The sequence below is a fragment of the Tauraco erythrolophus genome, chromosome 13 (assembly GCF_009769465.1).
Source record: "Tauraco erythrolophus isolate bTauEry1 chromosome 13, bTauEry1.pri, whole genome shotgun sequence".
NCBI lineage: Eukaryota > Metazoa > Chordata > Aves > Musophagiformes > Musophagidae > Tauraco > Tauraco erythrolophus.
In genome coordinates, this window is record NC_141477.1 from 23,232,569 (window position 1) to 23,300,841 (window position 68,273).

The window sequence follows — 68,273 nt, forward strand, 5'->3', positions numbered from 1 at the left end:
TCCTGTTCATGACACATCTCCATCCTCCCTCTCCTCACCCATGATACTTGTCCCCAGGCACACATTCTGCCCCTCCAGCACAGCAGCATGGGGCTGCTGGGGCTCCTGCATCTTCCAGCAGGGACACCCCGAGTCCCTTCCCCGCCTGCATAGCCAGCTACGGAGTGGGACAGGTTCATCCTTCCACGAGGCGCAGAGCCGTGACCGCAGCGGAGCGATTTGTCTCCCACTGACCTGTCTCAGGCCACCTCCCGCGTGCTGCTAAGTGGAAGTGACTTCCAAGTTCTCCTGGGGCCACCTCCCCATTTATCTCCATGAGGCCGCTGACATCCCGGACTGTGATGCATGAGACGTGCCACCGTCCTCCGCGCCGCCACAGCTCGGGGGGTTCTGCCTTGCTGCCTCTCCGCCGCGCGCTCCCACGGGATGCCCGTCACTGCTGGGGGTGACGGCTTCGGCTCTCGGTCCAGCGGGCAGCTGCAGCTCTTCCTGGGAGAAAACACGGTATTTGCACTTTCCTTTAAAAAAAAATAATAAATGATAATCCACAGACCTGTCTGATGTGCCAACGGCTGCTCTTGAACTTTCTGGTTTGCTCCTCTCTGGGCTGTCTGCACTAACTAGATCACCACCAGTGCTCCCCAGTCCCCAAAACAGTCTGGGAGGAGGAGGAAGAGTTATGGCAGCTCCGGCCATCCCGAGGGACGGAGCAGCCCCCCCAAAGGCACCGCAGCTCTGGAGCAGCATGTCGTGGCCCCAACTCCTCCACCCGGCTGCTCCAGAGCCAAGGACTATAAATTACCGGGAAGTGACTTTTCTCGTAAATGGTTTTAATTTTTGTTTTTATGCTCGGAGGGGGAACTGGGTGATCTATAGCACAACAGATTGCTGCTGGTCCTCCCACAGAGCTCTCGGGCTTCTCTCAGCCTTTTTTTTTTTCCTGCTTTCCCATTAACGGGCAGCCCTAAAGCAAAGCTGAGGAGGCTCATTGTCGGTCAAGATCATTCCCAGGTCCGAGCCGGAGATGGGCAGATGCAGTTGGTGCCCAGTAATTGCCTCTTCCACGTCGTCATTTCTCCCTGGCAGGAGGAAGGAGGTAACGAAGCCTTAAAGGGAGATGCTGCTGGGCCTGTCGGGGCATCCCCGGTTTCTGGGGGCTGCTGTTCTCCAACACCTCCCTGGGCTCAGCCCTTCCTCGCCGAGGGGCTTTGTGCTCGGGCGCGCGCAGACGACATCCCTGGAGAGATGGGTTCCCAGCAGAGATGGTTGTATCGCACCCTTCTAAGACAAGGGCAGGCTGGTTGGCCTCTGGGGAGGGGAAGGACAGAAAGCCATGAGGATGCAGGTGGGGAGGGTTTTTTAGGGGTATGGGAGCGAGGGTCCTTCCAGCGTGGTATTTACTGCGTTCCCAGCCATGGCTTCTGCACCCTGGTAGGACAGTGACGGACAGAATCATCCCAAATCGGCTGGTACCAACAAAGCCATCGACTCACGCTGCCTGTGCGGGATGCAGGACCGGGCAGGCGGGGGACACAGGTCAGAGACACATGAGCTGGACGTTCACAAGCCCATGGAGATCTGGGTGAGACCTAACAGCATGAGTCCAGTTGGAGGGAGCCAAGGCCAGGCTGGATTTGACCAGACCAGCAGCCTGAGAGCAGCCCTGGTTTGAGGATCTCTCCTCCACGGTGCCTTTTCAGGGCAAACCCACCCCTTTCCTCGCAAGCCACCAGCTTTTGCACTCTCATAAAGTTCTTGGGCTCCAGTGAGATGACAGCTGAGCAGAGCAGCAACAGTGAGCACACCAGCCCCTTCGGCCACCCCCAGAGTCAACCCTGCTGAACGGGACCAGCCCATCGGGAGGAACACCCCAGGGAGGGATAGTTTTCTGGAGAGGGAGAAGAACCCACCTCATCCCTGGCCAGAAATCAGTCATCTCGTTTCTAACAGCAACATGTGGAGATCAGCCCCTTGGAGTTGGACTCAGGAGGCTGGTGGTGCCTCCTGTTCCTCCGTCCCAGCTCAGTACAATCTGCATCACCATTCTTGTTAGCAGTGGCAATGTGCTTCCTCCAAACCCTGTCAGTACCCAGCCTCCCCCCACTCTGATTTTTCTGCACTTTCTCTCCTCATGTCCCTACTCACCACCTGTCCTCAGGGCACCCGAGTCTCTGCTCGGGTATGCCTTGGCACGCCTTGGCTGTTACCCTCTCTCATAGGCTCTGGCCACATGCCACATCGTCTCAAGACAAGCCCAAACTGCTCCCAAAACCACCAGTTGCCCCAGTTGTTCATCTTTCCCTCCCTCCCTCCTTCTCCTGAGGCTACTGGCATCTGGAGGGCCATGAAGAAAGTCAGGGGGATGAAGCAGGTGGTAAACGGGGAGATGATGATGAAACAGGGTGTCTTATCCCACAGAAGAGTCATCCAGAACAGGAGTCTAACTGCTGCCTTCAAACACCTCAGGGGGCATCACAGAGAGGATGGAGCTGGAGTTCCAAAGGTCCGTGGCCAAAAGCTGCTATGAAGAAAGACCAGTTGAGTGTAAGAAGGTGGCCCCAGACTTGCAGAGGTCCTGTCCTACATGGGTTTTTCAGTGGTTTCTACTATATGGTAAAACGGATCAGGAACTGGACCTAGTTAACACCGACCCAACAAAAACAGAGTTTGCTGCTGGGTCGCGTCCCTTCACCAGCTCATTGGCTGAGCGATGGGATGTGGAGCTCGCGGGTGGACTTGGCGATGGGGAGGTCGAGCTGGGAGCAGCCTCGACGTTAATTCCCATCGTCATTCCCGACAGTTTGGCTGCATTTGCCGGTTAGGTCACAAGATGGAGCAATTGCCCTATTTGTCATTCCTGGCTGGACGCCACCGGGCTGTCCTCGGCCTCTGTTTTTGGGGAGCAGAGGGGATGTTTCGCAGCCTGGATCAGTAGGGGTTTTCTTTGCTTAGATCCCAGGTCCCTGCCCCAGTGGACACCTGAGACTGGACCAACCTGCTCCTCAAATTCACCCAGCAACACCACATCCCCTGCACAAGCAACCAGCACAGCGTGCTCAGCCAAAGGCCCCTTTGGACCATCCACACCTGCCGCCTCCTGGCACCCACGTCCCACCACCGGGCTCTCTGAGTCTGAGATGAGCCTCTGCCAATGTCTCTACCAAACGTCTCTTTTCCCAGATTTCAGGTCTCTTCAAAGCTACCAGGGACGAACGTGCCTTTGGCAGCGCAGCGTGGGTTCAGATCTTCACACCCAAGTGGTCTCAGATCTTCACACCCAAGTGGTCTCCAGCTTCAACAAGCGGTTGAGATCCCATCTGGGATGCAGAACTCCCCTTGGGAACCACACAGGTCACAGCCTGGTACTTTGGGATGCGGCTGCACCTCGTAACTCTCCAGGAGCATCGGGGACAGAGGAAGAGCTGCCCCATAGCTTTGGGGTGGTGGGACTGTTCAACTGAACTGGAGCTGTTCTCCTCTGCCAGATCTCTCCCCATTTAAAACATGATTCAAAGTAGTTGGAACATCCTGTTTTTCCACAGACACGTTTTTCCTGGGGCAGCTTTCCCTCCTGAAACTCACTCTGAAGTTGATTGACACAACAAAACAGCCGCTTTGGAGCGAGCAGCTCCAAAATAGTCATTTGGCCTCTCGCTTCCCAAAAGCTTTCATCAGGATGGGAAAACTGGAGAGAAATCCTTTCTCAGCAAGTTTGGCCATCAGAGACCAGGCCAGCTACGTTCCTCACTCGCCGTCCAAGGCAGCAGCACAAGGCATGGCTGCTCGGACCCTTGGCCCCACGCACCGAGTATTTCGTGGAAGTTCAGGGCCACCCAGCACAAAGCAAACAGCGTGAGGCCACAGCTGGATAAATATCTGGGGCCGTTGGCCAGAACCCTTCCTCCAGGATCCCTGGGACCTCTCAGCATGTGTGCGGCGACGGAGGGAGAAATGCTTGAGCCTCACCCCCACCCCCAGTGGGCTCCAGAGAGGGAATCGCTCCAGCTTCTCTCCCATGGGGTTGCAGCTGGAGCACACCAAAGGTCTTGGTTTTTCATGCAACCCTTATGTTCATCCCTCCACGCATCTCTGAGCCGTCGACCTGCTGCCAACAGCTTCAGCCTCTGCACAAGGAGCGATAGCCGGGGTCTGATCACCATGGGGTAGATGGCTGGAGAACATGCCAGGTGATGCCATGAGCAGCGTAGATACCATGGATGCCTGAGTCTGGAGAGATGGCATGGCAGCCCTGGGCTGGGTCCATGTGAGACAGCAAGGCACTGGCCCCACAGGGCTTCTCGCTGGCTCTGGAGGTGATGGAGTCTGTGCCCACCTCACTTGAGCCCACTGTTTGTGGGGCAAATCCCTCAGCTCCAGCCTGCTGAGACTTGTGCTGATGGCTGATGGGTCTTGGACAGAGACAGGGAGGACAAAAGGTGCCAGTTACTTCTCGGGATCTGTTTGTCCCGTGGCACCTGCATAGGATTGACTAGATCATCCAGAGCAGCAATGGGTTTCTCCAGCAGAGACCAGACAGCAGTTCCAAGCAGCAGCAGGGCAGCACACGATCTCCCATCCTCTTCCTCCCTCAGATCTGCTGCTTGGGATGAGAGAAGACCTGAATTTTCCCAAGCTGCCCTCACCTGTCGGGCAGCAGAGGAGGCCAAATTTCCCCCATGCAAAGAGCAGCACCAACGAGCCCCATTAACAACCCCCCCAAAAAAAAGTCCAAGAGTCCGATCTCCCCGCTGGTCCTTCCCCCTTCCGCAGCAGCTGCCCCGGGCTGGCCCGGCTGCTCATTCCAGGCATGTTTCTCATGGTCGTCGGAGGAATGCAAAGCCCTGGGGTGTTCATGGAGACCAGCACCAGATCTCTTCCAAAAAGGGACCGCAGGCTGATGTCAGCGGAAACATATTTTTAACTCACATGCGGATGAAAAGGAAACGACCCAGAGGAAACACACCAAAAAAAAAAAATAAAGAGTCTCCTGACAATGACGAGTTCAGCTTTGCTTTCAAGTTTTCCTTTTCCCAGGACACTGGTCTCTCCTGCCCTTGGCCAAGAGGGAAAAGAGCAGAGCGAGGGAGCGAGCAGCCTCCCGCACATCCCACGAGCGGGAAGCATTGGCTACGGAAAGCTGGGGGCTGCGTCAGGAGGCAGAGGGGCAGGACGTGGGACATGCCAGGACCCTGTGACAGCCACCTGGGCCACCTGAAGACAAGCACATTGGTGGTGATGCTGCTCGACCTTCTTCCTCGCGATCGTGCAGCCCCTGTAGCCAGCCAGCAGAAAGACACCTGCTTGCGTCCCCATCCACAGTGAGACGGACCCTGGAGAAATGACATTAAGGAGCTGCTTCTGCAAGGAAGAGCCTTCCATCATTTTCTTTTCCACGATACACTGGGCAGAGCCTGCTGGGTCGGGCAGCAGACAGGGCTGCAGGTCCAAGTCCTGCAGTAAAACCTTGGTGGGGGGTGGGCAATAGGGGTTTTCGAGAGCCTCAGCACCCTGAGTGCCACTGAAGTCCCATCACCCCAACAGGATCTGGATCACCATCCCAGCAGGACCCAAATTTCACGCCTAGGGAGAGCCATTATTGTCAGATCCACTGCTGGCACCGGCCAAGGGTGTTGTTTGGATGGGGAGGAAGCAGTGGGAGAACTTCCTCCTGCTCTGTGTCCTGGGACATGGAGTGACCCGTTGGCTTGGGCACCCCAGTCGCAGCAGAGGGCTTCCAGCAGCTGGCAGGAGGGGAGGGACGGGGTCAGGGGAGTGCAGAGGGCCTCTGTCCTGAAGCTTTGCAGTTTTCCATCTTCCAGGGAGCCTCAGGAGACACCTAACACCAATGTGCGTCCTGGGAAATATTGTCCAGGTCAAATTGCTGTCCACCCTGCAGAGATATCCCATAAACCTTCACCCACAGTCTAAAACAACCCCTTGTTTGTCCGTGTCCCTCCCCAGAAATGCCCTGGGCACCCTCGGCTCCCCACCACGCACACACAAAGAGGAGAATAAAGCATAAAGCAGGGAGAACAAAACCCCCTGGCAGCCAGCGCCCACCGCTCCTCTTCCTCATCCCACCCAGCAGCGCCAGTGGCACTCAGCCCACTCAGGGCTGTATCCCTGACTGTCCCCATGGAAGTAATGCTCCGAGCCTCTCTGCTGGCCTGACAGCCGACACACGCACAGAGGGAGGAGGTGCATCACCTCCAGACGTGCCCCTTCACCATCCCCTGTTGCTCACCAGCCTGGGCTGCAGCTCCAAGGACACTGCTGCATCTTCCACAGCCAGGAGGAAATGGCCTGCCTCTTGTAGGCAGGGTCTGTACCTTGAGTTAATTAGTTAATTAGTTCATTATATTCAACTCAGTCCAGCTGGGTAATAATGACTGGATGCCATAATCCCCTGCCCTGAACCCCTCCAATCCCACCCCCCAGGCATCTGTGGAAACCTCAGCCAGAGGCTCATTAACCCCATTTAATACCCGTTTCTTGGAAGGCACGAGGTTCCTGGGACCAAGGGGGAAGCAGGGAGGGAGGGACGGAGGGGAGGGAGAGGTTGTACCCCCACCCGAGGCACCCCTGGACCACTCCATCCCTGGGTGGGAAGGTTTCCCAAACCTTTGCTCCATCAAAGGCTGGAGCAGCACCGCTTGGCACCCCAAAATCTCGGCACGCCGCGGTTCAGCTGGTCCGGGGTGGGCACCAGCTGCCTCTTCTTTATGTCATTCTTCTTCCAGGGCTGAACTGCAGCCCAGAAGCTCTTCCCCAGACCCGCACGGGGCAGTTATTTTTAGGCACCGCAGGTGGGAGGCAGCAGCCAAGAAGAGCTTGGACCTGGCTGCAGGAAAGCGGAGCTCGGCGAGGCAGGAAGGAGCTGGAGGGTGGATACAGGACCTGCAGCCACCGTGGCTCCTTCCTCCGTCACACGCCACCGGCTTCCCAGAAACGGCCGCCCGAGGGGAAGACAGTCGCTCGGCCCCCCCTGCAAGCAGGGACCCCGTGCCGAGAGGGCAGAGGGGCGGTGGGAAGAGAGGAGCTGCCAAAAGCATCCCGTGAGACCCCAGCCCGAGGGGGGATGTCCCCCCCGCAGAGGTCCCAGTGGTCACTGGCTTTTGCCCCATCCACGGCTGGTGGGAGCCACGGGATGGAGGCGGGTGGGCTCGGCGGGGGGCTGCGGGGCTGCAAGGAGAGGAGTAGGGGGGTCGCAGAGCCGTGGGGCTGCGGCTGAGCTGGCAAACAGGAGTGGGATGTCCACGAGTATTCCCAAGTGGGGCACATCAGCAGGATCAGCAGGATCAGGAGGGTTTGGCCAAGCCCCAGCCTCCCTCCTTGCCAAAACACGGGCAGCACCACCCCGCCTGGGCCAGCCTCTTGGCACGTAAAGCAGGTGTGACATTAGGGGCAAACCCACCAGTGGGTGCTTCCCAAAACACTCCGCACCCACCTGCCCAGCAACGCGTGTCCCACAGCTTCTGTGTGTATTTGAGGGGCTTTCTTCCTCCTCGCTCGTGTTTTTGGGAAGCCAATCCCAACAAGCATCCGTGGCCCGTCTGCCTCCAAACCCTGCGCCTGCCCTCGCGGTGCATCTGACGTAGCTTTGCTTCGGGTTGAGGCGAGAAGACCTGCCAGACCAATCTTTATCTGCAGGTCAGGTTTTTCCCTCAAACAGCTTTCCAGCCCCCACGCTGTACCCAGCACAAAGTCTTGCTGCAGGGAAATCGTTCCCAGGCTTGTACCAGTGAGTTCCTTGGGTCTGACGGGACCAGGAAAGTGTGGGAAAAGAGAGGAAAGGGAAAAGCAGCAGGGCCAGAACTTTGCTTTGCTGTCCCTCCGTGAAGCTCCCCGAGACCGTTCCCTATATCCCGCAAAACGCCCGCAGGTATTCCCACAGTCCCCCCTCCCCAGCTTTGATGGACAACTTCCTTCGCGCTGAGTGACACCCGGGGACCCACCAGGGTGTGGGGAGGGTTTGGAGGACGGCTGACCCGCGCTCCACCCTGCAGCAGAGACAAGAATGAGCCCTCGCCCCCTCCTGAACCCACCTTTCGCCCCGGCGCCCAGAGGAGCCCGTCAACCCTGTCCCCTGACCTGCCAAACGTGAAAGGGAGAGGGGAAAAGCCGGGACCCGTCGAGGCTGGTCGGCACCGGGCATCCCCCGGGGGCTCCGGGCCACCCCCAGCACTCGCCGCCCCGCATTGTGTTCGGGGCACGGGGAGGAAGGGGCGTTGGGGACGACCCCGTCCCACCGGCCCTGTGAAAGCCGCCTTTGTTGCGGGGCTGTCAGCCGGGGCAGAGGCATCCCGGCCTCCGGTTTCCAGGACGACGAGGGGAGGAGGAGAAGGAGGGCGGGCTGATGGGGAGGAAGGTGAGGGATGGCAGCAGGAAGGTTTTGGGACAGTGAGGGGAAAAACGAGTCCCTAAAAGCGGCTGGGTGGTTTCTTCAAGGCACCTTCTCGCTGGGAGGGGAGATGCCAAAGCTGAGCTGGATCAAGATGTGGCCCCTGTATCCCCCATCGAGCACGGTGGGGTCCCTTCTGCTCCCATCCCTTGGTCTCAAATCAAACCTTCCCCAGCTCCCACCTGCTCACACAGAGTGTCACCATCTGAGCCTGCCATGGGACAACTCAGCCCCAACGGCTACTAGCCTGCTCCACCTGCTGGCCTCCAACCTCCCCCCCCCCGCCCCAGCAGGCAGAGCTCAGGTCTATTTTCAGCCAAATATTTATGGTTTGGCCCTTTGCAGCTCTCCAGTTCCATCAGATTTCAGGCGAGTTCAAAGGTGTTTTCCTGCCTCCTGCAAGCTCTGGGCTATCTATAGCCGTTGGCAGCCTGGATGTCACGGGCAGCGGTGACGACGCGCGCGTGGAAATGGCTCGTGGCTGGTGAGTAACTCCGGGACCAGCCGCGAGCCGGAGGAGCGATGGGATGTCGTTACAGTCCTGGGTACGAGAGAGGCAGAACAGGTGAGCGGCGAAGAGCAAACGGATGCTCCTTTAGGCCAGATACGAGAAAAAAGAAAAACCTCACATTTGTCAGGGAGATCTCCTAACGCTTGGGATGCTCCTCAGGGGAGACGATGCTAATCCTGCCCCATGGGCTATTTCGAGGGAGGGTGGCCTAGTTGCCGTAGCTGTTCTGGCTGGTTCTAGCTCCAGGGATGCTCTTAGGTGCTCAGCAGAGGACAAACATCGTATTGGCACGACACCGTCGCTGATCTCAAAGCCCTGCCTGTTCTGACCTGGATGCCTCCACACCATGCAATGCCACAAGCCCCTCAGATGCCCGTATCCAGCTCCCAGGCTGGAAAAAAGGCTTCACTCCTGGCTGGGATTTGGGGAAATAGCAGCCAGTGCTGCATCCCTGAGAGCCAAAAGAGTCACTCCTTACAGAGCCACCAGCATGCGGCTGGGCTGACCTTCCCCAAAGATGCCAGCAGCCCCGATGGTGACCAGGCGAGAGGTGGCCACCGCGGGCGAGCTCTGACCCACCATCACAGTGGAGGGAGAGAGCGTGGTCTCCTACACTCGGCCGTCTGGCAGCGAAATGTGGCTGCAGCGAGAAACCACAGGGGACTTGGTTCTAGAGCTTTGTCTTTCCGTGGTGGCCATCGTGGCCAGGGACACTGGGAAAGATTCAGCACTTGGGTCTTTTGGGATTATGGTGCTTCCCGGAGAAGGAGAGATGAATCAGGACTCTGGCTCGTGTTTCTAGTGTGTTGTTTTTCTTTATCCCTGTGGAAGGTGCATACCCCACACCGTCGGCAGGGCACAGCAGGGTAAAGCAGGTGTTCCGAGGCTGGAGAGACCAGGGGTCTTGCATCCCTAGAGAACTCCATACTTACCACCAAAGCTGCCAGGAATGACCAACCACCGGTGATCTCCGGGCTTGACAAGCGAGGGCTTGGTGCAGCTGTGCCACGAGGATGAGCATCGGCCCGTTCCAGACCTGATTTAATGTTCTGGAGTTTTCCACTCCTGCTAAGAACAGTCTCTCCGTCCGCACCGCGCCGCTGCTGCCAAAGGGACTCCTATCACCTCCTGCATCTCTTCAAGTGCTTCCCTGCTCCGACCGAGGGCAGGAAGAGGAGAAGAATACCACATCCATCTGCCAGCATGCAGGAGCTCGTAGACAGCTGGAAAAGAACGACCCAAGCTGGAGGGGGTCCAGGGCAGCAGGGACACACTCCTCCGCTCGGGAAAAGAGCCGGAGAGACTTTCACCCCCACAGCTGCCCTGGATCTCCATTTTACATCCCATCTGAACAAAAAAACACTTCACTTTCCTTTTTTTGCACATATCTCTCCCTACAGCATCGGCTGCCGCCGGCGTACGGGAGCGCGGTGGACTATTTAAGGAAAACGCCCAATAGCATTGCAATTACTTACCATAAAAGCCTCGTGTTTCCAATAACAGCCTCATGTTCCAGGCACTTGTCCAACCAACTCAGAGTTTTCCTACCTGCCCACTGCAGGGTTCACATCCATCACGCTCCCCAACAAGACATCTAGATGTGCCCTTGCAAAACTGGAAGGCCGTGGAAGACCTCAAAATAGCTGCCACATCTGCCTGCAGCTGGGACAGCGGCTAGCAGGACCTCTCGTCCCACCCGATGGGATCTGCAAGCAACAGCTGGTGTCAGATAGGTGATGTCAAAACCAATAATTCACCTGCACTGAAAGCAGCTTGTCTCTGGCCACCAGCATCTGCCCAGCTTTGACTCCTACCGCAGATCTAGTGTGGTCTTCAGATGGCCACAACTTCTGCCAACGGCAGATGACAACGGAGGGGCCCGGTGGGGCCAGATGCCACTCTCACCTCCTGACACGGTCACCCTGATGCTGGAATGAGGCGGAAATAGACAAACGGAGCAAAAACAAAAGGGCTCATAAATGTTTTTCTTGGTCAGATCCCCCGAGCCCCATCAGCAACATCCGCAATGGCTTTCACAGACCAGGCTGGGCAGCGTGATTTTGTTCAAGCGTTCCCAGGGAACAACAACCAACAACAAAAAAGTCACGAACACGTGCCTTGCTGAAATCAGTCCCTCCCCTATGGAAACCGTGCTCGTTCAGCAGCAAAGTTACTTGTGGGCTTGGGAAACGGTTGACGAGCAGAGGAGATGGTGTAACAGGATGTGGACATCTAATCTCTGCACCAGCAGACAGTCAGGAGCGCTGGCGCTCACCCAGCCCTCCGCTGCCATCCGTTTGCACGCGGGGTTTGCTGGAAAATTGCATCCAGCCGCCCAGTTAATAGAAACCATCCTCAGGCAGCTCGCCGGCAGCGCTCGCTGAATGAGAGGCGGATGCTGAATTATTCACCGCGCGCCGCCGGAGCCTCGGCGGTGCAGGAGAGGGGGGGGAGGTTTCCCTGCTGCTGGTCGTGTTCCGCTGTCCCTTACGGAGCGCTTCATCCTCAGGGCTGTGGGGAGACCAGCTGGTACTAAATTCACCCAAGAAAAATGGGGGGGAAAAAAGGCAGCAGCATTTTTGAGCGTTGAGCGTTGACTGCTCATCGTACAGCAGGTCTAGAACACATTTTCTAACATTCGTGAGAAGCACGAGCTCAAGGGGAAGAGCAGAGTGGAAGGGATAATATTCCAGTTAGAGTATTCCACCTACGTGGAAAAGACATATGAGAGCACAAAGTCCCATCCTGCCTATCCTGTCTGGTGGACCTGGGGGGTCACTGGGGAGGGTGGACATAGTACAACCTTCTAGATGTGTTGCTGGGCTTCACAGCCAGGCACTTTCCTGTTCCTCCAAGTATTCAGCAGTTCTCTTTGGCTGCTGAGCCGCCTCTCTCGAGTTTTGAAGGGTTTTAACCCTGGCAACCAGGGAAAAGAAAATATTTGTCAGGTGATCAGCGTTGTGCGAGGTCGTTGTCCACATTTCGTGCCTGGTGCCCCCTAACACAAGAAGGAACCCACTGACAGAAGGGGATAGAAACGGTTTCTCTCTCCTCAGCACCTCCGTACATGCCCCTCGCCATATGCCCTGCCCATTGGCTTGACCCTTGGGACACAGTGTCTGACAATAGGGGGAAAAAACCTCTAAGTTTGAATTTCCAGCCCTCTTAGGACTCTTCCACCTCTCCCATCTCTTCCTGCTCTGGAGCATGGCCAGCTGAAGTTGGTACTTTCTTCTCATCCCTCGCCGTTTGGGAAATGATGCTCCTGTGCAGTCCGAGGTGCGGGATGCTCTGTGTCCTTCCCAGCTCGCTCTCCCATTTTCCTTCTGGAGTTGGTCTTTCTGTCCTTGAGGAGCTGAAGGGCATTCAAAAGGAAGGCAAAAACCCACAAAATATCCAGTGGTTAAGTCCATAGTCCAGGTAAGGCGCCCATGCACTCATCCCTGGGTACAAACGAGGGCGTTTTCCACATTATTTATTCTCTAGCGTGTCAGACTCATCCAGCCCAGCTCTTTCCCTCCGAAAAAAAGGGGGCTTTTAGCCCAAGCGTTGGGGGGTGTTTGATTTCTAATGCTCACTTACTTATTTTTGACATCGCTCAGGCCATTCCAGCACCCGCTTTATCTCCAGCAATCTTTGACCCCTGCGTGTCAGGAGTTCAATCTGGTACGTTCCACTCTTTGCCCCCACTTAATTCTTTTTTAGCTGCTCAGCCTTTGAAACCTGGTGCCATATGCCAGCCCAAAAGAGTCCGGATCAATACCGGGGCACCGCGTCTCCGTGACCTTGCAACCCGCACCGTAAAGGGCAGAGGGCAGCGCCACGCGTTGGCCATGTTTTCATGACGAGATTGCAGCGGTTGGAGGGGGAGGGAGAGCCTTTCTTCCTCCCTTTCTTTCTTGCTTTCTTTTCATGAAGTGTAGCCTGGCTGGGACACCAGAGCTCCTCCGCCTCGTTTGATGGAGAGTGAGCAAGAGAACCACTAAAACTGCCTGAAACGGTGAAACAGAAAGAGGAGCAGCACATCGTGATCTAAGAAAGGAATTTTTTGTGCCCGCCCCTTCTCAGACAGCCAGGATGCTTTGGGGGTGCAAAGTCCTGGTCTCCCTTGTAACCCCTTAAAAACCGCTCAGTCTGCAAGAAGAGCCCCGGCAGCGACGACGCTGCTTTGCAAGGGGGGGCACCCCACTCCTCTCCCCCTAAAACTCAACCCCTGGCACGGCCGAGCTTCTGCCCCAGGGAAAAAGCCCGGAGGAAGGTGCTGCGGATGCAGAGCTGGGTGCACATCGCTGCCTCGTGCTGTGGGCATGGTGGTGGGGGTCCCTCAGCCCACCCCGCCAAGGGGCTGCGTGAGCCGTGCCTCCGCAGGGCCGTTGTGTTCGAAAGCTGTTCTTTTTCCAGGCACAAACCTGCCTTTCAGTCCTTTTTTATTTTTTTTTCTCCCTTTCTCTGTGCAAGAGGCACCTGCTTTCTGCCCTGATCGTTTTCATTTTTAGAACAAGAAGAACAGATGAGAAGGGGAAAGCTTGTGGTGTCTCCTTGGGACAGGAGGGCTTTGATGGTGCTGCTTCCAAAGGGAGATCTAACCCAGGTCTGCTCCATCAGGGAGGAAAAGCTAAGCCAAGAACTGTTCACCCAGGATTGGCCAACCACCAAGTGCCTGCAGGACCTTCCCCGTTTGCTGCTGTGGGTCCCGTCCCCACGGCGTTCGGTGCGGAGCGTGGCAGCCAGGGGCCACGTGGCACGGCCGGGCTGACGGAGCTATCGGCCCGTTCCCAACACACCAACACGCTGTTTCCCTTGGGAAGAGTCATGCCCAACCCCATATCCACAGCCGGGAAGAAGCTACTCCCCAACACAAGCACCAGCCCTCCAAAGGGTGCAGGGCAGAGCACGGCCATGCCATGGGCCACCGCTGCATGAGTCACAAACGTCCTGGGCCACCGGGCTCCAAACTTAGCAGCCAAATCCTGTTAAACCTCCTGGTTCCCCAAGGTCCCGTTTCCCAGGCATCTGCTGGGGGAAGACGCGATCGACTCACCATGAGCGATGGCAAGGGACCGCAGGGTCATTCCATCAGTGTGGTTTCAGCTGTCAATCGAAGAGTTTAATTCCTGCTGTTGACATGTCTGTCCAAACCTGTCCCACCCAGACTTTCCTTTCTCCCCACCTTCGCTTCCACCCCTCTGCAGAGGGACAGACAGTGCGTGCAGGACAAAAGCTACATCCCACCAGGACAATGAACAATCCTCGCTGACTACCAGTCTGGAGTCAGTGGCTTGTGTATGATCCTCTTCCAGGATTTTTGGGGGGCATTTTTGAGCTTAGACGAGCTGGTGACTCGCCCCTCACCCTAATTACCCCAAGCCCCATGGGGTGAGAGCATCACATCCACCCCAGCTCTCCCCAGGGTGTCTGAGTTTTTCTCGGAGGCTGGAGAGCCAGGGAAGCCCCCACTGGCATCGCTTTGCCACCCAAGGGTTTGCCCAAGGACAAGAATGATGAGGCGTCTTACGCTTAGCGCGCAGGACCCGCCGGTGGCAGGGGGAGCCGGTACCCCAGACAGAGGCCACAGCTACGCACCATCTAATTAACCCTTCTGACAGCTTCGATTAAAAATAAAGGGGCCTTCAGGTCCCTGCTGGAGTGGCCTATTTTACGTGTGCATCTCCTTGGTTTTGCCTCAGCGTGCGATGTTCGGGAGGCAGTTATTTCAGGAAAGGTACGCTATAGATAACTGATCCGCCAGCCAGGTGTCATGTTCCTTCATTTATTTTCAATTACTTTGTCTCTTTAGCTCCAGCGAGAATTGCCTGGTGTCAACTCATTTGGTCACCTCCGCGCCTGCCGCACCTCTCCGGCGGCAATTCTCCGGCGTGGTGTGATCTCTCCCCAGGGGCCAGGCTGTTACAAAACAGCTCCGCTTCTCTTTCAGCTTCATCTGGTTCTCGTCTTCCAGGACACCCCCAACGTCGTGCCCCTTGTCGGGGTCACGCAGAGTCTCTGGGAGCAGCAATGGTGCGGAGCAGGTAGAGGAGAAAAGGTGAGAAACCCAACCTTTGGGGCGGGAGCCTCCCCCGTGCTCCTCAGGATGCTCGTGACGGCGATGAGGATGGGCAGCGACAGTGCCCAGCGTGCTCAGCCACAAAGGTTTCCTGCAAACCTCCTTCCCAAGTGTGTCTGGCTGTCATTACCTACCAGGTGGCCAGTGCAAGGTCTCTGGACCTCTTCCATCTCTTGGCTTGTTGTTCTGAAGCTCATTTGAACCCTCAACTGCTGAACATCAGTCCAGCTCAGGTGTCTACATGTGCATACGGCAAACTGGACCGGGTGGGAGCTTGCCTGGCCAGGAGGGGTGATTCTCTCCTTTTATGGGGAGCTCTCCCAGGCAGAGCAGTCAGGATGAGGGTGGGAATCCAGGACCTCCTGGACCCTCCTTTCAGTCTCCCTATGCTGTGTGCACACACACACATGCAGAGATGCCTTGGTCCCCCAGTGCAGAACCCACCTCTCCTGGCCGAGAGGCATGGTCACCCTTTCATCTGGGACAGCATCGTCCCCTTGGAGGTGTGCCTGGAGGTCTGGACCCTGAAGCCATAAGAACACAGGAGCTGGGCTCCTGGCAGCCTCCGGGCTCATCTCATTCCCTCCATGGACTCTGCTTTTATCCTTTCTCCCTCCCACCCATACCAACACCAACACCATGCTGTGCCCCTCCAGTGGCATCTCCCCGCTGCCCAGCCTCTGTCCCCTCTGGAGCCCAGTCAGAGCCATCTGCCCGCTCCCTGCCCATCCCTCTGTGCCCACCCCGGCCCCAGCTCCCTGGAACACAGCAGGGGACAACTGCGGAGACAGGCGGCAGCATGCAGAGGAGTAGGGACATGGCTGTCATGGCTTTAAACTGAAAGAGGAGAGATTTGGATGAGATCTAAGGAAGAAATTCTTCACTGTGAGGGTGGTGAGGCACTGGACCAGGTTGCCCAGAGAAGCTGTAGATGCCTCATCCCTGGAAGTGTTCAAGGTGAGGTCAGATGAGGTTTTGAGCAACCTGGTGTAGTGGAGGGTGTCCCTGCCCATGGCAGGGGGGTTGGAACGAGATGGTCTTAAAGGTCTCTTCCAACCCAAACCATTCTATGGTGCTATGACTCCTGACAGGATGAGACACCAATGTCACCAGATGTGTCTGGGAGAGACAATCCAGCCCTCCTGTCTCTTGCCAGAGAAGACCCCACAGTGCTTTGTGATTAAAGATGGGCTGAACCCTTCAGATCCAGATTCCCCTACGCCTCAGGGAAGTCCAGACCCATAGTTTACATCTAGGCTCTCCTCTAGCTGAGCCCCTCATGGTGGACCATCTTTAGGATGAAGTATCTTCGTGCCTGCTTACATTTCTGGGCAACTTGTCACCTGCTTGAGCTGCTCTCCAAATGGGATCTGAGCCGTTCCTGGCACGTCCCCGCTCCCGCTGGCACCGCTGAGCTGGCACGGCTAGTGACATGGGCTGGCTCATCTGCCAGCATCACGGCCAGCTCAGCGCTGATGGTGACAACAGCAGGGACCAAGGAGGGCATGATGTCATTTTCAGATCCGTCAGGAAGTTTTCAGCAGCGATGGCTGGAAAAAAACAGCGTTTTCCTGTGAAAAAAGGGCACATTTGCTCTGGCTTCAATGAGAAAGAAATAAATAGAAAGGCTGGTAGTGACTGTTCTTAATTGATTAGTCATTTCTGCAGATGATAATTGCACATCAAAAGACTGAGATCCTACTGCTTCATGCAAATGTCCTCAGGAATAACAGCAAGGCACAGGGGAAGTGGATACAGGAGACAAATCCTGTAGAAGCTGCCCAGGAGAATTTGGAGCTTGAGTTTCGTTTCAGGAAAACAATTTTTCTCTGAACGTGCCTGGAAGAAACATCCTCAACCTCAGACACTTCCCGAGCACCGGGAACGTGGAGAGGGAGGATGCCGTGGGAGTGAGGAGCTCTCGAGCCAGGGGAAAGGGTTCCCTCTTCAGACATCAGTGGAGGACTTGAATTTGCAGTTGGGTGCAGAGCCAGGGGCTGAGATGTTGCTGGTCGTGCTGGTGGGGGCATGGTAGTAACCCCAGGAAGACCCGCAGCCCTGCAGCTTGGTGCATCAGCACTCAGCAGCTGCCAAGGACAAAGTCTGGGGAAGGAGTGAGGTGCCCGGAGGGAAGAGCATGTTGATGATGGGACTAAAATTGGAAGGTAGACCTCCCACTCCTCCTGCTTTTTGTCCATCACCCCCAGTTTGAGATCTTTTCTGCACGTTGCAGTTTTCTGCCCTGACACGCCTCCGGGGTGTCCAGCCTGGCTCCTGGTCCCCAGGCTGCCATGTCTGGGGCACTGGTTGAGCCGCCGGCTCCGGAGCTCACACGAGAATCTCCGTGCTCCTTTAATCATCTCAGCGGAGCTGTGAGCCCCGGTGTCTGGCAAAAGAGGCTTGTGAGCATGACTCAGTCAGCCGCTAAAAGCAGCAACGAAAAACAAGAATCGGCTGTGAGCTGCATCTTGATGTTCAAGCCGATCTCGTGATGTTTTGCAGGGCCACAGCATGGGTCTGCAACATCAGGACAGCCCCGCAAGCTGCGGGCGTTTCTGGGTGCTTATAAGCAAACCCTCCGTTTTGCAAAAGGACCCTGGCACATTGTCATCATCGGGGTCATGGAGACCCTCTTGTCTGTAAGGAGGAAGATCTTCCTCCCGCACCCCAGGGCTGCAGCCACTGCTTGGGTCAACCTCTTGCATGGGTCAACCTTTTGCATGGGTCAACCTTTTGCATGGGTCAACCTTTTGCAGGTGTCATTTTTGTTTGGGCTAATTTCAAAGGTTCCTAGATGCCCTCACACCTGCCCCCTCACTGACCAGGGTAAATCCCAAACCCATGATGCCTCCAGGGCCCCATTTCCCAAACATCACTGGGCAGCGCTGAAGAATTGTAGTCAAGGCAGACCTGGGGGGGTCAACATCAGACAGTGCTCTTGTATCTGCCCAGACCAGGGCAGCATTAGCTTCTTCAGGCTGGAGCAGTGGTCAGAGGTCTTCAGAGCAATAGGCTGCCCTCAGCCCTACATGGAGGATGACTATGGTCAAGTGAGGAGGTGTTTATGGTTACGGAGAAGCCATTCTGCAAATCCCTCCAGCCTCAACTCCTGCTCCATGGTCCCTACAACCTACAGTGAGAGCAGGGAACTAGATTCAACCTTCTACCTGATCCTATCCATCCAGCTCCATGTGCTCAGGTTCCTACATGCATACCACCTTCAGCATCAGTTAAAAAAACAGCTGGCATTTAATTATCATTCATCTCCTCATCACCATCACTGACGAAGTCACTGACGAGGCAGTGCTTTGGACCTGCAGGTCGGGCTGAATTCCCCTGCTGACCCGCTGAAACCACCGAGCTCCCGGCCCGGATCCGTTACCTTCAGATGTCTTCAGCATGGAGGGCTGCCCAGAGCTCCTTCCCGCTTTGTAGTCAGCGAGGAGAAACAGGCGCTTTCAGGGCATGAGTCATCTGACCTATTTAGCCATCTCAGGAAGAGATGAATGAGTCCTTACGAGAGTTTGCTTCTCTTTCCACTGTCTAGACAGCCAACCTCTCGACTGCAAACACCTACCCTTGCCCTCCTGGAGCATGCCAGGCACCCTCCCCAGGCTGGTGAGGGACGCTGGCTTCTCCCGGCTTTCCAGCACAGACGGAGGGTTGGATCCCACCTGCACATCCACAAAGGGATTTGAGCTTGACCTAACCTTGCTCGCTCTGAAGGCGAGGGAAGATGTCGACACCAAAAGGGTAGAAATCCACTTCTGGAAAACCTTCTCTGCCTCTAAGGGAGGGTTTCGTGGAGCTGAGCTTGCTCTGGCCATGCTGGTCCTAGGACAGCATGGTACAGGCCATTTCAGATCTGAACAACATCTGGCTGTGTTAGCCAAGAAAAAGTGGCTTATTGTCCTAGGCGAAACCAGCAAGAGTGACTCAACCATCCTAGTGGCACAGCTACGTGACTGTGACCTGGTGCTACCACCAGCTCACCCAGGACCCTGTGCTCTGCAGCACGTGCCGTGATACATGGTGAGCCTACAGAGCCTCTACCTGGTCTCCACACGGATGCAAAACAGAAGAAGTCTGAGAAGTTTAAAGAACTACCCTGACCTTAGGAGAAAGACCAATTACTGTCACTTTTCATGATTCCTGGGGCCATAATGACTTTCTTTACACAGAAGAAGGAAATGTCTAAGTAAGCAATTACCATCTTTTTCAGATCATCACGGTCTGTAGGCCACCTACCTGTGCTTCTCTGCTGATCTCACAGTTCAGCTCCTGAGCTCTCCTTCAGCCTTCTTCTACAGGACCACAGCCGATAAAGACCCATAGATACCAGGGAGATCTGGGGGAATGAGCTGATGAGGACAGGGAAGGCTTGGGAAGGTGGCACTACACAAACCAAAAGGGCTCTAACACCGTTAAAGGAAGGCCGTCCATCTAGGAATGAAACTGGTTGGCTGCGTCCAAGAAAGAGGGACTTTGGCACTGAAAAGAGCCAATGGGTGACAAATGGCCTAAAGTCACCCTTTGTTTTAGAAGCAGGGGAAGAGTGAGTCACAGCAGGGACTGAATTCACATCTGTGCTCCACAACCCTGAGGCAGATCCTGAACTTGTGGCTGAGGCACTGGAATGTATTTTGGAAAGCGTGCCGTGACACCAGCGACGGTACAAACAGGGGTCCAAACCCAGCGAAACGGCACGAGAAAAGGCTCTATGGTGGGAAACGTGGAGAATGCATGTTTTTGGTTAAGCACAGGGGTCAAGAGGGCTCTTGAGCACAGGTCTTGCCTGGCAAAACCGTCCTACGAAAGGGCTCTTGCAGCCAGAGGAAACAGGTCCAGCCAGAGTCGAGGGCCAAAAGCTGAAGCCGACAGATTAAAATGGGAATAAGGGAGGTGCCACTAAGGACGGGCTTCATTAGCCACCCAACGTGATAGAACTTCATGTTCTGGAAGTGCTTGAACAAAGATCCACCACCTTTGTGAGAGGAGAGCTTTAGGTGAGTAGAAGACACTCTTGGGCCAACAAGTTACTGAGCTCTGTACATGCAGAAGGGCACGAAACACTGACCTGTAACGTGCACGGAGAGGTCAGAAGCTCCAGCCTGATCCAGCAACCGCTGGTGCTATGGCCCAGATTCTTCCTTTTGAGGCTAAACACATCACTGAGGTGCCTTCTGCAGCTGGTGGGAAGAGACTGCCACGTCCAAACTGCAGCTCCTCCTGCAGAAGACGTCCGTTGCCCTGTGGCATCACCCCATCTCTTCTGGCAGTAGAAGAGGCTTTGGGGAGGTGCTGGAATCTCTGTGGACTGACTGAAAACCCCCGAATCTCAGGGATTTCTTACCTCAGACCCCCCCTGTTTGCTCCTGCCCTTTGCTACTGGAGCCTGCTCTTCCTCAAGGGTCTGGGACAGTCGCAGCAGGACAGCAGGCACTGAGATTTTTGAGGTTTTCTTTAAGCATCAGGAGAGGGCTTCCAGGGAGATGTCATGGAGTTAAAACTGATCCCCTCAACGCTCCGTCCGTGCCAGCCCAACACCCCGCAGCACCCCGCAGCCAGCAAGAGCCCCACCAGAGCAGGGGTCCGAGTCACACCCCGGCCATCACCAAGACAAGAAGGAGACCACGTTCAAAATTAATATATATTTTTATTGAATAGTTGCTCTAAGTGGGCTCGTGAAGCCCCCCATAGAATTACTTCTTTCATCTCAGCAGTGGTTCAGTAACAGTTATTAGCTTTGCAAGAGAAGAAAACCGAACAGAAGAGGGTGCATTAAAATAAATAGGTTCTTTTTTTTTTTCTTATCTTTAAAATAAACTTTTCAAATAAATACTTTGGGGGTTTTTTTATTTTTTTTTCCCTTAAAAGGTACAAGAGTATTGTCAAAAACCAGCCATCAGGTTATAAACATATATTATACCTTATAGAAAGGAACCCAGATGAAGACAGCGGGAGGAGGGACCTCTTTATACACTGTACAGAACTCCTTTGTACCAATCAAACGGAGAATTAGAGGCATCAGTTCTTGGTACGAGACTCTCCTTTGAAGCCAGGGGTGGTCCATCTTCCAAGGAGAACTTTGTGCTGAGGACACCTGGGGAGGCAGGAGGCTGCGGCGGCCGCTGCCTGTCCACAGAGCATGGCCAAGGCCTGAGGGCACCATGGGCAGGGGGGAAAGGGAGGGGAGGGGGGAAAAGGGGGTCAGATGGGGCAGAGGGGCACACGGGCGAGGAGGGGACCGGCCATGCCAGCTCCAGGATGACCACACACCTCTGGGCTGATGCTGCCATTGGGAGGGAGGGTGTGAGAAACCTCCTCTCCCAATGCTCAGGTCGGCTCATGAGGGTGGGTTCGGTCCTTCTCATGCTGAAGAACCTTGGGGTGCTGCAGGAAGGCACAGCAGGAGAGACCCAGGGCTGCTTCCCCCCGCCTGGCACTCGCACAGAGGCGTGCCATCTCTTCCCACCCATCCAACATCCCTCCTGTCTGCAGTCCCCCTTCGAGGGGAACCTTCAGCCTCCCTGGTTCATGCCCTCTGGGGATTGTTCCACAACATCACCCCGAGCAGGACCACAGGTCCCACCCTGCGCTCCAGGAGAAAAGAGTTTGCAAGAGATCCCAATGTTCACTGAGAAATAGCTCGAAGCAGACGGAGCCCAAGGAGATCACAGCTCTGGTTTGGTCCACATGGACCAGATGCCGACCAGCAGCCTCCAGCTGCTGCAAACATCCTGCAGGGCTGGGATCCGCGGGCTCCTGGAGGGAGACGAGCCTGAACTGGATCCCATTAAAGACCAAGAACGGGCTTTGGAGCAGGGTACATCCCTTATCTGCTTTCCTCACATGCTGACCACAAAAAGTTAGACCTTCCAATACCTGAAGACCTCCCCGCTTTCCCCAACCTCAAAACATCCAAGGGCCAGAGACGGAGAGCAAACTAAGAAAGCGGGTGCTTAAGTTTGGGGCATGGTGTGCACCTTCCCTGCAGCAGCTCCTCCCACCCCTCCCAGTCCCTCTGGATTGCACTAAAGCAGCCGTTCACACACTGCTCCTCTTGTGCGTCGGCATCTTTTGGTCGATGCCACCTGCCCACCAGTCCTTGGGTTCACACATGGGGATGGGGAAGAGCGAAATCAACGGGATTTTATGGGAATCTGAGAGAAGAGTCCCAAAGAGCTTCGCCCCCTGTTCTTCGAGGTACTTGGCTGGCACTGGCCTTTCTCAAAGATGGTTGGACAGCAGCCTGAGGACCACTTCTGCCCTTCCACCAGGAGGGTTGGGGAGCTGGGATGGGAGGGAGACTCCACCTTGGTCCCCAGTGACCCCTCCTCATCAGCCCTGGGGCTGATCACACGTTTGCCAGTGGGGAAGGAGGAGACGGAGACCAAGGGAAGCCTTGGAGAAAGCCAGCACCAGCAGGAGTGGTGCTCTTGCGCTGATGGAGCTTTGGAGGTCTGGGTGGGAAGAGGAGGCTCCTGCATGGGGACCAGAGCAGGGGGAGCTCAGGTCCTGCTCAGCAGCTCCTGCTCCTTTGGCATCCATCTCCTTTTCCCTGTCTAAATCTGCCCTACAGCCCAGCACGTTTCCTGGCAAAGGAGCCCACAACCGGTGGAGACACACGACACAGAGAAAGGTTCTCTCGCAAGAGCGGGTCCATCCTCGTCAAATCGCAGGGGCGCAGGGGAAACAGAGGACTCAGCACGTGACTCTCCCCAAAAGAAACCCGAAAAAGACACGTCAGGACAGAGAGAAACCCAAACTGCCAGGACAAGCAGCTGCAAACGAACATCTGGAGCAGATGTTATCTGACTCATTACAGGGTGGGGCAGGAAAGGGGCTCACAACCCCGACCAAAATTGGAGTCCTCTCTGCAGGGAAACCGAACTATCTGGCAGGCGGAGATGGGGAGGGAGCAGGACGGATCTGGTCTGAAGATGTTAGGAAAAGCTCAGGAAAAAAGCATGATCAGAGGCTACCCACAGCCTTCCTGACACCAGATGAGCTCAGCAAACCGGAGCTGGCCTCCTTGGAGAGCTTTTGGCAAATCTCGACCTGTCCTTTCTGCTGAGAGCAAGGAATGGGAGCTCGCTGAGGCCCCTCCAGATGGGGAGGGACACAGTGACCCCACGTGAAGCCACCTGTCCCTACAAATAGGGTAGGGGCCACCAGCTCTAAACTATCCTGGGCTGCATCCGAAGCAGCATGGGCAGCAGGTCAAAGAAGGTGATTCTCCCCATCTACTCTGCACTCATGAGATTCCCCCTGCAGTGCTGCGTTCAGCTCTGGGATCCCCAACATAAGGACATGGAGCTGCTAGAGCGGGTCCAGAGGAGGCCACGAAGATGATCCGAGGGCTGGAGCACCTCTGCTCTGGAGACAGGCTGAGAGAGCTGGGGCTGTTCAGCCTGGAGAAGAGAAGGCTCCAGGGAGACCTTCCAGCACCTTCCAGTACCTAAAGGGGCTACAGGAAAGCTGGAGAGGGGCTTTGGACAAGGGTGTGTAGTGACAGGACACGGGGCAATGGCTTTAAATTGAAAGGGGAGATTTCGATGAGATCTAAGGAAGAAATTCTTCCCTCTGAGGGTGGTGAGGCACTGGCACAGGTTGCCCAGAGACATTGTGGCTGCCCCATCCCTGGAAGTGTTCAAGGCCAGGTTGGATGGGGCTTTGGGCAACCTGGTGTAGTGGATGGCATCCCTGCCCGTGGCAGGGGGGTTGGAACTAGATGATCTTGAAGGTCCTTTCCAACCCCAACCATTCTGTGATTCTCCAGCCCATGCAACTGTGAGGCCTGGATATGGCTTTGCATTTTGCCCTCAACACCGTCAAACCAAAGCCTTGTGCTGGTCTGACAGCCCTCAGTGCCCATCTGAGGCTCAATTCTTCTCCAATTCCCTTCTACATGTCCCATATTTCACAAAATATATCTCACAGCTTTGTCATTTCTTGGAGATGAGACATTGAAGAGACCTGGCCGGACTCCTCAGTCCCGCACCCAAGGCCATGGCACGATTCCCTGGTAGAAATGGGACTTCCGCACCGACCCAGAAAAATCCCATTAGGTAGAAGGCTCCTGGCAGGCGTCCTGGCCTCCTACCAATTGCTGAAGGTAAATATGCTGCAATAGTAGCGCAGGGCTCCGCCTCGCCAAGCCAGTGCCAAGCAGAAGTGGCGCTGGGGAGCTGGCCCGTGGACAGCCATCTTCTCATCCTACAGCTCCAGCACCTGGGGGAGGTCACCCCGCGCTTGCAGCGACTTCGGAGGCCGTGAAAATGATGAAGCTTCACATGTTGAGTCATTCCACCATCAGGAGAGGAAGCAATGAATTGCAAAGATACAGAGGTGGTAACTAAATTTACAAGTAGGATCCATTTAAAAAGGAGGAAGAAAAAAAAATCAAAGTAGAGCAAGTTGGAAAATTCTGTTCATTAGTTTTCTCTAAAAAGTTTCAATGAACTATTTCTCATTCTCACTCGAGTGAGATGGTTCCTCAAATCCTCAGTGAAAAAGGGACCTTTTTTCCCTGAAAAAGTTCTGGTTTTTAGGAAGAAGGAGTTTAATCAGCACCGATAGAGAAGTGAACCGAGTGTCCAAAGGGGTTGGAACTAGATGATATTTGAGGTCCCTTCCAACCCAAACCATTCTATCATTCTAGGAAGGGTGCCTCTTGGTGGAAGTCTCTCCTCCAAACATCCCTTGGAAGCAGGGAGCCAGGCAATTATTGGCATATGGATAAATACGTTTGTAATATCATAGAATCATCTCCCCTTCCGCAGGGAACTGCAAGTTCAAATGTTTGGGTCCCGTTTGGGCCAAGAGAGACAGGCACCACCAGAACGTCGTTTAACGAACCACGTTTTCACGCGGGATGAATCGCTCTCCGGAACCGCGTTCCTCTGCAACAGAGGCAGCTCGGATCAGCCGCCGTTTTCAGATGGCGAACGTACGGAACGAGGGATCCCATCGTGAGAGTCTACCTCCTGCCCCCCCCCGCAGCCAGCACGACATCCTACCCCCTCTCTGCAAAGCAGACCCCCACCCCAGGACAATCCGTAAACCTCCTTTTCCCTCCTCTCCCGACTACCTGGGAGCTAAAGGTCTAGGATCAGCAATAAACAGACTGGGAAATCGTCTTCCAGCATGTGCAAGTGTCCCAGGAAGCCAAACCTTGCATCTGGCCCCGTTCACAGCAGTATCATGAGCATTATTAGTAAGAGACCTAACCGTCCTACCGTTAGATTTCTATATACAAAAATAGATCCGCGGAACTCTACGTGAAGAGGTGGCGAGGGAAGGCGGCGCAGGAGCGGCAGGGTCTCGGGGGAAGCCAAGGGACGTGTTGCATATATTTCTCCAGGGGAACCATTCGCTTCCCGCTGCGCTCTCGGAGGAGGGACAGGCAGAGCCAAGCCCTGGGACATCATCCCAGTTCCATCCTTCCCCGACCGACGGGCCGACATCCGCGGGGTCACAACCCAGAGCCGGCGCCGCGCGTTTGCGAGCGGAGATGGGGCTGAGTCCGGGAGCGGGAGGGTCTCCCCTCAACCACAGCGACCGGTTGGGCTCATTGTCATCACAGCAAGGAAACTGGGAAGCACCAACCCCGACTCAGGTGTCCTTCTGGTGTGCAGGGACCAGACCCATCTCCAGCCGCCGCCGCAGAACACCCTCCGCAGTGCCTTCAGGGTTTGCCCGCCGGCACGACGCCAGTGGGACAGGGAAAGTGAGGTGAGGACTCCCGGCAGCTTCTGAAGGGAGGGAAGGTTGGGTTCCCGTCTCTGGGCACCCCTTTCCGTCCTCTCTTTCCCTCCAGCCCAAAGCAGGAGTTGCCGAAGTCCTCACCCCCCAGGACTGGTGGGAGGGAAGAGGGAGAGCGGCACGAGCAGCAGCTGTTGGCAGCTGGGCTGGGGGTGGTTTATTTAAAGTGAATTCAGTGCTGGTGGAAGGTCCCAGATCAGGGCTCTCAGGGCTGGAGCACGGAGCCGGTGCCTGCAGCACCTGCTCAGTGGTGGGACGGAGCCGGGTGGCAGCCCCCATCCCACCAGGGTCTGCGCTCTGGGGTCAGCCCCTCGAGGCGTGGAGAAACGAATGGCAATTTCAAACCAGCTTCTTATTCTCAGCCAAATCCCAGAGGGGACCTTCCCCCCGCCGCAGGCGGGCAGAAGCGAGTGGGCTGGGCTGCCTCCCATCGCGCCTTCCCCTGCCAGAAGGTTTCTAAAGCTTCCCACACCTTCCCTTCCTCTTTGAGACAGAAAAATACGATGCCACCTCATCCTGAAGCTTGCTCGCTTCTCCCAGAGGCTCCCGAGCCCAGAGGGAAGCCACAGCCACCAGTGGGACCCCACGGCTCCCCAGCCCCCCAGGGCAAGCGGACCCACAGCCACCGGTGAGAAGAGAGAGGTCACCCGTGAAAAGTGCTGGAGAGAGATAAAGAGAGAGAGGGGGAGGTCCGGCTCCGGGAGGACTCTGGCACGGGGGATGCACCGACCTGCCTCTCCCCCCGCGTCGGGAAGGACCACACCACGGGGCAGCAGCAGCTCCTAAAACCCTCGGCGAGCAGAGTCCCGAGGACCCGCCGGGTCCCCCTTCCCTCGGGGCTCGGCCGGGGTGGGCACCCACAGCTCCCTCTGCCGCTGCCGGCCCCTCTTCCCCTGTGCAAAACCCCCGTTTCCCAGCAGCTGGGTGCCAGCTCCCCCGGCCACCCAACCACTGCGGGACCCCCAGTCCACCCGTCTCGTTCCCGGGAGGTGACGGTGGGTCGGGGCGAAGTGCTGCGGAGCTGAAGGAGGAGGGGGATGGATGGGTGAGGAGGAGGAGGAGGAGGAGGAGGAGGAGGAGGAAGAGGAGTAAAGCCCGCTTCTCCTCCCCGGGAGGGTCATACCGGCTTATCCAGCGTCTTGGGGAAAGGCGTGCCGCTGGAGGAGGAGATCTTCCTGCAGACCGTGTTGGTGTGGCTCTGGCAGCGGCAGCCGGGTCGTTTCAGGCCGTCGTAACCCCGCTGGCAAAGTTTGAGGCACCCCAGGGTGGGAAAGTAGCAGCAGAGGCAGGGCATGAGGAGGGAGAGGAAGCTCATGGCAGCCCAGCGGGCGCAGCAGGACCCCGGCCCGCAGGAGCAGGGGTCGTCGGCGCAGGTGTCCTCGTCGTCGGTGGAGCAGTGGTAGAAGAGACCCTTGACGCAGCAGAGGCACGTCCCGTAGTCGAGGAGGCTCTCGGGGGAGCAGAGGCAGCGCTGGTTGCAGAGCCAGCAGGAGGGCAGGTCGCGGGCGGCCGTGCAGCGGGCACACTTGCAGCGCCCGCACTCCTCGCAGACGAAGAGGTGGCCGGCGTGGAGGGCGGTGGGCTTCTCCGTGCCCCCCTTCAGCGGCGACTCCTCCGCTTTCAGCTCGCCGGCCCGCGGCTGCGTCCGGACGAGGGAGTTCCCGGAGTGGGAGGGCGTGAGGCTGCTCAGGAGGCGCTGGTCGGAGGCGGTGGTGCTTTGGGAGACGGAGCTGGCCGTGCTGGAGTGGCTCAGGTGTTGGGGCAAAGGGGGCATCTGGTGCTGTTGGCTGTGGCTGCGGTGCAGGTCCTGGAAGGTGGAAGACACCAGGCGGTCCTGGGACCACTCCTGCTTGTGCAGCGGCTGGGACAGGGAGGGGTTGGAGCGGGCTTGCTGGAAGCAGCCAGCCGGTCTCTCCACGTAGTTGTTGCTGGCACGGATGGAGCGGATTTGGTCAATGGACAGGACCTGCTGGAAGTCCTCAGCGGGTGGGTCCATCATCTCATCACAACGGAGTTCAGCCACGCTGGAAGAGAGCTGCATTTCCAGGAGCAAGGAGACCCTGCGGCATCAGGGCACATCTAAAAATCCTACAGGACGGGGCAGGAAGACAGAGAAAACAGTCGTGTTACATTTTATAACGGATCCGTCCGTAGAAAGTGGGAAGCAAAGACTGGCTGGAGAACTCCTAATGAAGTTATAATGAAGTTATCTATGATTCCAAGCTCTCTCCAACAACCAGACTCAAAGTACTTCTGCGCCTGGGGAGACTTGGGCTGGACCCGTCCAAAAGGCCAGGACCATCAGATCCGTCCCCGGGCACAGCATCCCCCTGTGCTTTTGAGCTTTCCGTGTCCTTCCAGAGGATTTCCCACCCCTCGCCAGCACTGACAGACCCGTTGGTCCTCCCTCTCCTTCCCCAGGGCAAAGGGGAGGGGAGACTCGAAGCTGTGACTTATCCAGAGTCAGAGACGGAGCTGGGAACAGCATCTCCTCCGGAGCAGGAGACACTGGCTTGGGGCTTCCCAGCACACCCCAAGCAGCTGCCCGCTGCTGTACCCTGTACCCGCCGGGGGCACGGGATCTGAACACATTTAATTCCAGGCAGCATCCGGGTCCTGGCCCTCGGGAGGGAGGGAGAGAGGGGGGGAGAAAATTCCCACTTCTGCTGCCCAGCAGCGCACAGAGGACGGGAGACACTCATCGCATGCCAGACCCTGGCGAAGAGCATTCCCTCGGCACTTCCAGCCCCGATTTCAATATCGGATACGTGCTTTCCGTGCGCAGCCAACTTCCCCGGGACAAAGCCATTCTCCTCTGGCAGATCAAAGGAGTGATCCCTCAGTGACACAGATATTGTCACGGTGCCCAGGCCCACAGGAAGACTCAGTTTCCATGGGAAGCTCCTCACCGGCCTCGCACACGGCCAAGCGGCCGCCAGCGGCCGGGGCTTTCGAGTAGGTGAGGGGCCACAGGTAGAATGTGCTCATGCAGCAGAGAGAGGCGGAGGGAAGATTGATTTTCATTAGCTAGGCTGACCTTGAAGAGCCGGGAAAAGCAAAGGCAACTTACTTCGGCTGTTCAAGCAAGATCTGGTCTCTTCTCCCATCCCCCTCCCCGGAAAGAAAAGGTGACCGAACTGCTTAGATTTGGGTTTTTCCTGCCCGTGGACCTCCTCAAGTGAGACGCTGACCCCATCCAGGGAGAGGTCGACAGCCAATAAGTCCTTCTCCCAGGACATCCACAATTGATTGGGACACCAAATTGTTTAACAGAAATATCGAGGTGAACCAGGAGGGCACGGCTGACCCAGGGAAGGTTTTGTGCACCGGCTGCCAGGATAGGAATGGGAGGCAAAACGCTGAGCTCCTCACCCAGGAAGGGCTTGCTAAAAAGCCCAGCCCGGAGAACTGGAGCCCTCCAGACCCCTGGAGAGATCGGACACATCTCAGTCTGCAGCCAGGAGCATGCGGAGGGGAGCAGAGAGCAGCCTCAGTGGGTTCCCACATCCCTGGTGACCCAAATCCCATCTCAGGGTGGGATCATTCAGGGGATGATGCTCATTTACACCCAGAGAGGAGCCTCTCACGTCCGGGGGTCCATCCCCTCTAACCCATGTGTCAGGATTTGGCAGCACTCGGGCACTGGGACACAGCCAGGGAGACTCCCATGAGGTTCCCGTGTGGGGCTTGAACCAAGGTGTGACCCAAAGGAAGGGACTGAGGTGGCAGAGGGTCCCACTGTGACAGTGGCAGCAGAGCTGGGAGATAAAGAGCAGGCAAGGGGCAGAGCCAGTACAGCTACACCCAACCCTCTACGCAAGAGCTGGAGCTCAGGAGACGCGAGGAGACCCGTGAGCTGCGCTTAGGCAGGAGGGGATGCCCAGGGGACACTGCCAGGAGGAGCAGAGCCCCAGGGACAGCAGGCAGAGAGAGCGGCTGGCAACTGGGCCACGCGGTGCGCGGCAACCTGGACACTAAGGATCTGGGTCCAGGGCTTGGACATGGCATCCTGGGCAAGACAGGTCCTGGGATGATCCTCAGCACTGAACTGAGGCCCGAACGCTCCTGGACCCACGATCCCTGGGCGCAGGGGTTAGACCTGGACCCAGACTTGCTGGCTGGCGGGAGGCAAAGGTCCCTCTGGGACCCAAAGGCTCATGAGCCAGAGGGTCTGTGGGTGCTCCAGTCCAGCAGGATGGGGGGACGAGGGACTGAATGACCGGAGCTGAGACCCCGCTCCTGCCCACCCTCCACCCAGGGGAGCCCGGTGCCCCCTACTCGCTCCCAGCCCTCCCTGCTCCAGCCCGATCCTGGCTCTGCAACCAGTCCATATCCCGGGGTGCCCGTCGGTGCGACCATCCCCGAGGTATTGCTGCACCCCTCCCTGCCTACCTGCCTGCCCTGGGGGGACCCGGGCAGCGTGTCCCCAGCCTCCTCCTCCTCCTCACACCCTGCCTGCGAGGCAGGCATGCCAGCCCCGGAAACCGGGCGAGCTTTATGGCCCCCAGCAGCCCCAAACATATAAAGTTCGTGTGATAACGGGCCAGAGGAGGGATCGTAAAAGCAAATGATTTACAGGCTGGAGGTGGCTGCAAGCTGGGGACGAGCTGCACAGGGCGCCCAGGTGGGAGAAAAGGGCTTTCTCCCTCCGCAGGGACCCCCTCACCCCGATGCTGCGGGGTGCAGCGGGGCGGTGGCGGGAGGCCGATCCCCCAGCCCCGCTCTGCGCGCAGCCCACGCGCGGCGCGGACCCGGGCTGCAGCCCCCCGTGCACGGCCCCGCCGTGTCCCGGCTCCCTGCAGCCCCTCGTGCAACGCAGCCCACGCGTGGCGCGGGTCCGGATGCGGCCCGCAGCCCCCGGTCCCACCGTGCCCGCAGCCCACGCGTGCCCTTGCCCCACGCCCAACCCCACCGCGTACCCCCCACGCGTGCCCGGGACCCCCGGCCCCACTGCGCGCGCGGGGTCGGGACCCCCAGCGTCACCGCGTGCTCCAGCGACCCCCGGCAAACAGCCCACGCGTGCCCAGGACCCCCGCCCCCCCCGGGCACGCACTGCCCACGCGTGCCCACGCAGCCCCTGCCCACCCGCGCGCACCCCACGCGTGTCCCCGTCCCGCAGCCCCCCCCGGCCGCACTCACCCCGCCGCCGCCGCCGCCGCCGGTCCATCCGCCCGTGGGGCGCCGAGCCCGGCCGGCGCCAGCCCCGGGGCAGCGGGCGGCCCGGAGCGGGGCTGCCCTAGGGGCGAGCGGCGGCGGGCATGGACCCGGGGCACCGCCCGCCCGCCCGGCCCCGCAACCGGGCCGTGCTCCGCGCCCCGGCCGGCGGGAGCGGGGCCGGGCCGGGCCGCCCGCGGGGGCGGCGAGGGAGAGCCCGGGAGCGCTGCCCGGCTCCGGTTTGTGAACGCGGGCTCGTCCCCGGCGCTCCTTGTGAATGGGGGCAGCGTGGAGGATGGGAGGGAGGGAGGGATCTGGCGCTGCCCGTTCGCATCTCTCCCTCTCTCTGCCGCTCGCCTTCCCGGAGCTGGAGCTCTTAACGCTTACCGGAGTGGCGTCATCCCGCGGCAATTGAATCGGCCCATTAGCGGTCCCCACAGAGCCCCGGGCATCCGCTCCCCGGATAATGACCGCACCGGAGCCGCGCGCAGCGCCGGGGCTGCGCCACGCGCCGTGTCAACGGAACGGGAACGGGAACGGGAACGGGTCCGTCCGCCCCGGGCTCCGCTTCCCCCCGGCACAGCCCGCCCCGGGGCCCGCCGCGTCCCCCGGCCCATCGCGGCAGCGGCGGGGATGGGTTCGGTTCGGTCGCACGTCGCGGGCGGGATCGGCTGCAAAGGGTCCGGTATCGACCGTCGGGATCCGTCACCTTGGGGGGATCGCTCGATCCATAAAGCCACTGTGAAATGGGCACAAGTCACCTTCTCCCCTCTCACATGCCCGCCTGGCTCGCCTCTCCCTGGGCATCTCAGGAGGCCTCAATGGGAGCCAATATTCCCGAAAAGTCTAAACCAGTACCTGAATTAGCTCCTGCAATGGAAGCTTGGGGCAGAGACTCTGGGAAGGGGCCGTTCTGTGCCCACACCCACAGCACCAGTCCACACGCATCCCATTGTCCCAGAAACAAACTCCTCAGACCAAGGGTCCGGAGAGAATCTGTACCTTCCATCCCCGAGTCGCTGCGCCCTCCCTCCTTGTGCTGCTTCCTCTAAGGCAACAACCACTGCCCCACAGCACCGAGGACCCCTGTGATACCCCTCGGCCCCATTTATAAATAAACCAGACCTGGTTTGACAGTCCCAAAGACAGAAGGTCACTCCTTGATGACACTGGACTTTGGCTACGGACCCCACCGGAGCTCCCACCCTCACTTTATTCCTCTCAACCCTTCCAGGCTGGTCACCCATCCTTTCTGGTAGTGTTCCAGATGAGCAAAGCAATGTTACCAGCTCAAGGGGGGCTGAGAACTTGTCTCTAAGAATTGAAGCTGAAGCCATCAAGCCCTCAACGATCCCACCAAGTCTCCAGCAGCGCAGGAAGCCACTCGCCCGTGGCAGGTCACTGCCCGAGGCTCAGCCACGTGCTGCCAGTGCTCACTGCCGAAGGGCAACGGGTGAGAGTGGGCTGGGGGGCAGGAAGGGAAGAGAAGGAGCCTGAACCAGGGTGACAAAACCAGCTCTGCCACTTGTTGCTCTAACAGATGGGCATAGACCAGGCTGATCCGACCGACCTCAGTGGCTCCCTCCCAGTTGATGCCAGCAGAAGCATTGGAGTCCTCCCCAGCAGTGACCCTCCTGTCCCTGTGTGACACCCAGCTGAGCCTTTCCAGGCTCAGTTTTAGGCATTTCTAGGCTGAGCGTTTCTCCACCTCCATCGGCTCCCGCCAGAGATGCCCCTCCAGGAGGAACGAGTCCCTGAGAGCATCCCTCAGCCTCGGCTACAGCTCAGAGCCTTCAGGCTGCATCTCCGGCTCGTGGGCCCCTCCTCTCCTCCCCAGTGCTCTCAGCTCCCTCTTTAAAGGCGCCGAAAGGAACCGAGTCGCCCGATTCCCAGTGACCGCCAGCCGCCTGGGAGCACCTGACTCCTCAAAGCACGTGCGATGTCCTCCCTTTCTCCCAGCCTAAATTTATCCCTCCCCACCTTGAGGTGCCGCCGGTGACTCAGGCTCCCCTCCGCCGGCTCACAGCATCCCCGGCGCAGCCCACGGCGCGCTCCGCCAGCGCAGCTCTGGTCCTCGCCCGCTGCCGAGGGAGGGCCGGAAAGGCCTGAATGCAGATCCCGAGACAAGTGGGAGGGTGGGAAGCGGAGGGAGAATAGGAGCCTCCTGGGGAGTTATTGACCGCAGCATCGCTGAAGAGGAGGGCTGGGAACCCGACCGTGTCTGCATAGCAGAAAAGTTTAGAGCCGCTCCCAAAGGAAGGGTCTGGGACAGCCTCCGGCAGGTTTTTGGAGGCTGTCGGAAGAGGGATGTGGTCCCATGGCCAGGCTACGAGCCGTGTCAGAGGAAGGTGGGAGACTCCATCTCTCCCCGTGCAGGGTCTGCGGGAGGCGAGCGGCTGTCCTGGACGGAGGATTTGGTGTCCCCCCCTCCAGCGCCGCGACGGCTCAGGCTGTGCCCCACCACCCTTGCCTCTGCCCTTCTCAGCCACCACCTGTGACTGCTCCCAGCTCCTCTTAACCAGCCTTTCCCACGGATCTCCCTTCTCCTCCCGGTTTGAATCCACCCTTTAACCTCTCCAATGCCCCCGGGGTCCTGTCCAAAGGGATGGGGAGGGAGTCAGCTCCCAGGAGACCCATTCTCCTGCCTGGGACAGCTGGTAGCACCCAGAGGATACACACACACACGTGCACAAAACCAAAAAGAGCTAAACGTGGAGCCTGAAGGACTTGGCTACAATTTTCAACCAACCAGGAGAGCTGGGCACTGCGTTCCGGGCACGTCGTCCAGCCGCCTGCGAGGCTGAGCAGCCCCGGTCCTGCCGGCGCAGCCAGCCAACGATTAACGGCCGGGAATCAGTCTGGAAGCGGGCGGCGGAGGGGAGAATATCCCAGAGCAAGGCTGGAGATGTCTGATCTCTTCCGATGCTATTAGCCAAGCTCGGGCACGGAGGGGGAAGGGCAAATTCATCTTCGGCTAAAGACGATGCAGGAGAGGAAGGAAAAAAAAAAAGGAGGGGATAAAGAGAACATGCATTTCCCCTGATTAAATCAGCCAGAAACAATGAGGTGCTGGTGCCCTCTAATTTTTAGATTCACAGATTTTAGGGCCAGGAGGGACCATGATGTTCATCCAGCCTGACAGTCTGTATTATGTAAAAGCCACTTGAAGCCAGACAGTGCCACTGGCTCTTGAGAAGCAACAGCAAGCGCTGGGGCACTCGCTAAACGACCGCGATTCTCCGGGGGTGGAGGGGCATGTGGCTCCCAGCACAGGCTTTGGGAAGGAGGAGCCCAGGTACATCCACGCCGCCGGGCTCGAGCTGACCAGATGGCAGCAGTGGGGAGAGAAAACACCGTTTCCCTTCCATATCACGCGGCTCCTTTGCCCAGCAAAGAGGGATAAGCAAGCAGGGAGAAAAGCCAGCCCTTCCTCATGTTTTCCTTTTCAACCTTGCCTAGTCCCTGGAAAGAAAACACCCTACGAGGATCCTGGCCCCGAGACGTCTCTTGGCCGCTTTGGTGTAAAACCCACCACTCACGGCGGTGCAGCTTCATGGGAAGGAGAGCTGAGCCCGACCCACCGCGTGAGCCGGATCCTGAGCTCCTCACAGCCTGCAGCACCGCGGAGGTGTAGCCATTGACTGCAATGTGAGTTTTTCTCTGAAGATGGAGCCAGGCAGCATAAAACATCAATAAAGAGCTCAGGATGCGTCCCTTTAATGAGCTGAGATTGTAACACGCTGACGGAGCTTGCCAGGAGCTGCCCATTCTGTCAGGAGGAGGAGATGCTGCTGGAGAAGTGTTAAGTGGGTCCTGCTGACTCACCGGTGCAGATGGCTCCATCCCCGGAGAGACGGGACCGGACGGCGGCGAGGCAGGAGGTGCCATCTCCGGGGAGAGCATCCAGCGCAGGGGCCGAGCGGGTACCCCGGCACGCGAACCCAGCCGGAGGGGGAACACAAAAGCAGATATCTTCTCTTTTTTCCCCACATCCCATTGCGTATACTAGTGTTGGGGGCATCCACGGGCTCCCTGTGCTTCCGCGGTGGCTCTTCTTCTACAGAAAACATGTTTGTCCCCACGAGGTCACTGACCCAAACCCACCGGGCGAAATCAGAGCGAAGACGTGACCCAGGCAGCAAGCATGGCAGCCCTGACCCTGAGCTCCTCGGGAATGTGAGCAGGGTGGGGAAAGCCAGACAGTGCGTTGGTTATAGAGGTGCTGGGGGGACCTGTCCATACAAGCGTTTCCATGCTGGGAAATCGTTAACTCCATCCTCCAGCTCCCTGGAAGGACTGGCAGACACCTGGGCACACATCCTGCCTGCGGTATGGGCAGCCAGCTCTGGAGCCAGATCCCTCTCACCATATCAGCGAGGGGTCCTTCCTTCAGAGGAGCTGAAGGCTTCTCCTTCCCAGTAGGAACAGGCTGGGGATTTTGAGCCAAAGCCTGAGGTCTGTGCAGGGTGCCATGGGTGGGTGACGCGCATTTCCCCAGCCAAAACCCATTGCTACACCCACCGGGCAATCAAGTTGCCCCCTCCAGACCCTAAATATCCTCACAAAGCCCGTGGAGCACCAGTCCCTCTTGCCAGGCCTGACCCCGCACCCGCAGGACACGTGGTCTTCACCCATCCTGTGTCCACACGGCACGTTCAGCCACTGGTTTGATGGGGACGTGGTGCTCCCACGACCTCCCCTTCTGTCCCCGGGCCCTCAGGGCCACCCCTCTCCCTGCCTCCTCCGCTCCATGCTCCCAGCAATTGCTGCTCCACCACCCTGATCTTTCCAAGGAGCGGTCACCACCCACTATTTCAGGTCTTCTTCAGGCCTTCTGGAGATCCTAGATTGAGCTCCACCACATGCATCAGGTATCCCTCCTCCAGACGCCCAGATGTTCCCAGCTCTCCACAAACCCCCTGGTGCACATGTCCAGATCTTCCACCTCCTGTTCCCCTCCATGCCCGGGCACCCAACCCAAGCATCCCCCCTTGCCTGGGTACCACCTTCCCCTCTCCGCATCCAACCCCACCCAGCGAAACGTGTTCCCCAGGGATGGAGGCAGGGGCGGGGGGGGTGGCAGCTCCCCCCAGTTCCTTTGCCTTCAGCACTTTGAGATCCCGTTTCAATGTCACTTTAACTCGGGCGCGAGCGCAGGGGAGCAGGGCTCCGTATTAAATTGCCAATCTGGTCACATGTAGCCCGGGATTTGGCCGTAGCTAAGCAGCACCACCCCCGCGTGCGCTTTTTTGGCTGGTGACTCCTCTGCTCGGCGTAAGGCAGAGCCGGCGGAGAACAGGAGAAACGGGAGGAGGAAGGAAAAGGAAAAAAAAAAAAAAAAAAAAAAATATAAAACTCGCGAGGCGAGTCATTGTGAATGTCAGGAGCTCCTGGGCTGCGGGCGTGACAGCGATCCTCCCCCTCCAAACTCGCTCCGGGTGAGAGCCAAAGAGAGGATTTCATCAGGATCTGGGAGCGGGCTATTTTCAGAGCCGACATCCTACCCACGGCTAAAAATAGCTGGTCCCCTCCACGCAAACCAGGGTTTCTTTTCTGCTAAACTTTAATAAACCTCGGCGAGGCTCAGCCCTCGCCTTCCCCCCACCCTTTGCTCCCCCGCTCCCTTCCACCATCCCTGTCTTTCCCCTTCCCGCTGCCCGGCTGCCCGTCCCCGGGACCGGAGCGGAGGTGTCACCGCGCCGGGGCGCAGGGGGGTGGCCTGTCCCGGTGGTCACAGCCGGCTCCGGCTCTGCTGGGAACACTGGGTAGCCTAAAAACCCCCCGCCCCCCCCCCCCCGGGCCCTTGGAGCCTCCGCTCCTCTCGGGGGGCTGCGCACAATTCCCTCCCTTCATTAGCACCGCCACCTCGGAGGTATTAATAGCCATTAATAGCCATTAATAGCCATTAATAGGCGCACCTACCCCCTCCTCCCCGCTTGTCTGACGACAGCACGAATTTAGCTCCTTCCCGCGCTCCTCGTGGCTCCAGCCCGGAACCCCGCGGCTTGGAATGACCAACTTCTGCGGAGCCCTTCCCGCCCGGTGCAGCCACCGTCCCTGCCCCAGCCCCAAAGCTCCCACCTCTCGCCAGTCCCAGCATGGCTGAGCCTCAGGGCTCGACCACTCTTGGGATGGAGCAGAGGTTCCATCACCAGCCACCTTCTCGGCTCATCCCAGTTCCCCAAACCAGCGGGGAACGGGTCCATCCCCGCCACCTCGGAGCACCCCGCGCTCCGCATCTCCGGGCAGCCTTCCACCCGGCACCCCCGGGCACGGGCAGAGCTGGCGGGGGCCAGCCTGGCACACCATGGGGGACATCCAGGGTGACCAGGACCGGCCTGATGGGCTCAGCCCGGTGCCCGTCAGCGTGATGGGCTCCACTGGCCTCCCTCCGCTCTGCGCCGGGTGCGCGCCGGCCCTTCGGAGGCCCTGGCCGCCGGCCAGCCAGCCATTTCCTGGTAATCTAATAGCTGCAGCAGATGAACTGAAAATGCATTTCCTGCCACCGTGCTGTAAAATTTTTATTAATGTAAGGAGAGAAGGCAGCGCTGGCTCGCGCCAGCCGGGGCCGCAGCGGGTGGAGGGCAGCGGGGGCCTCGGCGGAGCAGCCGGGGCCGGGGGGCTGCAGGGATGGCGGTGGTGCCCCCACGATGCTGCGGGAAGGTGGAGGTACGGGGCTGTGTCCCTCACTGGCAGCATCGCAGTGTGGGGAAACTGAGGCACAGGGAAGGGAAGTGCCTCGCAGCTGCCTCCCTGGGGCAAAGGACCGCTGTGGGTGGGTTTTATCGCTCTCTCCAGCGTGTCCTTGAAAGCCACCGGATTCAGGACCGCTGGTGCTGCGGGTCCTTCTCCATTGTGGTCCTTTTCCAGGGGGCACCTGCCTCGGTGCCCAGCACATGGGCACCACAGTGGGAGATCTGCCCGACGTTCCTGCCTGCCCTCCGCACCGCATCTCATCCACCTCCTGCCTCCCTCCAGGGCCTGGGCTGACCCCTTCCCAGCTGGGAAAGGGACGTCCCGGTTAAAATCCCCCGTTCAGGTGCTCTTGTGAAAGGAATAGGCCATGGCAGGTGGTAAATAGTGACCGCCGGCCGCGGAGTTTGCCCGGGGAGGGAGCAGAGCTGCTTCCTAGGGAGGAGCAAGGTGCTGGAGCTGGGACACGGGTGTCTTCACGTCTCTATTTCGGCAGCGGTCGCTGCGCCCACGTACAGTCCGCGGCCCTCGAGGGCTTTGCGAAGGGTCAGCAGCCAGCTCAGCATCCCTCAGCACCCTCCTCCCCGCTCACCCCCAGCCCCGACATCCCACCCGGAGCATGTCGCCGTCCCGGGGTGCCACCCCTGCGGCGAGGGGCCGCCGGCAACCCTGGGGGCCGTGGAGCTGGAGCCGTTCGCGCAGCCCTTTTCCCACTCGGAGCCGGCTCCTCGCGCCGAGGCAGAGCTAAATTGGAAAAACGCACACAATGACCTCTTGTGGAATGTAGTATGAATATTTGATAGGGCTAATGTAATCATATCCAATCGATACAGGCAGGAATATCTCTCTCCCCCCTCCCCGCGCTCTCACTCTGCCCTGTCCCTTCCTCTCTTTTCCCCTCTCTCCCTCGCTCTCTCTTTCATTAATGCATTCTCTGCTTTACATTATTTATTAACTTCCTTCCTTTTTTTTTTATTTAGAAAAAAATAAATTAAATAACAGTGGTTATCTGGAGGCTCGGACCCTCCTGCCTAAGCGCTTTTGGGCCAGGCAAAAACTTTGCTGACCTCTCACCTCCTCGCCTTCCTCTGCCCCACGGCCGCGGTCCCCCGACACCCCGTTCCCACTGCCCCACAACACAGCCCATCTCCCCCCGCCCTGGAGGCACCTGCTCTGCTGTGAGCCCCCCAAATCCCTCTGGCACGTCCATCCCTCGCTGTGGTTCCTGGGAAAAGCATCTCCCAAGACAAGCTCCAGGACATTGGCAAGAGGGGGGTGATGTCAGTGCCCCCCCAGCTGCCTGCACCCCTCCAAAACCCACCTTTCAGCAGCGTCTGGAGCTCATCCGGTGGCAGATTCCCACTGGCACTCACGGTGGGACCCAGGAGCGGGAGGCTGAGCAGGCAGCACGGAGGGGTCTCCCCGCCCAGCGGCACCAATGCAGGGTGAGCCCCAGCACCCTGCCCCGCTCCTTGACACCCGCAGAGCTGGGGGCACGGCGCAGCAGAGACCCTTACAGCCCCTTAATGAGCTGGGAAAGGTGAGGAGGGGGCTGAAGCTCCCCACCCAGGGCTGGGATCCCTCCCTGTTATTCCTAGGGCTTCCCAGAGGAATGGGAACGCTCCCCAGGGATGCTGCTGGTCCATCCTGCCCTACCAGAGGTTCGCCTGGATGGGGACAACCCCACTGCCTGCCTTTGTGCTGAGCATCCCTGACACCAAGACCCCTCCCCAGGGCCACCCATCCAGCCCCAATGTTGGATGTGACTTCTCCCCCAACATCAATGTCTGCAGGCAGGTCCAAGGGACGTGTGAGATTCCAGCTGGGAATGGGAAATCCCAGGCTCTGTGCGGAAAAGTCTGGGTCCACCTGGGTCAGTCTGGAGAGAGCAAAGGGTGGCTCATCCCCAAAGCAGGGAGGGCTGAGGGTTTCCTGCTTCCCCACGGAAGCGTTTCCAGAAGGGTCCCGTGGAGGAGCTGCAGTTCCCCACCACTGGATCCCACGAACCGGTGCTGCTCAGGCCGCGGAGGAGGAAGGGCCACCCAGGTCTCCCAGAAAATCGGATGCAGCATCAGCAGCGACCTGGGGGACCGTGACAGCTCTGCCCAGCCCCAGCTGCCCCGTCACCCTTGCACTCGGCTCACGGCCACGACGGCACTGCCATGGCACGTGTCCCCGCTGCCCGGCCCCGGCTGGGTTTTGCTGAAGCAGGAGAATCGATAGCGGGTGTCTGCTGGCGGCCAGGGCGGGCGGGGGGCTCAGGTGGGGGCTGAGGAAGAGGAGGGGAGACAGAGCAGGAGCAGGGGGACCCCAGGGGCTCGGGGAAAGGCAGCAGAGCCGCGTGGCAGGAGACGGTTCGGACGGAGGAGACCTGCAAGGATTCGTCTCCCGTCCCCGGAGGGTCTGGAGGCTTCGCCCGGCTGATGCAGCCCCTCCTGCCAGCCCCCCCGCAGAGACCCGGCTGCCGTGGGCACACGGAACCCAGAGAGACTCCGCGTTAATGCGAATCATTTATTGACCCTGCAGAGCCGAGGGCAGAGGGAGATCGAAAGGAGGAAAAGTGTAGGGAAAGAGCTCCAATTAGCAGCACCGAAGCTATCCATTATCCTCCGGAACGAGCGCCCGGGCGAGCGGGCAGCGAGCCAGCGCGGTGGCCACCGCTCCGCACGGCGCTGGGGGTGACCCGGCCTCACACCGAGCCCAGGGACCCCCCGGCACATCCCCACTCGCTCCCCAGAAAGGCCCCCTGTGCTCCCCACCCTCCTCCACAGCGGGAGGCTGCTGGGCTCGGGGTGGGCGCGTCGGTGGGTCGGGAGAAGGGAGTCAGAGTGGGGAAGGCTGCGGAGCACCTGCTGGGACCGTGGAAGGGTCAGGGGATGTTGTGCCGAAGGACGGGCAGGGAGAGACCCTCGTCCTCAGCCCTCGCGCTCTCCTCGCCCGGATGCCCGCGGCGGCGCTCTGCAGCGTTTGAGCGATGCCCTCCCTCTTCCCCAAGGCACTGAGACGTGGGAACAGACGAGGAAATTTGCTGGGAGCCCTGGGGAAAAGCTTCTCCATGGCAGAGGAGCAAGAGGCAGAAGAGCTGCGGGGACCCCATAAATATTTGCTTCTTACGGGCCACGTTGAGCACGTATTCCAGCTTGGAGGGAGACTTTCCAACCTACTGGCTTGCATCAGGAGCTGCAGGATGAGCTCCCGACTGATTGCTCAGACCTACAAGCACCCCCTCCTCCTGTCTGGGGTCTGTAGTGGCCTCAGACATCACTGGATGCCCACGGTTCAGTGGGACCTGCCTGGATGAAGAGGGTGAAGGTCTTTGAGAAGCACACAACTCACCCCCCCAGCCCAGATCCCTTCTGGGTTATCCCCCTCCAAGGTCCCTCAGCCAGGGGTGGACCACGGGTCCCAGACACACCGTGGGCCAGGGGCTCAGGAGATGACACCAGGGCGGGGTGGAGAGAGGCCGGATCGCGTGGAGATGCTCTCCATGCAGACATCCCACCGAGAAGGGTCCCACGAGCGGTGACAAAGGCGCTGCCTGTCCGAGGGGGAGCGGGGGGAGCGCAGGCAGCTGGCGGCACATGGCCCCCGGGCCAAGCTAATCAGGGCGAAACCGTGACGTAAGGGCGGGGGAAGCGGGGTCCCGGCCTTTCCCAGGCTCCGCCGTGCTCCACGCTCCCGTTCCCTGCCAGTTTATCGCTGCTGCAGCGCGACCAAGGGAACATCGGCCAGGACAGAACAAACAAACATCCCAGTTTGGGCTTCCTCCTTCCTCCCTTCCTTCCTCCCTTCCTTCCTTCCTTCCCTCCTTCCTTCCTCCCTTCCTTCCTCCCTTCCCTCCTTCCTTCCTTCCTTCCTTCCTTCCTTCCCTCCTTCCTTCCTTCCTTCCTTCCTTCCCTCCTTCCTTCCTTCCTTCCTTCCTTCCTTCCTCCCTCCCTTCCTCCCTTCCTTCCTTCCTCCCTTCCTTCCTTCAAATAACCAAAAAAAAAAAAAAAAGAGAGAGAGTGAGGGGGAATTAAATTAAATGTGAAAAGGAAATAATACCGAAAGAAGTCAAATAAATAAGCATTTGTGTTTCCATGGGGACATGATGCATTCCTGGGAGTGGGAGCTTGGCCTCAGGGAGAAGCAACGCTGGAGCAGCGAAGCCAGCGATGCCACGAGCGGCCCCGTGGGCAGCCCACGCTGTGCCCAGGGGACCCGGCGTACGTTCCTCAGCTCCGATAGCCCTTGGACCCAGCGCCGCGCAGGCGGCCGCGTGCCGCAGGCAGGATCGGAGCCCCATCGGGGCTTTGCTTCAGTTTTTAGCTCACTAACACGGTTGTGTGCTCCAGGTTTTCCTGCTGGGCTCCGTTCCCTCAGACCTCTTGAAATCACTGACCAATGTCACTGTAAGAGACGTTTAGAGGTGGCTTCGGTCCCAGTAAGTGCCATGAAAGGAGAGAGTTAGGAGGCACAGAGAGGCTCAACCCCTTATTACACGTCAGAAAATCCCCCTGGTTGTTTCACCAGTTCGTGGCCTATTTAGAGTGGAAGTCCTGGTGGGTAGAGGTTGTTTTGCTCTTGCTATTTCATTACAACAGCCTTGCAGCAAGGTTAGGTTAGGACCAGCCAGCAACTGGAGCTCCACTCCATGGACCCTCCTCTCGTTGGCCTTTCTAAATGGTCCTCTGGGTTTTCCTCCAACCTTGCCATGCTGCATCATCCATGATGGGTTTTGTTGGGTTGGGTTGAGCTGGGCCAGGCTGCATCGTTCACCTTGGGCTGGATTGTGTGATTAAGGTTGGATTGTGTTGGGTCATTCATGTTGGGTTGGGTTGTGGCATTCACAGTGGGTAGTGTCATGGTGGGTCACTCGTGTTGTGTTGGGTTGTGTCATTCATGTTGGGTTATGTCATTCATGTTGAGTAGTGTCATGGTGGGCCATTTGTGTTGCGTTGGGTTGAGGTGGGCTGGGCTGCATCCTTCAGGCCGGGTCATATCGAGTTGTGCTCTTCGGGTTGTACTGGGCTGAGCTGGGCTGGGCAGTAACACCCAGGCTGGGCTGGACGTGCATCAAAATGAAACGGTTCCTACACCCACCTGGACATTTCTCAGAATTTTTGCCCTACAAACCACTTCCAGGACCATCTCCTATCTGCTCAGCCACCCTTTTTTCTCGCTGCTCTTGTGGCAATTGCTGCATTTCCTGTTAAATGCCAATTCCCTGTCCTGACCTGCGGAAACATCCCGATTTTTGCCAGCGCAGAACCCACGTGTAGAGAGAAACCCGCATGTGCCCTGCACGTCACCGAAAGCACCACCTGGCATCAGCAGTGGCAACATGACCTCCAAGAAATTCCACGAGCGGAGCAGAGAGACCGATTTCTTCCCCGGAGGATGCGGAGTCACTTTCCTGCCGGCGCGGCGGTGCGCTGCTGACCTCAGAGCCGCGCGGCGCTGGGGCTGCCGGCGGGGACTGGCAGCGCCTTTCCCAGGCTGAGGGCTCATCCTGCATCCCCCGGGCGGGACGCGGTACCTCGTCACCAGCACCCGCCAGAGCAGGGAAGAGCATTGTGTGGGCTGTTGCTTTTTTTAAACCCGTTGTGACCCCGGGATGAGAGCCGCTGCTGGAGGAATGAAGCTGGGGGGGCAGAACGTTCCCAGGTCCCAGCTCTCCCTGGGAAATCCCAGCAAGCTCCCAGGCGCTTCCTTTCCCAGCACACGAGACAGGGCTGAGCAGCACGTGTATGTCCGAAGCAGCGGGCACCTGGGGACACGGCAGCCGGCCAGAGCATCTCCGAGGGGCCGTGGCACTGCCTGTCCCTGCCCGTGCCCTTGGCCCTGCCCCACAAGACCCAGGCGGTCCGTGCCAGCAGCGCCGGCTCAGCTCGGCAGGACACAAGAGGGTCTGCAAATCCCGGAGAGCTCCAGACCCCGAAGGGTGGCTCGGCTAAGAAATAACCTTCCGAGCCACCAACCGTGGAATGCCCGATGCCGCTGCACGGGCTGTCCCAAACGCAGCCAGTGGAGACCCCCGGGGAGGGGGATCACCCCTCCCTAGAGCCCCCCAGTCTCCCCCAGAGCCCCCCAGCAGCCCTTCAGCCAATTCATTGTTTATTCGCTCCTGTCACTCCCATCAGGAACACGCCTGGATCCCACAGACACCCAGACGAGTCCCTGCTTGGCTCAGGGGCTGCCAGAGGTGCCACGAGCGCCAGGGCACGGTGGGAAAGAGGCCGGGGCTCCCTGCCAGGACCATGGTGCACGGGAGAACGACCCAGGGACAGGCGACGGGCACTCCCTGAGCACAAGGAGCATGGGGCAGCCGTCACCCGTGGCCGTGCAGCTGCTGCCTCCTCCGGGGAGCCGACACCGCGGCACGCTCGCACCCCGGGAAGTGCCCGCGACAAATTCTCACGGAGGCTGAGATGCCTCTGCCGTGAGCTCACCGAGTGACCAACTTGTTTAACTCCCCCAGGAGCTGCACTGAGGTTTTGGGAAGCAGCAGATCCCCGCCAGCTCCTCTGCCTGCTCCAGGCGCCACCCCCACCCCTTGCCTTGGAAAGTGGAAGGTCTCAAAAAGGCTAAATTTTGGAAAACCGGGTGTGGAAATCATGGCACAGCACAAATACAACCCTGGGGAAAAGTGCTGGGTGCTTCCCGGGGGTGGTTGGTCTATGGAGGTACCAGGAGGCACAACCGAGGCCTCATCCTGCCCCATCCCAGAGCGACCCAGACACGTAGCACCTCTGGGGACACTGGGCTCAGCACCCCTCAGGATGTGTCCGATGTGCCAGGTGGCAGCAGGGTTGGCACCACTTCGAGGAGCTCTGCCATCCCGGCTCGTCCCCAGCTGGCAGGGAGGTCCCGGGACACCCTCCGGGCCACCTGGGACCACCCGCAGGGAGGCACAGGGATGCCACGGACGGGGTACGGGCCACTCCCGATGGGACAAGGCGCGGGGAGAACCATCACGGCGGGTCACAGACGGAACCAAACCCCAGCGCTCCAGTGCCACCATGTGTCGTTTATTCCCGCCCCACGCCGCCAGCCCCGTGCCCCCAGCGCCGCCTGCTGCCTCCTGCTCGGGGATCCGGCTGCCGCCGCACCGGTGCCCGAAGGCACTCCAGTGCCATCCCGTGCCCCGAAGATGCTCCGTGCCGGAGACACACCCGGGGCAGAGCTGCTGCCCCACGAACCCCGCGGTGCCCCCCCCTCGGGGCACGGTGACCGGCAGATGGCCCAGAGCCCCTCCCGGGCCGGGAAAACGGCCCCGGCGCGGCGGCGGCGGCCGGGGGGCGGCGGGAGCCGCTGCGGCCGGGACGCGGTGACCCTCCCGCGGCCGCCTGCCCCGCTCCGCTCCCCGCCGGGCACGAGCCGGTGCCCCGGTGCCTTTCGATGAAAATCAGCATTTTGTCCCCAAAAGGCCGTGTCTGCTCCGCCGCTCCCCACCCCGCCCGGCGCCGGCGGCTGCCGAGGGCCCGGCCCGGCCCCGCTTCCCCCGAGCCTCCCCGGGCGGGCCGCAGCCGGGCCGCCCCCCCGGCGCCGGTGCCGCTACCGGTACCGACCCGGCGCAGTGCGCATGCGCCGCCCCTCACATCCGCCCCCTTGCGGCGCTCTACCCTGCAGCGTGCATCTCTATGGTCGCCCCGCGGGGCGCTCTGCGCTCAAGGCGGCACGGAGCCTCCGGCCGCCGCCGCACGGAGCCTTTTCGCTGCTCCCGCCGTCCCCGCGCTCTCAGGACGCCCAGCTCTCGATGGTCTGTGCGGCGCTCTAGCCTCCGCCCCCCTCCCCCCCCCCCCGTCTCTATGGTGTGTGCGGCGCTCTATACGGCGGCCTCCCGGCTCTTTGTAGCCGCCGGTGCCGTGACCGGTAGCGTCTCCTGCCGCCGCCCGGTGCGGGCGGTGCTGCCCCGGTCCGCTCTCCATCCCGTGCCGTCTCTATGGGCGCGGGCGCTCTGCCCCGCGGGCTGCTCTCTATGGCGGGCGGCGCTCTGGCCGAGCCCTCCCGCGCTCTGTGGTGCGGCTCCGCCCCGGGGCGGCCCCGGTCCCGCTGCCCGGTCCGGCCCCGCCGCAGCCCCGCGGCTCGGGGCCCGGTGAGGCCGCTCGGGAGCAGCAGAGGCGGGTCTGAGCCCCGGGGGGTGCTGGCGGGGGCCGGGGGGCGGTCGGGGCGCCCCCCGCTCTCGTACCGGGGCTGCGGGGGCCGGGCCTGGCGCTCCCCGGCGCCTCTTCTCCCCTCCCGGAGCGCACCGTGCTGCCGCCGGGAGGAGCGGTGAGGGGCGCGGGGGCCGCCGCATCCGAACGCCGTTTGTAACGTGGCTTTTTTTGTTGGTTTTTTTTTTTGTCGTTAAAAGGCCGGCGGGAGCGCGGTGCAGGAGAAGTACGCGCGGCGGTAAATGCGCCAGAGCTCCCGGGCGGCGGCGGCGGCCCGGCGGGCACCGGGAGAAGGACGGCGGGAAGAGCCGCGACCCTGCGGAGCTCGTTCGGCGCCCGGAGCCCGTCTGCAGCCTCGCTCCGTCTTTTCCCGGACCGCAGGATCCCAGGTAACGGCTCCCCCGGAGCTCCGACAGATGCCATCAGTCCGTGGCCGAGAGCTGGCAGCCAGGGGCAGCTCCCGGGCACGGCCGGTTCCTTTCCTTCCCTGGGAAAAGGCAATCCCGCCCTGTCTGGGACTGCCTGGCCCTTCTCTGCCAGGGCAGGACCCAGAGCGGGTGAATGAAGTGATTTAATTACAGTTTACTGCAAGAAGTATTCCTCTGGGAGATGCACCACGAGGGCTGGCTGCTTTGATGGAAAAAAAAAAAAAAATATTGCTTGTTTCTGTTGAGCTGTGCAGCCAAAAAAGGCTTTGCTTGAGGTAGATGAAGGAGCTGCAAACAGGGGACGGCAGTAAGGTTACTGGAAGAGGGGTCTGGAGTCAGGTGGCTGGCATTAAATGTGGGGTGAGCAGATAATTACCTTTACTTCTAGGAAAATTAAGTAGCTGTGAAGCTGGCAGCGTCTGGGATGTCTTTATTAGCTCCTTAATTTAATTGAAATCCCTTGCTGGGAAGGGGAATCTGATTCCTGACAGCTGAGATCTAATATAGTTGTCTGCTGCAGGGGGGCAGGAGCCGTTCTCCGCAGGGGGCAGCCGGTCCGCCTTGTGTTTCTTTTGTAATTAATAGGTAAGCCGGGTCGGCTCGGGCTGTTAAACCCTTAACTCTGCTGGCGAGCCAGTGTCTGAGGCTGCCTGGTGCCAAGGGTTTGCCACCGGGGTCAGCGTACTGTGCCCGCCTGGGTCTGCCACAGCCCTCTGGAGGCAGCAGCTCCGTCTCAGCCTTCGCAGCTCTCCTCCTTCCAGCCGTGTTCCCTCTCCTCCTTCCAGCCGTGCTCCCTCTCCTCCTTCCAGCTCTCCTCCTTCCAGCCGTGTTCCCCCCGCTCCAGCGGTGACGCTGCGTGGCGTTGGGGTAGGTCTTCCAAAGCTGATGGAAATGTCAGGTTAGATGAGCCGTAGGCGACCAAGAGGCCCCACAGATTGAGACTCGCAGGCAGAAAGTTTCTCAGGCTGCCTTGAAAAACAGTTTATTTTCTCTTTCTCTCCCTTTTTGAGGTGTAAGGGTTGTGGTGCTACCGAAACTTTACTGTTTCTTACGGATCAGAACACTTGGCTTTAGCCAGAAGCTTCCAGCAGTGAAAAAGGATGAGTGAGCATAAGCAACTGAATGCTTGGAAATCCTTAATGGAAAACACATAATTTTTTTTTCAGATGCCAAATGAGCTTGAAAAACAGGGTGGACATGCTGTGGCAGGGTGATGAAACGGGTCAGTTGGCAGCACCAGCGGTCAGGGCACCAGAGCAGCTTCCCGCGTGCCAGCAGGCCGGTGTCACCGCGTTCTGCAAGGTTTTTGCGAGAAGCTGGCTAAAGACCACAGATCTGTGTGGTTTCTCGTTCCGTGTATGTTTTCATTGCTGAAACTATTCGGTTATCATTTTTCCAGCTTGGTGTTTTTCTTTGCTCAAAAGAGAATTGTGGCTTTTTGTCAAAGAGCTTAGAACCAGCGTTGGTTACTCCACACACCTCTTGTGTCAGCAGCAAGGCTGGAGGGCCAGGCGGGAAGTCTCCTGGACAGATGAGGCCCACTCTTCCTTCCTCCTCCTTTCACAGCATGTCTCCTGTCTTTTCCCTCGAGGGATGTGTGATAATTCCTCAAATCACAGTATATTTGAGTTTTCTGTTTCCCTCCAGCACCTGCAGCTCTGTTCCTCCCGTTCACTCTGTCACTTCTAGGGTGGGTTCTGTGCATTCTCCTCGTTTTTATCCACCACGTGCTGGACTCTTGGGTAGGATGAGCCACACAGAAGATACCCACATACCGTGTCTGCACGGGGTTTTGTCTTGCTTTGGCAGAGAGCAGGCTTGGTAACTGACCATCTCTCCCTTCTCAAAGTCCACTTGCGTTTCCACGCAGGGTAGTTCAGAGTCTTCTTCCTCCTGCCCTTTCCTTTTGAATTTCAAGGGGAAATTTTGTCTTGAAATCTCTCAGCTGCTGCATCTCACTGCTGCCCAGGCGAGCTGCGTGTGGTCTGGGCAACACAAAGATGAGGAGCATGAAGGTGAGGTAAACAGAGGGACTGGGGAAAGAGTGAGCTGTTCACATAACTAATTCCAGCCAGGAGACAGCTGCTAGCTCTGATTAAACAAATACAGAGGCAGAATGTAAATCCCCTCTAATCATATAGATTTGTTTGTTTGTTTCTTTGCAACTCATTTTATTATCTCTTGGAAAGATTTAATTTAAGGCTTCTCTGAGCTGGTTGTGGTGTCTGCTTCCAGCAAGAAGAGCGGAAAAGCAAGAGGTCTCGTTGATTAGATTAAATATCTGGGTCACTTACCATTACCTGTGTTTGTTCTCTGGTAAGTTTTGATATTGGAAGAGGACGAGATAAAAGGAAATGTGCACACAGAGATAACTGCAGCTGGAGCTGCCTCAGGCAGAGGCCGCTCTCTAAATGGATTTGTAGATGAGCTTTTCCCATCGGTTTTGGGTCCCGTGTGAGGAGATACCGGGTGTGTGCAAACAAGCTGCTGCTTTTCCCCTCTCTCTGTTGTGTTAGTGGGTACCTTTGGTACCCAAAAGCCAAACTGGACAGAGGCTTCCCTCCTATCTCTCCTTCTCAAGGAACAGTCTTAAGCTTATGCTTGGGTCAGGGAGTTAAGTAATTTCTTTAAGCTTTGAAAAGCCGCGAAGTATCAGAGTCAACTCCTGGTTTTCTTTAGCTGTAGATTTTCTTCACTCAGTTACTAAGTTTGCATGTCAAATTTGACTAATTCTTTTTCCTATACTCAGTTTTCAAAGCTGGGAGGGGGGAGTGTTGGAAGGCATTCTCCCAGAACTCAGCATTAGTGTTTCTACAAAAACTGATATCCTGGCTGGCTGGAGACCACCAAAGGGAAAAGTAATCAGTCTTGTGTGTCTTCAGATGCCCAGTTACTCCAGCTCAGGCTGTGTAAGTCCTCCAGTGCCCCAGTTTCTCTGTCTGTGGTGAGAATGCTGGAATCACCCAGGATGTCACAGCTCAGTCAGCATCTGTGAAGCATTTCAGGGGCTTCACAGCCTGCTGAGAGGTGAGTGTTGCATTTTGGCAGCTGCAGAAATCAGAAGCTTCTGAGTGTCGGTGACTTGTACGCAGGCTGTGACCAAGAACCTTGCAAAACTCAATGGCTGAAAAGAGTGTGTCTTAATCTTAAACCATGTTCTCTTTATAAGAATGTTTCCACTATTTTTTTCCCCCTAGAGGTGGCTGTATTAATCTTTTTCCTACTTAGCAAATTGTTGTCTGGGAATATGGTACCTCTGTTGATTTTATTGTTGTTACCAGCTTTTGAGTCAGCCATGAAGTGGAGCAGCAGGTCGGACAGCCAAAGCACCAGTGCCTGTGCTTTTCCGATAAGAAAATGAAGGAAAATCAGAAGTTGAGGATAAGAGATGCTTTCCGAGCCTGTGTCTTATCCAGTGATACCGTGTTCCTATGACCAAAGCACTGTTAAAATCCTGCTGGGTTTAGACCTCACCTCCAGAACTTCATAAACACGACAGGGTGTTTAGACCATGGCTGCTTATCTTAAAACTCGTAAGGTTTTTGCCCTTGCTCTTTGTGTTGAAGAGTTCTTACAACTCTCCCCGTGAGAAATCACCTTCTAATCTCTAGCCCAAGGTTGGTTTCTCTTCCATGCCAGCTGTGTCCTTCAGAGGAAATAGAGATTTTCCTCCTCCTCATTGTTTGGCACGTTTTTTCTGGAACTGACCTGGTTACTGGATTCCTCTAGTTCTGGCTTCTCTAATCAAGGTCAGTTTTCTCTGCTTCCCTCATGCCTGTAGTTCTGTCCAGGAGTGGTGAATTCAAACTGGGAGGGCCAGAGAGGAGACCAGACCTGCAGCAGATGAGGTTTTGCCAGTATTTTGCACAAGAGCATTGAACACACAGCTGTCTCTTCTGGAGTTAGTCTGATAAATCCTGGGGTCTCTTTTCTTTATTTTTCTTCCTTCTCAGGAGTATTTTCTGCAGTGGTTTATGGTGGTCACAAAATAAGCAAGATACTCTTGTCTCTCCTCCTCCGGTTTCCAAGTGATGTGCTCAGATTGGATTAGCTTGCTTGTTTGTTTAAAAAATTCATTGACCCCCTAATGGTTCATTCCCTGATTCTTCCATTACACACAGTTTTTGAGGGCACCCCCGATTGTCACACGCAGCTTCGTGCTCTTCCTCTGGGGTGTTGGTGATGTCTGCAAAAGTAACTACTGCAGCTGGTCTAAACAAGGGTGAAGCACCCGATTTTGAGGAGCAGTCTGTGTGTCTGTGTGTCGTTAACAACAGGCACTGGAAAAAGCTTGGCAGCATTGTCACTGGGAGGATGCAAAAGTGATGCTGGTACTCGGACTTGACAGTGAAGGTGTTTAATATGAGGCTCTCCAAACTCTGTGTTTTGTTATTTTTCCTCTCCAAATGGTGCCTGGGAGTTCAGTGGCTCTCTCCTCTGCCCATGCTGCCAGTCATCGTGCCCACTTCTTTTCTTCCTCCTCAATGGACCTGTTCTCACTCGCCTTTTCTGTCTGTGCGTTACAATTGTGGAGGACGATGCCAGCTTTCCCAGAAGTGCTTATGGTGCCTGGCAGAAGAGCAGAGGGATTGAGACTGGGTCACAATGTGGTAGCACAGCCGAGTCACCTTGTTCTTTCCCCCTCTCTCTCCCCTGGCTGCTCAGGATGTGGTGCCGGAGGCTGGCGTGGCTGTTCAAGGTGCCGTGCCCGCCGAGGGGAAGCACCGGACGTCGCTCGCCGTGGCTGCCCCGTGATGGAAGGACCGTCCTCGCTGCTGCGGCTCGCTGGCATCACACGGCCCCAGAGTCCCTCAAGTGTGCCTGGCAGCTGCACAGTGACCATCTCGGTAGGTGTGTTGGGTGCGGGTGTATCATGGAATCACAGAATGGGTTGGGTTGGAAGGGACCTCAAAGATCATCCAGCTCCAACCCCCCTGCCATGGGCACAGACACCCTCCACTACACCAGGTTGCCCAAAGCCCCATCCAACCTGGCCTTGGACTCTTCCAGGGATGGGGCAGCCACAGCTTCTCTGGGCAACCTGTGCCAGTGCCTCACCACCCTCAGCAGGAAGAATTTCTTCCTTAGATCTAATCGAAATCTCCCCTCTTCCAGTTTAAAACCATTGCCCCTTGACTCTGTTTGGGAAGAGGAGTGAGATTTTTCCTGACCTTGTTCCCCAGCAGTGATTTTGTGGCTTTTTTCCCTTCCGAAATGACCTGGATTAGAGGAGTGCTCACTGGAGCCTGTGTTTCATGTTCCCTTTGGGAATTCTCAAAGGCAGAACGGAGCAGGTTTTTCTGCTGGTGGCAAGTCTCTTATGATAAACGAGGCAATGCTAGATGGGAAATCAAATGGAGGGATTCCTGAACAATGACTGCCTCCAAGCCTTGCCCCATCAGTCACTGGTTCTCCGTGTCGCGCTCGGGGCGCTGACTTCCAAGCGGGATGGTTGGTTTGGCGTGAGCCCGGCTCTCCTGCCCCCGCTTACACGGGTTTTCCTTCAAACCCCGATGCGTGAAACGCAGTTGTTGGAGCAGGTTGGCGAGCAGCCTGTCTGTGTGGCCGGGTGGCATGAGCTGGGGGGACATAAAAGCCTTTTTTCCCCTCAAATTGTGTCTCGCTGTGAGGCTGCTCAAAGAAAAAGCGAGGAGAGCGTGTCTTAGTGTGAGCTGATGCAGCAAGCCAGTAATAAACGCTGCCTAATGCTCATTTTTGTCCTTCTGGTTTTGGGGATGACTTGGCCACCGAGGCACGTGTTTCCCCGTGGCCTGTTTGCTTTGGTGCAATGTCTGATCTGCCTGGGTGATGTCTACCAAGGCTAGTTAGACGTTGTTACTCTGAATCACTTGTAAGCAAAGGGAATTACTCGATGCTTCATCCAACACAGTGGCCCCAAGAAAGGAGATTGTTGTTTTCCCACTGCAAAGTGACCTCAGATACTTGGATTTCAAAACTGAGTAGGGCTAGAGCAGGAAGGGCTCCTCTGGCTCTGACCCCCTTCTGAAGGGCTTTGAGCATTCCTAAGATGTCCCAGGATGGAACAAGGAGGAGAGGCTTTCTTGTCATGCTAAATGGATATCAAAGCTTTGCATCGAGGTCTTGATGTTGCCTGCAACGTCCGTGTGGTTTGGCTGTTGGTGTGATTGTTTGGTTGACTCTTACCTGTATTCCTGTGCTGGGGTCCGCGACTACGTTATGTGCAGCAGCTGCTGTACAGCTCTGAATTTACTACTTGTTGAAGGGAGATCATAGAGGTAAGTATGTGACCAGCACGATTGTTAGCCATGCTCCTTCCTCCTGCTGCAGGATGGGATTGCCTGTAGACTTGCTGAGAAGGGAAACCACGGTGAGATCACTGACAGCCAGGCTTGCCATGCAAATAGCCTGCCTGGTCTTCATCATGGGACAAGCCAGCTTAATTTGTGTAAAGAGGTGCAAAGTCTAACAGCCTCTGCGTCCCCCATGAGTGGGCTCGTCACCTGTGGGCTCTTGGCTCTGTGTTTCCTCCCTGTTGACACCAGTGCCTCTCCTGAGCCTGTCCTCCTTCGCAGAGCTCAGGTACGCCAACACGCTGATGCGGTTCGATTTCGTCTGGCTGCGGGACCACTGCCGCTCCGCTTCCTGCTACAACGCCAAGACGAACCAGCGCAGCTTGGACACGGCCAGCGTGGACCTGGGAATCAAGCCCAAGGCTGTCCGAGTGGATGAGACCACGCTCTTCCTCACGTGTGAGTAGCAAAGCGGCTGTACCCTGCGTGTGCTGCGGGCTGCCAGCCCTGCCTGGAGGGAGCCTCGTTGATGGATTCCACTCTTGGGTTTGCTGGGAGAGGGCAGCCTTGTCTCTAAATCAGTGGCTGTTTTGGGAAGAGATTTAGCTGTGAGCAGGATTTAAACACTGCTCTCTGAGCACCGCTGTTACCTCAGTCTTAAATTTGCATCTCTTTTTCCTCCCCTTCCTCCCCCAGCCCTTTTTGGGTAGGGATACCTGAATCTTCAGTGTCTGGGTATTTCATTGCTTTATTTGAACACAGCAGCAATGCAGGTAGAGAACAGACTGGTCAAGAAATGGTTGTTTTGCTTTTCCTTACCTGATCCTATTTGCTCTGGTAGCCCTGATCAGAATTCACCTTTTCTGTCCTTTCTCCTTGGCTTCCCAGCAGCTTTCTTCCTGTTGTTGTAGCTTACCTGTATCTATGGGCTTGTCTTCAGTGCTTTACTCCTCCTTGGTGTCCTGACACTGGAAAACAAAACCACGGCAGTTGAAACACTCTGAATTTGCTCTGAATGAGTTTAGAGTTGTTGCAGCAATGACAACTCTAGGAGTTGTAGGACTGGTGGCCTTAACCGGGTAGTATTTTGGATGGCATCAGGATGCAAGGAGTCTGTCGCCAGACAAAATTAAAAGGACGAGGACTGTCCCAGCCCTATGGTTGCACTGACCACCATCTGGGGCTGCTGGGTGCCGTGGCAGTGACTGTGACTCTTCTCCCTTGTCAAAGGGCCGGACGGGCACGTGACGCGCTACGGGCTGGAGTGGCTGGTGAAGAACAGCTACGAGGGGCAGAAGCAGCAGGTCATGCACCCGCGGATTCTCTGGAACGCAGAAATCTACCGCCAAGCCCAGGTCCCATCCGTCGACCGCCAGAGTTTCCTGGAGACAGACGAGGGGCTGAAGGAGTTCCTGCGAAACTTCTTGTTGTACGGGATTGCTTTTGTGGAGAACGTCGCTCCCACCAAAGAGGACACAGAAATCTTAGCAGAAAGGATCAGCTTAATCAGGTAACTGGAGCTGCCCTGAGAAGGCCACTGGGAGCTTTGTGGAGAAGCCACGAAGGGTAGACTGTTGTTCTCTTTTTGTTTGGAAAGGTGCTGCCCTCTTATCCCTATATATTGTGCGGTGTGGCCTGGTTCCCAAACAAAAGGTCTGGTCTCCTACAGCCTCTGGGCGCTGCGCTCGAACTGGCATGGAGCATTGTGCTGTGGGACCTGAGCTCATTTTAGGGGAGAGCCTGGAGTCACTAGGTTATGGAGCTGCCTTGGGAGCACATGATGACTTTTGCGCTGGTGGGACCGTGCACAAACAGGAGTGACTGAAGGAAGTGGCCTGTCTGGAAAGACTGGAGCTTTGCAAGGAGAGATTTCCTGTTACGACTTGAAAGGTTAGGAGGGCAGCCCTGGCCCTGGGAGCCAGGGAGATCAAAAACTATTTGTAGCTCTCACTAAAGAAAAATATTGAGAAACGTTTCCTCTGTGTTTGAAACACACCAACAGCATGGCGAGCCGGGGTTTGAATTTCTGGTTTGGTCCGAGCTGCAGAAACAGTTTAACTTGCCCCAGGCCATCAAAAGAGGAGGGATTGCTTTTAATGAAGAGTCACTCCAAATAGAAATGAGGGGATCCAAGGAATACCCAGCCAGCCTTATTCTCCAGGTTCCTCACCCTGTAGCCCCTGAGTACTGTTTGTCCTGGCCTTCTGTCTGTTCCCTTCTGTACATGTTGCAGGGGGGAGATGGATGAAAACACAGGGTCCTGAGAAGAAGAAATGAGGCTGGTAGGCAGCCCTGCAGTGGGTACCAGCAGGGCTCGGTGCCCTCCAGCAGCTCCTCATGTCGCTCTGTGGCTTCCTTGTTTAACTGGGGCTGCTGGTTGGAAAGGTGATCTGTATTTGTGGAGGGGAGTGAAGACTCATTGCCATCAGTCTTTTTTGGGGAGGAAAGAGAAATTGAATACTAGAGGAGGGATTAGAAGCACCATCTCTTGACATGTGAATTTTGTTAAGTTGTTCTGCTTTAATTTACTCCGTACGCAGGATGGAAAGGAGTAACCTCAAATGCCAGAGAGGATCTGCTTTACCACCACGCTGATCCCCGTGGCGCCCTGTGATAACTGCCCACGTCTTTTGCAGGGAGACCATTTACGGCAGAATGTGGTACTTCACCTCCGACTTCTCTCGAGGAGACACTGCCTACACCAAGCTGGCTCTGGACCGTCACACCGACACAACCTACTTCCAGGAGCCCTGTGGGTAAGAGCTTTTGTGGGTTCACACACACACAGTGTGGAAGGCAGGAGCGATTCACGGCGATGCTGTTTCTAGCAGCACAGGTTTCGTTGTCTCCAGTGCAACCCCCAGCAGTTCTGGGTCCTGTCTGATCCCTGTGGAGTGGGACAGGCTGTAGATCCCATCCCCCTATGCTTGAAACTTCTGGGTCTTTCAGAACGCAGGCAGTGGAGGCCTTGGCTGTTAGATAGCTGGCTGCTGCTTGATATTGCTGTGGTTCAAGTAGTTTTTGTAGCCACGAAGGAGGCTCGGCACTGTAGTCATTTCTGTGCTCCTTGAAGCTTCTCTGACAGTCTCTTCTGAACTCGGTCTCCGAAGTGACGCGCACCATCCAGCCCCACAGAAACGAGCAGCTGTTTTATCTGTTGGGCACATCTGGCTGAGCTCCCCCTGCAGCAGCTGCCCCTTGCCAGCCGCTGTACAAAGGTGCTGCGGAAGTTTGCCTCGACTTAGTCCCGCTGGCCGGGGGCAAGCCCTGCTCACCCGCGGCAGCACCGGCTCTTTCGCTGGCTGAGCTCCGTCCGCAGTCGCCTCCAGGCCAGGAGGGAGCATGGCTCCCCCAGCACAGCCTGCAGGAGCTGTCTCTGCCCTCCCGAGCTGCGTGAGCCGTGGCTGCGGCGCGCGTACGCGCTGCACGGTCGCAGTCGCTCTGCTTCAGTTCAGGCAGGTCGGGGTTTGCGTTTTGGCAGCGCTGCAGCCCTGGAGGTAGCCAGAAACCAGGCTTCCCTGGCCCTTCCAAGGTCACGCCTGCCTGTGCTTTTAAAAGCAGGTTGTAGCTACTGCATTGCTTCCCAAATGCTCCTTTGCAAACTGCTGTTCTGAGAGAGCCTCTGGGCTGTGAGTTGTACACAGCAGGAGAAGGAAAGGCGGCAGCCCTGGTCGTGGTTCACAGTGAAGTGCAAGAGACTTAGGCTTAATTTGTGGCTGAAGTTTTTTTGGTCTGCTTTCATCTCAATCAAGAGAGGAATCATCGGGCAATGGCCTGGGGAGAACGGATGGAAGTACTGTGAGCTTTGAAACCGCTCAGTGCCAGAACTACAGTGCTCATTAGCTGTTTCTGTACCTTTTCCACCTAGAAGCGTTCCCTCCAGGTAGGTGTATCTCGTCTGCAGCCAGCTGAAGTACATCAGGCAACGGCAGCATGGGCTAAATGAGCCAGGCTAACCGTTAGTGCCATTCTGCAAAACCATAGTTGTGCAGGAACAACGTGAATTTCTGGCTTTCCTGAGCTCCCATCTCTGCCAGAAATCCCTTCTTCCCAGACTGTTTCAGACTTGCTCTCGAAACACTTGAAGCAGTCTTTGACCTGCTTCTAAAGGAAGTGAGGAGTTTTTCAAGACAGGTCGTTTGAATGTCGACTTTCCCCCACTGCTTTGCCTGAAATCAGTCAAATCTGTCAAGTCTCAAGTGAAATTATGGCAAAGGGTAGAGAATAGAAACTCCCCGAGCTATGGGAAGGACTGGAACCTTATATCGCTCACCGGGTACCAAGGAGCGTGCCCTCGCAGGAGGCTTTCCCAGTGCCCTGACCTGTAGCAGGAGGTTGTTGCCTTCGAGGCACAGAGTGTCCTTTGCTCCAGTGTTTGGAGACTGACTTTGTAAAAATTATCCTGAAACTGTTGTGGGTGGAAGGGTGGTTAGAGCACCCAGGTGAAAAGGTGCTGGTGAGGGTGGAGCTGGGAGCTCCTGCCACATCTCTTGCTGTGGGACTGGGTTAAGAGGGCCCTGAAGGGAGATCAGAAGATAAAGGCTTTCCCAGAAGGTCACAATTAATTTTCTAACAAGTGAAGCTGGTACATTGTGAAAACGGGGAGTAGGTGGCTCGAGGCAGCTCCTGAGTATTTGTTCCCAACAGCACAATGCTTCCCTTGGCTGGATGAAGGGAGGGAGAAGCTTCAGAGAAGTAAGAGAAGGACAAAAGCTGAGTTGGATGGATGGCTTCCCACTGGGGAGGGGATGTTGCTGTAGGTTGGGAGCCACCCTGGATTCCCCTTGTAGATCCTGGAGAGCTCAGCAGTACAACCAGCGTTTCTTTAACCGTTCTGAGGTGGCGTAGGGAATGCTACAACATTCGATGCTTTTGAACCTCTGCATCCTACTGCCTGGATGGACTTTGAGTGACACAGGCCTGATCTTACACCACTTGAAGTCCCCCAGGCTCATGTCACTCGATTTGGGAGGCAGTGTAGGTGGTAGCCCTCTTCTTGGAAAGCCAAATGTGTGAGATTGGGCCTGAAGAAATGGCAGGTGCAGCTTTTTCTTGCTGATCTGTCTCCGTTCCCTGGCAGGTCTTAGCGAAACGAATGATGTTACAAGTAAGTATGTCACAGCCATCAGAGAAGGGTTGTGCGTCCGTCCACGTCTGGGTCTGTGAGGAGCACCCTCTCTCTGTGGGATCGGCAGCCAAAACCTTCTCTCTTGTGCTCTGGTTTCTCACCCATGCAGCATCCAGGTGTTTCACTGCCTGAAGCACGAGGGCACGGGCGGGCGGACGCTGCTGGTGGATGGTTTCTACGCAGCAGAGCAGGTTCTCCGGCAAGCCCCCGATCAGTTCGAGCTGCTCAGCAAGGTGCCGTTGAAGCACGAGTACGTTGAGAACGTGGGAGACTGTCACAACCACATGATTGGAGTTGGGCCGGTCCTCAATGTCTATCCCTGGAACAACGAGCTTTATCTCATCAGGTAACATTAATGTGAGGCCTCTGGCTTGTGGGGAGGAGAGGGGGTTGTCGTTTCCTCCTGGGCTGCGCATCGCTGCGCTAGAGGAAGCGTTGGAACCACCGATACAGAGGTGGGTGTCAGTGCTCAGCTTTGGGTTTTCACTCCTGTCGTCCTCCCTTCAGCTCTGTGCCCTCATCCCGCTTTCGTTTGAGCGGCAGTAGAATTCAGCCCTTCTCTGAAAGAGCCTCTAGAAACCAGCCTGGCACACAGGGAACAGGGAAAGCTCAGGCTGGTCCCCTTCCAAAGGAAATCTGGGCTGCTTGCTGAAACTCTGGCTTAGCTCGGTGCAGGAGGCTGCCCAGCACTGCGCCGTGCTTTTATTCCGAGCGGTGCTCAGTCTCGCCCGTTGCTGCGGTGCATCCTTCCATGCAAAACCAGCAAAGAGGGTTTTATGCTTGACAGTAAACTCCTCCCTGCTCCCAGTGTTGTGTGTTCTCCTGAAAGTCCTGCACTTGCAGCATAACCTCCCAAGTCATCTCTGTAGCCTCCCTTAAATACTGACTAATCCTCCAGGCTCCTGAGGTTTCCTTCGGAAGCACGTTGCTGTGCTCCTGGAGCCGTTGGGGCAGTCTCTTATCTCGTCTTTACTTCTAGATACAACAACTACGATCGTGCTGTCATCAACACGGTGCCTTACGACGTCGTGCACCGCTGGTACGCTGCTCACCGCACACTCACCGCAGAGCTTAGGAGGCCAGAGAATGAGCTGTGGGTCAAACTGAAGCCGGGCAAGGTAGGAGTTAGAGTTGGGAGGCTCGAGTGTGTTTGTTACGGGGAGGGTGCCAGGGTGGCAGGGTGCTCCTTTGGGTGCACAGGCTTGTTGCTGCTAAGGTAGATGCTTCAGGCAAGCTCCAGTGCTGCAGTTTTCCCCTTTACAGCTGTTTTAAGGTGCCTTGTATTACAGTACTGACATCTGTTGTGCGTGTTCCTGCTGTCCTAAAAGAATATGAGCTTCCAGATAAGTGCAGAAATGTTTGATTTAAACTTGGCCTCAGAGGAAAGTTAGTCCTGATTTGGGGAGAGGAGGAAGATCTGTCAAGTCGCTAAAATGAGGACCCTCAGAAGCAGAGGGGCTGGGAACACGTAACTCTAACTTCTTCCAGAAAAAAAAATATATTTTAATGGAAATATAATGGTGTGGGAAACTGAATTTACTTCCGTTCTGAGGTTATATTTGAACCTGACATTGCCAGCAAATCGCAGGAGACCCAGGCTGTCCTCACTGTCCCAGAAATGGCTCGGGTGCCTTCTCACACCTTGGTGTTGAAAGGGAAAAACTCTGCCCTGCGTTTGAAAGGCCAGCGCTGGGTGCAGCCTTGCAGGAGCTTGGAGAGAGCCACAGCTGTGGGCTTGGAGGTGTAACCGTGTACAGCTTCTTCCTTCAGCTGTGCCTGCTCGGAGGGGGTTTATTCCCACGGAATCCAGATTCAGCCTGAGCCCAGGGCCCCCAAAATGAAAGGGTCCAGCAGGGAAGGTGAGCGTGTCAGAGCCCCTACACCTCTCCATTCCCGAGGACGCCTGGGGGGAAGCGACACCGCAGAGGCAGAAGACGGCCAGTTTCTGTTGCTGGTGAACTGTTGCCCAACCTGTCCAGTAGAAAAGCAAAGAAACAGCCCGGAATGTATTTGTGTGCTTTGCTAGCTGTCGTGTTTTAACTCGTAGTTACCAGCAGAGCAGAACTGCTGGCTTGTGGCAAAACAGCTGTGCTAGATCACCTGAAACATCTGGCTGTAGCCTCGTGCGCCGCCTCTGACAGCGCTGAACGGAAGCATGGTGCCCACCGTGACGACCCTTATCGCTCTTCCCGTCTCCAGGGATCTCCAGCTCCAGGCCCTGTCCTGCTGAAGGGTCCCAGCCCTGGCTGCCCTTCTTCTCACGGCCTTTTCCTCTTCCCCTGCAGGCGCTGTTCATCGACAACTGGCGCGTGCTGCACGGGCGGGAAGCGTTCACGGGGTACCGCCAGCTCTGCGGCTGCTACCTGACGAGGGACGATGTGCTGAACACGGCGCGCCTGCTGGGCCTGCAGGCTTAGCCCAGGCTCCAGCACCACCAGGCTGGCTCCAGCACCACCAGGCTGGCTCCAGCACCACCAGGCTGGCTCCAGCACCACCACGCTGGTGCATCACCACGACGAAGACGTTGCACATACCTCAGACACCTCCGCCCTCTCCGAGCAGTTCTCGGTGCCTCCTCGGGAGAGGGAGCAGGTGGAAGCCAAAGGTTACGGGAGCTTTATGGGACCCTCTTCTGCCTTTGGACACGGTCAGCTCTTGCTGCCTGGGCACCCAGCCTGGTCTTTCCAGCCAGCCCGTCTCAGCTCTGCTGGGCGCGGGTTAATCACACCAGGGGAAGTGCTCCCAGTGCCTGTTGGTGTGAAGTGCTCCTCCAACCAAGTGCCTTCAGGATTTGAAATCTGCGTTTTTCCCTGTCGTTCAGCCTTTTCGTCAGCTGGCAGTTCTGCTTGGTTTTTTGGCAAAGCAGAATGGAAATCTTTGGGGTCTTGTCTCACCCCAGGCTGGCCTTTACCTCTTCTAGAGAAGAAGAAACTGTGGTCCCTGTTTGATGAAAAAGCCACTACTCAAACTGAGGGCTATTGGCATATTTCAGTCAATTTTTTCTTAAATGTACTACGTGCCCCTGTAAGAGTCACTGGAACAAGCCGTGCTGCTTGAGGGATGGCCTGGTATAGTTGGGGTGTTTCTGAAAAGGTTTAGGTTAGAAGGAATGGGGGAAGAAGCAGATCTGCATGGTGGGCAGGATTGATGACTGTGTTAGATGAGGGACGTGTTTCTCATGTTTCCTTGACTCCCAGTAACGTACCAGTATGTTCTTTCTGCCTGTTGCGCTGGGCTTGAATCAAGGGCGAAGGCTCAGCAGCTACAGTATTTGCTGACAGATTTCCTACTGTGCCTGCTCTTTCCCCTTTTCTGGGGAAGGAAATTGTGTTAGGGCATCTTCACACTGGCTGCTCCATGAGGCTGACCACCTTTTTCCCACCGGATTCTGCTGCATATGGAGGTAACGAGTACAGAGGTGCCTCTCTGCTCCTGGTAGCAGAGAGGATAAACTGGAGTCAGGCACATTGAAGGGCCACAGTGTAAGGAACAAAAGCAAATCCTATCATTGTTGGAAACAGTGGCATTTTAGAACCAGGAGGGGATTTTAAGATTTGTTTATTTTTCATTCTTCCTTATCTGTGGGGGTGCTCACTTCTCTGACTGGACCGTAGAACGAGGCTGGGGTCCCTCTCCCTCCTGGCTTTCCTGTGCAAGCAAGATGCTCTTGTGTCCAAGGTGAAAGTGCAGAACAGATGCCTACGTGCTGAACTTGCTGTCCTTGTTTAATGGAAACACTGAATATATAGATCCCAGTGTTGAGACACCTGTGAAAGCTTCTCCTGGTGTGGGCTGCGCTACCCAACGCTGTGCCCCATCCGCGGTGAGCCGCCGCTGCGGCCGTCGGGAGTCGAAAGGGATTTGTGAGCGAAGGTTGGCAGGAGGCTGTTGATCGGAGCATCCGTGAGGAAGCGAAACGCAAGCGGTGGTGGCAGGTAGCAGGAGCTGGAAGCGAGCTGGCTTCTGTCGGGTACGTCTCCCAGGGCCTGTGAACGGCAGCCTCGGACGCAGCAGGAGCTTCAGTTGTCCTCTGGGCTGAGCCAGTGTGTTCCTTGGGCAGCCTGTGCCCTGTATTTTGGGACTTTCTGTATCAGACCCTTTGTTTACAGGTTCTCCTTAGGTGCCGCTTACACCAGCACAACTTTCGATGTGGAGTTTTACAAATCTCCGTTAATCGCGTTGAAGGAGCCAACCACAGCGGTTCCCTACGCTGTCCCACGCACAGCCCAGCTCGGGAGTGCCAGGACTGGGTTCACCCTGTGCTTTTCTGGGTGAAGCCGTGGCCTGGAGCATGGGGCAAGAGGTGGTGACAAGAAACAATCTCTGAGTGAGTTGACAAAGGAGGGGACAAAAAAGTCTGGTCTGTATTTGAAACCCTTGGGCAGTGGAGCCCTCTTTCAAATTATTTGAGGGTGTTGAGGGCTTCCTGAGCTCTTTGTGCCTCCTTCAGGATACGAGGGAAAGCGCTTGGGTAATGTCGAAACCTTCCCTTAGTCATTGAGATCAGCTTTACCTTCCCCTGCTTGGGGAATCTCCAACTTTATCAGCTGCAAACAGAAAATCTGCTGCCACCCTGAGCTGGAGCACAAGGGAGAACCAACTAAAGTGTGGATGATGGATTGTCGGGATATAGGTGCCTTTCTGACGAGGAACGTGGTGACTGTAGCTCTGCCTGCTGCTGCCAGGGGCTGTGGCTTCAGCCACCAAACTCCTCTCCTGAGCCAACTCCAAGCCAACGCACTCCTCGAGGTGACTGTGTGATTGTGTTTTGGGGAAAACCGTTCATGATGGCTGTAGAAGAAACACATTCCTCGTAGATATTATTCAAGTTGATTTAGCTACCCCAACGATAAAATGTGGAGTGGAGAGAGCTCTGTTTAAATCTTGTGCATCACCTCTCCCCACTTCCCAAGAGGGCTAAATTCTTCCTAAGCAGCTTGTGAGCACCAGAACTTTGTTGGAAGGAACAGGGCTTCTTGGCAGTCGCTGTCTGTCCGCTACGGGTGTTCGTTGTGGAACAGGTTCTGTTTGCTGTGATGGTACCACACCAGCTTTTGTAACCGAGCTTTTTCAGTTCTTTCAGCCAATAAAGGAGGAGTCGCTCCCTTCTCCCCCCCACGAGGCTGGTGAGCCAATGTACGTGTTTTAGAAAATGTCTTGAACTAAGAAATCAAGTCTTCAAATAAATGATTTGTGAAGCGGTCAGCTTAACAAAGTATGTATTTCAAGCAATTGTGAACTTGATAATAGTTCTGTTTTAGCCATCAAAGGTGGAATAAATCAATGTATTTGTTGACTTCTCATTGTTTGTTCTTTCACCGGCCACGCGATGGCAGACGGTACAAGAACTCAACGTCAGGCAGCCGGAGGCGAGTCCCGTCCCTCATGGCGTTAGGGCTGGCGGTGATGCTCGCCCTGTTTCTTCTGCTGAGCCGCATCCCTTTCTCTTGAGAACCCCAGGAGCTGCTGTTCTAAAGCCCATGTGACCATGATGGTTTTCAGAGAGCTGCTGGAGGCTGTGTCCATCGTGCCAAGGAAGAGCGGAGAAGGGAACGGCGGTGACGTGAGGGGACGTACTGAGGGTATCTGAGAGCGCAGTGGGGCTGATCTGAGGGTGCGTGGAGAGAAATGGAGGCGACTTGAAGGCACATGAGGCAGGAAGGAAGGTGAGTGCAGCACAATCTGAGGGCCACCAGAGCTAAACTGATGTCTCCTTTTGCCTCTGGGTGCCATGTGAGGGCTGTTGGAGGCAATGCGGACCCCGGGGCGCTCAGCTCCCATCTGTGTGTGTCCCAGCGCCCACCGTTTGGTCCTTTTGCTACTATGGGCCATCTCTCCCTAATCTTGTGCACCCTGAACAAATTCCCCCACCCCACGTGCACCTTCGGTTGCCTCTGCTTGCCCTCTGGTCTGCTCCACACTGCTCCAGTGCCCCCACTTCCCTCTTTGGTGTCTTGTCTCCCCAGGATCCCCTTTCATCCCCTGGGAACCTCTCCCCTTCCTTTTGGGTGTGCAGTACAGCCCATCATCCAGCTGTTGGTGCTCCCCAGAGTCCTCAGTCCTTCAGTGAAACAAATCCCCCCCATTTACCTGCTGGATGCATGAGGAACCCCTGTTTTTCTTCCAGTACACCCCAGAGCTTTCTGTTTTCCTCCCATCGTGCTCGAGTCCCTGCTCGCCCACAGGTCTCAGGGTTGCTCTGTGTCGTCTTTCGGTGCATCCCCCTTTGCCCTCCGTGCAGCCGGGAGCCTTCTGCTCCTAATGGGACTTCGGTAAAAAAGAAATAAGCTGCTTTCAACCCAGCAAAGAGAGAAAGAGAGACTATCAAAAAGGGAAGAGAATGTATCGTTCTTGCAATGGTTTGATCCATCCTTCCCTCAGTTATAATCCACATGTAGTGATTAAAAACCTTTTCTTACATAAAAAAAACCCCTGCTTTTATTCTGCAGTTGCAGACGGACGGGGCTCCGCTTCTGCTCCAACTACCTCTTGGAGGGGGCGGCTGCGTGCGAGAGGGTCTGGACCTGTCACCTCGCTCCCACCCTCGCTAACAGGGTGCTGCAGTCCTTAATTTGGGGAGCAGGAGCTGCAGAGGAGCGGAACCCTGAGGAGCTGGCATGGGGCACTGGTGGTTCCCTGGCTCAGAGCTGTCCCCGTGCACCCAGGCTTGCTGCTCACGCTCGTCCTTCCCAGGCTCAGGTTCCCCCCACAGCAGCAGCTCCCCGAAAACATGCGGCCACGTCTGCTTCCCCATGGCCCCGCTCGGGGAGAAGCGCTTCCCTCCGTGCAGCCCTGGAGCCTCCTCTGCTCTCTGCCCACCGGGTCCTGCGTGCCCAGGGAGGGCTCGGGCAGCTCCGCTGTCCTGCACCCAGCCTGCCTGTGGGTTTGCACCTTTGGCAGGGAGCTTTGCAGACTCCTTGGCCTGGAGGAGCACCAGCAGTGAGGAGGGTGAGGGACTGCAGCCAACTGTGCCCTGGGACCCTATGGCCAAACTGGGCTGGTCCCCTGCTGGGACACCCCCCCCCTCTTCCCCAGCTCCCACCAACCACCAGCCCTCGTAATGTTCCGTGAGCTGTGAGTGCCGAGCACAGGAAGAAAGCCTGGGCTCGCACGCTCGCAAATAAACCCTGCAGCGCGCGGGGCACTGAGGAAGAGTCACCAACTTCCTCCCCTGCCGAGGTGACAGCTCGGAGATGCTGGCTGGAAGCCTCAGTGCAGAGCCTGGTGGGTCTGACCCCGTGCTGGAGGCGGTGTGACCGGCCAGAGCTCACACGCCAGCTCCTCCGCTGTGGTCGGGGCTGGCCCCAGCACCCAGAGATGTCCTCCAGCTGGTGCTGCTGGAGCCTCCTGGGCTCCCTCCTGCTGCTCCTCGGTGAGTCTGGGCTGGGCTGGGGGTGCCGGGGATCGGGGGGTGTCACTGGGAGCAGCACGATGGAGGGGTGCCGTGGAGGGTGATGTATGGGTGCAGCAACTGCGTGTTGCTGGCAAGCGGCCGCTGTGCGTGGAGCGGCAGCAAACGGGGCGGTGGGACGGGGTGTGCTGCCAGAGGGGACAGGGTGCTGCAGAGTGAAGCGTGTCACTGACCTACCCCTTCCCCTTCTCTGTAGGGAGAAACCTGGGCTTCGAGATCGAAATCCATCAGGATTTGGTCAATGGCACCGTGGGTCAGTCCGTGCTCCTGCCTGTCTCCTACAGATCTGCCTCTGGCTTCCCAGTGTCGATTCTCTGGAGGTTCGGTAACAACTCGGACATGCTCTCCTGCTCAGTGCAGAACTGCTCTTTGGGTGCCGGGGGGGTTCCCAGCAACTGCTCTGCAAATTGTTTCTTCCGCACCACATACGATGGCCGTGCCGAGTTCTTCCCCCACAACGGGTCCCTGCTGCTGCGGGACCTGCGGCTCAGTGACAGTGGGGTCTACAGTGTCACCTTCAAGTCGCACCACCGGACCGGGCACATCACCCTGACCGTGCACGAGCAGCGTCTCGCCCCTGACCGCCCCGGTGAGTGTGAGTGTGCTCAGCACAGGCATCTCCTGCGGCCGCACGCGCGGGAAGCATCGGGCGCTGGCAGCGTGTCCGTCCCTCCTCTCCACGGGACGAGCTGCTGCGCTGGAGGGAGGATTTCAGGGATCTCTTGAGCGGCGCTGTGGGTCTCATCTCCTCACGGCAGCAAACCCCTTATCGCAGCGTGAGGGCTTCCTGTGCAGCCTCTGCCTGAGAGCGGCTCTGTGCCAGCCTTGCGCTTCCCAGCGGGAGCAGCCACGTCTCTGCGGCCGCCCTGCACGCACGGTGCCCGGAACAATCTCTGTGGCAGCATCTGCCGTGGCTCGATACAGACCATTGTATGTGGCACCTGAACGGCTGTGCCTCTGTGCTGGGGCTGGCGAGCTCCTCCCCTACCCACTCCGCTGTGCTGTCAGATGTGCACATGGCCCTTACTCTCTCCGGGATAGAAATACTTCTAAAAATATATTTTTTGGGAGGGCTGACCTACAAATTCCAGGCTCTGGCCAGCACGGGGTGAAGCTGTCAGCCCTCTTCCCAGCAGCACAGACAGGGAGTCCTCCTGCTCAGCCGCTGCACTTCCACGTGGCTTTGGGGCTGGGGCACGATGCCCATCACAAGCCCCAGGGACTGGGCATGAGTCTGAGCCCTGCCTGGCTCCGTGCTGAGCTCCTGCAGCTCCGGGGTCCAGCACGTCCGAGGGCTGCGGTGTCAGAGCCACGGCAACCCCCGCGGCACGGCGGGCGCAGGGCGGGAGGGGAAACTCAGCAACACTCGAGCTGTCGATGTGGGGGGGTTTTTTGTGATGCCATGTTCCCACGGACCCGCGTGCCCATAGTGCTGCTCCTCCAGCCCCTGTGCTGCTCCCTGATCCGAGAAGAGGGCTGTGACGGGCAGGAACGCTCGAGAAAACGTGGTGAAACCACTGCGGTTCCTCGCTTAGACAACAGCTACAGCACCTGTTTTCTGTCAAACAGCAGACGCCGTGGAGCAAGGCTACGTCCGTTCCTGCACAATTGGAATTTCCTCTGCAGGATCCCTCCTTCTGCTCTTCCTGCTCTTCTGCTGCGTATGGCGGCGGGGTGAGTGGATCTGCTGCTGCTTTTTCCCCTGCCAGGCTGCATCCTCCAGCTCACCCGGGGTATTCTTGGGCATTAAGGTGGCAGAGGGCTCGGGAGCTGCCTGGGTTGGGCTCATCACACACAATTACTCCTCCTGTAAGGACACCTCTCGATCGTGCCACCTCCTTCCGCCAGGAAGAGCTGCTGAATGCATCCCGAGCTCGTAACGCAGCTTAACGAAGCCGAAGCGCAGCACAGGTCTGCTGCGATGGTTTCCTGGAGAACAGCTCGTACCTTTTGGTGCTGAGACCAGGATCAAAATACTGCAGCAAATCCAGCCTGTAAGAGAGAGACTCTAAAACACACCCTCTAAGTGTGGCCACGACTATTCTGTCGTAGTTACTTTACAACTTGGATACCTTGGGGCATTTCCCCTTAAAAATCAGCCAACAAGGGGGCTGTCCTCACAGCTTCCATCAGCCATGCCTTCAAAACCTTCATCCCTGAGGATGCCTTTGTCAGGAAACAAATTCATTTCCTCCTTCCAAGGGGGAGATTTCGCTTGTGCTTAGAGAGAGCAGTTACAGAAATCTCCGTCGTAAAGGCAAAATCCCCTTCACCCCCCTGGTTCCAGTGCCAACAGAGTAATCCCAGTTCTCCAGCACTGGGTGGGAGGAAGATGCGGACCATCAGCGTGTCTGCCAGATACTAAAACTTGATTTTTCCTAGGTCTGGCTCAGCAGAAGAGGAGGAGAATGGTTAAACACCAGCAGGTACGGGGGAAGATGGGAAAGCCCTTGGGCACAGGCAGCTGGGTGACGGCTCACCGCTGGCTGCAGTGAGATGTTCTGGGCTGCGAGAGTCAGGCGCTGGATCCGAAATTGGGAAGTGAATTCGTTATCGTACGGGAAGGCTGCGAAATGCCTGCCCTTTCCCCAGCCACACGCTTCCCCTCCGCCTCCCCCCAGGTCAGAGCACGAACCAGCACGACTCCAGCCTCCCTGAGTCAGATGCAGAACAGTGAAATGCAGAGAAATGTGCAAATAATTATTCCTCCCTGCTCCCCAGCCTCAAATTTACGTTAAAGCACAGGGAGCGGGGTGGATGAGCCAGGGGCTTGTCTGAAAAGTTATTTACTCACTTCAGACTTACCTCTGGAAAGTAAATAAAGCTGAGAGAAAGAGGCAAAGAAATCTAAGGAGGTGACATGAGAGCAAGGTGGCTGGAGGCGTTTCCCTGCCCACCACGCAGCGCTGGGGAAGGTGGCTCCGTGGGGAGGGAAGGTGAGTCCGTGGGGGTGGCAGGTGTCCCAGAAGGACTGGAGTGCTCCAGAGAGCACATCGTGCAGATCCCACCAGCCTATAGTTGTTTCCACGCAAAGAGGGCAAAGAGGTTTTGTGGTTATTTCTTTTTGGGTGAAGATGGCCAAGGTGAAGGGTAGGTTCCCCACCCTGCATGCTCTGGTCTGGAAACCAGGATGAAAGTTCAGGAAAGGTTTTCATCCCTGATTCCAGCATCCTTCGAGCTCTCCCATCTGCTCGGTGCCCGTTGTGTCTCAGAGGTCCTCGGGCAAAGCAGACGTCACCCTGAGGTGAAACTGATGGGCTGAGGCAGTTTTGCATCCATGGGGTAGGGAAGCCGGGACCAATGTCCCCC

The 68,273-nt window shown here is 57.3% G+C and overlaps 3 protein-coding genes across 4 annotated transcripts in view; 2 read left to right on the plus strand and 1 right to left on the minus strand.

Moving 5' to 3' along the window:
- Nucleotides 1-26,860: 26,860 nt before the first annotated feature.
- Nucleotides 26,861-27,784, minus strand: SPRY3 (sprouty RTK signaling antagonist 3). The gene has a single exon (XM_086619798.1). The coding sequence runs from the start codon at nt 27,782-27,784 to the stop codon at nt 26,861-26,863; it is 924 nt and encodes a 307-aa protein (XP_086475924.1).
- An 18,248-nt stretch (nt 27,785-46,032) lies between these two features.
- Nucleotides 46,033-59,976, plus strand: TMLHE (trimethyllysine hydroxylase, epsilon). 2 transcript variants are annotated; one of them, XM_086619727.1, is made up of 8 exons: nt 46,033-46,114; nt 50,819-51,000; nt 52,708-52,884; nt 53,656-53,935; nt 55,062-55,181; nt 57,663-57,899; nt 58,533-58,671; nt 59,839-59,976. In XM_086619727.1, the coding sequence occupies exons 2-8, from the start codon at nt 50,820-50,822 to the stop codon at nt 59,968-59,970; spliced, it is 1,266 nt and encodes a 421-aa protein (XP_086475853.1). In that variant the 5' UTR covers nt 46,033-46,114; nt 50,819; the 3' UTR covers nt 59,971-59,976. The 2 variants fall into 2 exon arrangements, with proteins under 2 accessions (XP_086475853.1, XP_086475855.1); XM_086619729.1 differs by lacking the exon at nt 46,033-46,114 and adding an exon at nt 46,723-46,738.
- Nucleotides 59,977-64,870: 4,894 nt separating this feature from the next.
- LOC147527939 (uncharacterized) overlaps nt 64,871-68,273 on the plus strand; it is a 3,752-nt gene continuing 349 nt past the window's right edge. The window contains exons 1-4 of the mRNA XM_086619919.1: nt 64,871-64,925; nt 65,161-65,559; nt 66,534-66,638; nt 67,338-67,390. Of these exons, the coding sequence (XP_086476045.1) occupies nt 64,871-64,925; nt 65,161-65,559; nt 66,534-66,638; nt 67,338-67,390 (612 nt within the window). The remainder of the gene's footprint in view (nt 64,926-65,160; nt 65,560-66,533; nt 66,639-67,337; nt 67,391-68,273) is intronic.

What these genes read in the sequence shown, in the direction of transcription:
- SPRY3 (XM_086619798.1), bottom strand. Translation starts at nt 27,784, where the DNA reads ATGCAGCTCTCTTCCAGCGTGGCTGAACTCCGTTGTGATGAGATGATG.
- TMLHE (XM_086619727.1), top strand. Translation starts at nt 50,820, where the DNA reads ATGTGGTGCCGGAGGCTGGCGTGGCTGTTCAAGGTGCCGTGCCCGCCG. An exon ending in GACCACGCTCTTCCTCACGT is followed by an intron (nt 52,885 to 53,655) that starts GTGAGTAGCAAA and finishes CCCTTGTCAAAG; the next exon opens with GGCCGGACGGGCACGTGACG. An exon ending in AACGAGCTTTATCTCATCAG is followed by an intron (nt 57,900 to 58,532) that starts GTAACATTAATG and finishes CTTTACTTCTAG; the next exon opens with ATACAACAACTACGATCGTG.